Genomic DNA, 72,089 nt, shown 5'->3' with positions numbered 1-72,089 from the left:
TTACTTTCATGCTAAATTTCCCATTCCCCATTTAAGATTCTGCAATTTACTTTCCGTCATTTATATTCAGCTCTTTATTTCCAGCATTTACATTTTCTGCCATTTACTTTCCCGCCATTTAATTTCCTGCAATTCTCATATCAAATTCTGCTTAGCTCAACTAGAACATTCCTCTAATTAAAGTTGCTTGACCAATCAATCTCTGTGGGATTCGACCTCACTCTATTATGAGTTTTTACTTGACGACAATTCGGTATACTTGCCGAGGGAAATTTGTTGAGAGACAAGTTTCCGTGCATCAAGTTTATGGCGCCATTGGTGGATAACTAGATTGAGCACTTTTCTTTTGTTTGATTTAATTCCACCTGAGTAATTTACTTTCAGTTTTAGTTATTTCCTTCCCTTTACCTCTCACCCATTTGTGGTGCTATCTGCATATCATTTTTTTTACTATTTGGTCCACTGACCCACTAACTGTTTGATATATTGCATCACTCACACTAACAGCATTTCTGCAGAAAATACTCTCTGCATCTACCCCTTCTTGCTTTTTCCTTGTTGGTTATATGACAGGTAGATGAAGCGGGGCTTCAACTTCCTTTAATTCTGAACCTGAGAGGACCTTCCTTAGATTAAGGAGGGAAGCAAGAGGGAAGAGAGTAGTTGGTGCTGAGGAAGAGGAAGAGTACTTTGAACTAGACATGGATGAGAATATGGAGAACCATCATGAAGAAGAGGCTCACAACCATGGCAGAGAAGGTCCAGCGCATCATGCTGGGTAAGAGAGAAGAGTTCTAGGATCCTACATCAATCCAAACCCAGGAAATTGTGGAAGTAGCATCCAAAAGCCAACCATACATGCCAACAACTTTGAACTAAAGCCACAGCTCATCACCCTTGTTCAAAACAATTGTTCATTCGGAGGAAGTGTTCAAGAAGATCCCAATCAACATCTAACCACCTTTCTGAGGATATGTGACACTGTGAAGTCTAATGGTGTTCATCCTGACACCTACAGACTACTTCTATTCCCCTTCTCACTCAAGGACAAGGCATCTAAATGGCTGGAATCCTTCCTGAAGGAGAGCTTAACAACCTGGGAAGATGTGGTAAACAAATTCTTGGCGAGATTCTATCCTCCTCAAAGAATCAACAGGTTGAGAGCTGAGGTTCAAACTTTCAGGCAGCAAGATGGTAAGACTCTATATGAAGCATGGGAGAGATTTAAAGACTTGACAAGAAGATGCCCGCCAGATATGTTCAATGAATGGGTGCAGCTGCACATTTTCTATGAAGGTCTTTCTTATGAATCAAAGAAGGCAGTAGACCACTCATTCGGGGGATCTCTGAACAAGAAGAAGACCATTGAAGAGGCCATAGATGTCATTGAGACTGTAGCTGAGAATGACTACTTCTATGCTTCTGAAAGAGGCAACACTAGAGGAGTGATGGAGCTAAACAATGTGGATGCACTGCTAGGTCAAAACAAGATGATTACCAAGCAATTGGCTGACCTCACCAAGAAGATGGAGAGGAATCAAGTAGCAGCAATCACCACTTCAGCAGCAACTCAAGAAGGAGTGAATGAAGAAGCAGAGGGTAGTTAGGAGCAAACCAACTACATTGGAAATTCACCTAGGCAGAACCATGACCCATACTCCAAAACATATAATCCTGGCTGGACGAAGCACCCAAACTTTGTGTGGGGAAATTAACAAGACCAAGGCCAAGATCAGAGACGCCACAACCCCAACAACAATGCAGCTCACCAACATCCCACACAGAGATCATATCAGCACTCACCTAACAACACATCTCAACATCCATACCAAAGCCAAAATGGCCCTTTTCATCCCTCCAATCTCAACTCTCCATCATCGGAAGAAAGACTATCAATGATTGAGACTCTACTTGAAGGCATATGCAAGGAAATCCAAGATAACAAGGTGTTCAAGGAGGAGGTGCGAGCCAATATCAAAAACTAGGGAGACACCATCAAGAGGTTAGAGTTTTAAGTGGGATACCTCTCTGAGAAAATTCCCAAACCTACTGATAGCTTCCCAAGTGACACAGAGAAGAACCCGAGAGGTGAAGCAAAGAAGGTCAGATGGGAAGATTGCAAGATTGTCACTATAAGTGATAAGGGTACTGAGAAAGAGCTGAACAAACATTTAAAACAACCTGGAGATACCTCAGTAGAGACACAAGAAGAGGATCACCAAGAAACCACACTTACACAGAAGGAGCTGCTGAAACTCTATGCACCTTTTCCCCAAAGACTCAAGGGTGGTGTAGAAAAAAGAATATACTCAAAGTTCCTTGATATGTTTGCATCTCTCCATGTAAACATACCATTTATCAAGGCTCTCCAACAAATGCCCTCATACATTAAGTATATGAAAGAGCTGCTGACCAGGAAAAGCTCACTTAAAGTAGGGCAAACAATAGTGATGGATAAGGAGTGCAGTCTCTCATTCAACCAGAGTTACCTACAAAAAGGAGGGACCCAGGGAGTTTTCACATCCCCTGTGCCATAGGTGAAACAATGTTTGACAAAGGACTTTGTGATCTGGGAGCAAGCATCAACTTAATGCCTTTATCTCTTATGAAGAAGCTGCAGATCAATGAGCTAATACCTACAGACGTAGTCATCAGGCTGGCTGACAAAACTCAAAAACAAGCAGTGGGAGTGGTTGAAAACGTGTTAGTAAAGGTTGGGAACTACTTCCTTCCTACAGAGTTTGTCATATTGGAAATGGAAAAAATTCACATCCAACCAATCATATTGGGAAGACCGTTCCTAGCTACAGCCAGAGCGCTCATAGATGTGGAGCGAGGAGAGCTAATACTGAGGATACATGATGAACAACTCGCATTCAATGTCTTCAAACCCTCACAAGAGGGAGATCAGGAAAACAAGGAACCATGGAAAGAGCACGACAAAGCACTGGTGGAAGAAACAAGCATTGAAGCACAGGGAATTCCCTTGGTTACTGAACAAGACAGTCAGCAGTTACCACAGCTAAAGGAAACTCAAGTGGAGTCAAAACCACGAGAATCATATGAGACCAGCAATAAAGTCTCCCTAGGAAAAGAGACCACAAAGAGCAGGGCAACAGCAAAAGAAACAAAGAAGAAGGCACCAAGGAGATGGAGGAACAAGAAGATCCCTACAGAGGATTTCTCTCCAGGAGATAATGTGATCTCAGCCTACTTCCTAGACATCCCACCTCATCTCCCACCATCCCATCTCAGTTACCTAAGGTTTTCACCATCAACAAAGTTCTCTCCCTAGAACATGTGGAGATCCTTGATGAAGCCAATGGATATAGGTTCACTGCAAGAGGGGAAGATCTGAAGCATTACCAACCACCCTGACAAAGGCAGAACATCAAGCTAGTGACGCTAAAGAAGCGCTTCATGGGAGGCAACCCATGTTTTACATGCTTTTAAAGTAGTTAATAAAGCAAGGTTCATGAATTTCAAATCAATTTTGACATGCACTTGAATGAATCCTTTTATGCAACAAATAGTGAAGAACAAGATTTGTATTCAAGGCACACTAAGAGAACATAAATGTAACTCCTATCATGTCACTCTTAGAGCCTTGAACAAGTCATTTACACCACATAGCCCCAAACTAAGTTTGGTGTCACCAATGTTGCATACATGGATATTTGGCTGGTTAGTTGGTTTGCACTCATGAATAGCACTTAGTAATTAGAAACAAAAATCTTTAAAAAGTAGTTACCCCACTTTTTAAATTTTGCCGCCACTCTCCTCAATTTTATTAATCACATTTCTTTTATTTTGTAGGAAAATTGATGGGACAATTGAAGGAGGGTTCGGCCACCACAAAAAAAGAGGACTATGCACGTGTCTTCAAGGGGATTGCATTGGGAAATGTTGCCATGCAACATTGGAAGAGTGACACGCTTGGAAATCGAACCAACCACCCTTCATAAAAGTGATGATCCTTGTGCCCATCCCATGCTAAACCCCATCCGTTCATCATACACCCACTCCATCAATCCACACCTTTCATTCACTCACCACTTTCCTATATAAGTGGTTCTTATTCCATACCCTTCCATATTCCAAATTCTCATTCTTTGTACTTCTAACTCTCGGAACCCAATACCTCTTACCCCATCAAAAATACTCCCAGCTCACTAAAGCCATAAATCAAGTGACTGAAAGGCAAGAGCGTCAAGACAAACGCCTTCAAGAACTCAATCAACGACAGCTAGCTCAGACGAAGGCATTCAATGAGTTCAGCGTACTGAATGAAGGACGGCAACTACAAAGGGAGGAGTTCAACATAAACACTCAAGCCAAGTTGAACTATATGTCTGGTCATATGCATAATCTGCATTCTGCAATCCCTAGGTATGATGAAGTCCAAAAAGAGCTAACAAAACAAGAGGAAAGGAAGGTGAAACAGCAGAAGGAAACATTGAAAAAGAAGATGGAAGATGCTGGCTTCTGGAAAAAGTTAATTGGAAAAAGCAAGGGAAGTGGGAGTTCAAGCACTCAAGAAAAACACAAAGAGGACAAACAAGAGGGAGGGCATGAGCAACCCCGAGTAAAAGGTGGTGGAGTTCCCTTATTGTCCCATCTTTTTTTTTCAAGTTTTATATAAGGAAAATCATGTATGAAATAGAACATGCTTCCATGGTAGTTTAGGATTTTCAATTCTGTCTTTAGTATTTTCCTTGCTTTTGTCATATGTGTGCTGGTTCAAGTTACCTGTTTTCATCTGCATCTTGCTTATTGTATGTTTGTCCTTTTAAACCAAATAGAAAGAGATGGTTTGAAAGACCAGAGTGATGTTCAAGTTGTGGAGTAGGTCCTTAAATTTGTGGTGTAGTAATCACTTAGCTAAGTTGGTTCACCAACAAGGTAGGAAGGCAACTATCTGTCCTGAATCATATGCTTGAAACACACCCCATGAGACTAGCTAAATAACAAGATCCTAATAAGAAAAAGGAAGAGAACAATAAGAGTTGAAAAAGAAAGAAAAGTAATAAGAAACAAGGCTAGGCACCAAGGGCTTGAATCTTGAGGGATATGTCTGTGGTGCTCTTGTACCAAGGATCTGCTTGGATGAATAAGTTCTTAGGAGTGCTTCATCACTTGGTAACTTAGGTTAACTAACCCGGGATTATCAACTGTAAATCCACTATCAAGAGCAACCTTGCTACAGAACATTCAGTAACCCAAAGAGGTGCTGGACACCAAGGCCTCAAGGAAAGAAAATAACAAACCATGTGCCTATGGTGTGTATGTATGGGGGAGAGAGACTTGAGGGAGTAAGTCCTTAGCGGTGTTTCAACACCTAGCACCTTGAACCAACTGGTTCGGGAGTGTTGGCTGAAAGCTTATCTTAAAGAGTCGCCCCCTCACAGAACACTTAGCCTAAGGATGCAATAAATTGTGGAAAGACAAAGGGATCAATAAATAAAAGTCTCAAAGGGTGCAATCAAGTGAGTATTCCAGGGCATGATAAAGGTCTGAAAGCCAATAAAGGAATGAACCTAAGTTGCTATGCATGAAACACATAAAACTAAGGACATGACTTCCACAATAATGATTCAGTACTTGTTCCAGTACTTGCTTACGGACAAGCAAGCTTTAAGTTTGGTGTTGTGATGCCAGGGCATTTTGGCCAGTTTCACTGACCTTTTCTTTATGGTTTTAGGGTAGTTTCATGCACTTTCTTAGGAAATAAGCAAGTTTTGGGTAAATAATCATTTACATCTTGATTCAAGCAAACATTGTGAATTTTATATGATTTCATGAGAATTATGCATGAATTGAATGATAAATTGAATGATGCATAATCTCATGGGTTAGAACCTAGCATTGATGCACTTTATTTGCTTGATTTCAGGACAAAGGAAGCAAGGAAGATGCCACGTTAGTCCAACTAACGTGACCATTAACGTGGAAATGAGGCTAGCTTACAACATTAACGAGAAAAGTGAACACCAATAACGCTTTCATGAGCCATCATAGCCCACGTTAGTGTCCACGTTAACTACGTTAACGTGGAAGCTAACGTGGAAGAAAAATAAAGCTCCAACGTTAGTGGTAAAAGTGAATGCCACTAACGTTGGGGAGAGGGGCACACTTAGCCACGTTAAGAGTCACGTTAACGTGGCACACTTAGCCACGTTACGAGTCACGTTAACTACATTAACGTGAAGTCTAATGTGGGAAAAGCAATGAAGAGCCAACGTTAGTGATACTCACCTTTGTCACTAACGTTGGACTAAGCCTCTATTAGCCACGTTAGTTGCCACGTTAATTGCATTAACGTGGAAGCTAACGTGGAGGAAAGGAATGATGAGCCAACGTTAGTAACACTCACCTTTGTCACTAACGTTGGAGATGGCTATCACTACCACGTTAGAAGTCACGTTAACCTAAGTAACGTGAACTCTAACATGGGAAGAAGGGTGTTTGGAGCATTAGTGACAAAGGTAAGTGTCACTAACACTCTCGAAGTTGAGGCATACCCACGTTAAGAGTCATGTTAGCTACACTAACGTGAACTCTAACGTAGGGAAAAAGGGGCCAAGGGCAACGTTATTGGCAAAGGTAAACGCCAATAACGCTCGCGATGGATCAAGAGGCAATGTTAGTGGTCACGTTAGTGCCACTAACGTTGAAGTTAACGTACTCATCTTGGGCTAGGAACGTTAGTGCAAAAGGTGATTGTTACTAACGTTCTCAAACCCACATTTTCACTTAACGTTAACGCCACTAACATCCTAGCCAAAGTCCATGCCTACTTCACATTCTCTCTGCAAGTAAAGCTGAGCCCACTGAAGATTCCAAACTGCTTCAACTCAAGATCCAAAGGCCCATATCCAAGACTTGAAGAGCCAACTAGAAGACCAGAAGAGTAGTATATATAGGGGTAGTTTTGAACTAGAGAAGAGCTTTTGGATTGAGAGGACTACTCTCTGTATCATTTTACTTTCTCTGCAACTTCTAGTTTTACTTCAGAATGTACTCTCCATCTTTGCTTTCCATTCCCAGAGCCATGAACAACTAAACCCCTTTCATTGGTTTAGGGAGCTCTGTTGTAATTTGATGGATCAATAATAGTTTTCATTATTCTTCTTCTTTCTTTTCTCTTGATTTTACTTGAAAGCTTTCAATCTTCATCCAATTGGATAGTTGTCTTGGAAAAGAAACTATTCATACTTGGATCTCTTCTGAACCTTGGAAGAGGAATGAAGAGATCATGCTAGAAATGCTTTCTCATGTTGGACCAAATTAGGGTTTGGGCGGATATGGTGACATATAATTCTCCCAATACTTTGATTCGCAAAATACATGTGGTATAATCAGTGACCGTACCTCATCTCTTCTCATGAGCAATTAGACCAAGGAATTGGCTATTGATCAAGATTTGAGAGATTGAGTTACCAAATAATTGGAATTCAATCACTTAAGATTGCCAAGGAGATCAATGAATGCATTGAATGAGGAAGAGATGAGAATGAACTTGATCTGGAGAATACAACATCTCCTAAACCCAATGAATTCCCCATTTCTGATCTTACCCATTCTCTTTAGTTTCTGCCATTTACTTTCATGCTAAATTCCGCATTCCCCATTTAAGATTCTGCAATTTACTTTCCGTCATTTATATTCAGCTCTTTATTTCCAGCATTTACATTTTCTGCCATTTACTTTCCCGCCATTTAATTTCCTGCAATTCTCATATCAAATTCTGCTAGCTCAACTAGAACATTCCTCCAATTAAAGTTGCTTGACCAATCAATCCCTGTGGGATTCGACCTCACTCTATTGTGAGTTTTTACTTGACGACAATTCGGTATACTTGCCGAGGGAAATCTGGTGGGAGACAAGTTTCCGTGCATCAGAAATACTTGGCGACTCACATTGGCCACAGTCACTTTCTTAATACATTCTTCCACTAACTTGCTCTTGTTGACTAATTTAGCAAAATTATGTATCTCCAGCAGAACTATTGAACTCATCAGATTATCACGAAGGCCTCCTTCAAACTTCAAGCACTTCCATTCTTCAAAGTCAGCAGGATTCCCTTAATAAATCTTAGAGAAACAACACAAGTCATCAAAATTACGAGCATACTCAACAACAGTCATATCCCTTTGCCTCAGCTGTATAAGCTCTATCTCCTTAGCATCTCATGCTGCTCCCGGAAAATACTTTTTATAAAATTTGTCCCTAAAGATATCCTAAGGAATGTCATTTTCATTCTGTTGTAGCAGTCGTTGTATCCCCTGCCACCAATACTCAGCTTCTCCCTCGCGCATATAAGTAGCAAACTCCATGTGTTGTCCTTCCGGAACATGCTGCGCTCTTAGTGATCGTTCAATACCTCGAAACCAGTTATCAGCGTCAGTCGCAACGAGTGTACCCTTGAACTTAGGCGGATTAACCTTCAGAAAGGTCACAAGGGTCATAGTCTTTCAGGATGCCCTATGTTGTTCTCATCATTCCCATTATCTTCACCGTATTCATTCTCATTCCCATTTCTCACTCCGAGACGTTCAACAGCCCTAGCCGCTGCTACAGCAGCTTCACGCACTACTTCAGCCATGTTGTTCATGGTAGCGATAAACGTTTCCTGTTCCCTCTCGTAGTTAACATTAGGATTTCCTTCCCGTATGCCTCGTCTCTATGAACCCATTGTAGTCCTGTTCACACCAAACAATCATTGTTAAGGTGATCAGTCTTAACACTTCAAGTCAAGTGTGAACATTCTCAAAATGAAAACACAGAAATAATCATGCAACATATATCACTGGGATATCCTATACGCATGAGACACACAACAGAGTATGCAATGAAGCATAGTCAGTCCACTCCCCAGGCTCTACTGGGAACGAACTGCTCTGATACCAAATTGTAACGACCCAATTTTCAATATGTCTAGATCATACCGAAAACTGAGTGCTACCAATTTGTCTTCCTAATTATTATCTATTATTTATCATATGAGCCTGATTCGTTGTTAAAAGCATAGTTAATTTGCGAGGTGTATTTTTTTTTTGAAAACGTTTGGATTAATAGGCGGAATCACTCATAATCAATTCACAAAAAATAACAGATAAAACAGTTATAAACAACTACACATAAATACATCATGAGTAGCTAGCAACATTCAGTTATCCAGCCTTTATTAGAGTATAGACCTTTAGTTAGAACACCCCTAGATATAGCTAGATAATAACTATATACATATACATATACATAAATACAACATCCCAGGTCCTGACCTGTTCAAAAGGTCTCTAAGCTGGCACCTAGGCTAGCCTAGATTCTATACTCACCTAGTCCCTCTAAACTACTAAAGCGAGGGAAAGTACATTCTATGTCTTCACAACTCAAGTCAGGTGGAACGTCATCAAAAGATAGAACATCATCTGCTACTCCTCTGCACGATCAGACTTTTCCAAAGGACGTCTCTCTGGTACCTCATGAAGTAGCCACACAATAGGAATCTCGTAAACAAGATTTAGGTTAAAGTATGCATACGAACGGGGTGCAGACGTTGGCTGGTCTCACAGTATATACATATAAACAGACAACAATATTCACCCTAGACTCAAAAGACTATCTAGAGCAGAATCCTCTTCTTGCGAATGGTCATCAGCGAACTATGGTAAGGTACTCTTACTTCCATCTAAAGGGGGAAGGGAGAGAGAATGGGTAAGAACTGGGGAGTTATTAGTAGGGCCGGGGTTATTAGTTACGTTCATTTATTTGAGGTCAATTAGTAGACGAAAAACATAATATGGCGAAGCAGTAAACAGAAGATAAAGATAGAAAGAGAAAGTAGAGACAACAGAAAGCAGAACACAAACAAAAGAATACAAGAAAATAAAACACAGAAATAGCATACAAGCAGACAAACATAAAGAAGTAGATCACACACAGAAAGGAATGCAACAGAGAATGATGCGCAGACAAGAATGATGCATGTCTAGCCCTAGCGCAGGCCATGAGCTCATATGTCGGTTGGCTACCTGCAATCCCGACATTTATCCGGTCATGAGTAATCCCGATTTCCCAGATACGATTTTCCGTTCCTAAATAAATGCGCATATAATAATAGCTGCTCATTTGAGACAGTGACGTTAGGATTTCTGCCAGTAAAGAATGTCATAAAAATAGTCGCGTTGTAGATATAGTCTCTAAACCGACAAAAATCCCTTCGTACAAACGTTTTGGGTGTCACAAGTAACAAACCCTTTAGAAATTGTTAACCGAGTATTCAAACTTCGGGTCGTCTTCTCAAGGAACTGCGAGGAAGTATGTTCTTATTATTGGTTATAAAGGTTATAATCGGGGTTTAGAAGGTGAGAAGCAAGTAATTTAAATGACGAGTGAATTAAATGGCAATTAAAAATAAATAATAAATGTAAAACAACTTTTGGCAAGATAAGGGAAATTAGAAGTCCAACTTAGCTATCCCTCTCAACATTAATGAAAGTTGTATCTTAATTCCACTTGGTCAACCTGTACCAGGGCAAGGAAAGTCAAGGGACTAATTGAATTGACCTTTGAATCCTATTTATTTCCTAAGAAAAGGTTGGGATTACTTAGGTTCAGCTCAATTAGCAAGATAACGATTATCAATTATGTTGAGTTTAATAACTGTTGAGTTACCAAATTCTTAACCAGAACCAAAAGGGGAAAAAGTAAAATTGCTGGAATAATAAAAATATCCTTAGATGGGAAGCAATGGTAACTTAAATCAAAGGAAACAATCATAAACTGAAAATACCTCAAATATCATTAATTCAAATAACTATTTGTAACATGGAATAATTCATGAATCAAATTATAATAATTAATTCAAATGTTGGAATAAATAAATGTAGAACTAAAATAAAAGAACATTAAACCTGGGATCCAGAGTTACTCTTAAAACAAGAAGAAATCCTAAATCTTAAAAGAGAGAGAGAGAAGATCTCCCTCTCAACTAAATCTAAATCATTGAAAGGTAAAATATGTGAGAGCTCTTTGAATGGATGCTTTCCCACACTTTATAACCTCTAGTCTATGCTGTCTGTACTTGGATTTGGGCCAAAAAGGGCTTCAGAATTCGCTGGGGGCGTATTCTGTAAATTCTGATACGTGGCCCCTGTCACGCGTCCGCGTGGGTCACGCGGTCGCGTCATTTGGAGCCTTTCCTTGCCATGCGGTCGCGTCAGTCATGCGGCCGCGTCGCTGCTGATTCGTGCTTGGCACGCGATCGTGTCATCCATGCGATCGCGTGGATACCAGTTACCTTAAAGCTCCGTTTTGCTTCCTCCTTCCATTTTAGTATGTTTCCTTTTTCATCCTTTAAGTCATTCTGCCTTAGAAAATCTGAAACTACTCAACACACTGATCACGGCATCGAATTGAAATAAAGGTAATTAAATTAATTGATTTTAAAGCTTAGGAAACATGTTTTTCACAATATGACATAATAAGGAAGGGAAAGTAAAACCATGCAATTAATGTGAATAAGTAGGTGAAGAGTTGTATAAATCACTCAAATTAAGCACAAAAGAACTCATGAAATATGGGTTTATCAACCTCCCCACACTTAAACACTAGCATGTCCTCATGCTAAATCCAAGGTAAATAACTAAGGTTAAAGTGATGGAATGTCATGCAATGCAACCTAATTTAAATGCAACTACCTAAATGAATGATGCATCATGCAACTCTAATTTATTCACTCATATATAAAGCTTACATGTAGTCAAGTTAATTCACATTCTCAAGGGGTCATGTATATATATATATATAGCCAATCCTTAAATACTAAAGCATTTTAGCAAATGAGATGGGAAAGAAAACATTGTACAAACTTGCAAAACAATTAGTAAATTAAATACAGATATATGTTGATGAGTTATTGAACCCTCACTGGATTTTGTGTTTACTCTCTAGTCACTCAGTGTTTATTGGGTTTATTCACTCCATCTTTCTTTTTATTCTTAAATTCTATAGCTTTGTTCTTCATCTAACCAATCAACAATTATAGAATATAGTCATACCTAAAAGTCATGAGGTCTTCAATTAAGGTTGTAATGGGGCTAAGGTAAAGGTAAGGATTTATGTATAGGATTAAGTGAGCTAATAAGTGAATCCTTAATTAGACTAAGATCTCCCTAACATACATTTCTAGCAAGATAAAACTTCTTTACTTATTCTCCCATATTATCCCACTTATTATTACATGCTCATGTTTCACTCTTTTATTTTTATCCCATGTGCATTGTTTTTATTTTGCATTGGGGAATTTCTTTTGTATCCCCTTTTATTCAAATGCTGAAAAAAATAACTTTCTCTCTCTTCTTTTTTTTTTTTTAATGCACATGGTAATTGAATCACTTAGATTTTCTCATGAGCATGCTTCCCAAATTTTATTTTATTCCTTTTAACTTTTCTACCTTTTGTTTCTATCATCCATGTTCCCAAAAGGTTTCCCACATTCTACTCTATTTATAATTTTCTATCTTAAGCTAACCAAGGATTCACTTGGGATTTTCTTTTGTTTTTCTGCTTAAGGCTAGTAATTTTGCTAAATAGAATAAAGGGGTTTTAAAAGGCTCAAGGGGGCTAACAAGGGTGATGTAAAAGGTAGGCTAATTTGGGGTGAGTGAGCTAAAATCAAATGATGGCCTCAATCATTCTCTTGGTATGTATCTATTCTATATTCTATAATTGGATAGATTAAAGCAAAGGAAAGAACATCAGAATAAAAAGAAATGTAACACACAGAAATGAAATTATGGTTTGAATGCAACCATACAATTTAAGCTCAAGACTCACAGGCTGTATGTTCTCTAACTCAAGCATCATATATCATTTATATATTGTATGCAGGTTTAGTTAAAAATTCCCATTATTCTCATAAAAAAATTATTTAGGGTGGCTTTTAAAGTTTTAATGTTCCTCCTTGATGAAATGTTGTCAGCTTAACTACATCATGTAATGCTATATACAAGTTTTGTGGATTTAAATCTGATATGTTCAATTTCGTAGCTTACTTCCTTTTCATATTTTTCAATTTAAACTATACTGTCTTATGCTAAAAAGGGTAAACTATACTAATTAATCCACTAATAAATCAGAATTGCAAACTAAACTAAATAACTAAAATAAACTAAATGGCTAAAGTATGAACTAAAGATGCAAAATGCAGAAAATAGAGTAAAATACACAAGTAGCAATGTATAAGTACTCAGAAAATAACAATAAAAGAAAAAGAGAAAAATACAGAAAAATATCCAAAATAAAAGAAAAAGTATGTAGTAGTTCACTAAAATAAACGCCAGAGATGGCGACCTCCCCACACTTAAAATGAAGCATCGTCCCCGATGCTCAATCAAGTCGGGTGTGAAGTAGTGTCATCACTGGGAGGGATGGTAGCTGGGGTCTCTGTGGCGGTGGTGGGCTGAGAGTCTGGCTGCTGTAGAGGAGGGACTGACTGGAGCGGGATCTCCGGATCTGCAGCCTCAAGCTGATGTGGGGCCTCCTGCTGTGGTGTGGCGTGCTCTGTGCCTACCTGCTGATGAGTCCCCGCCTGGGAATGAGGCTCCTCCTTGTGCTCATCCTCCTCCTCCTCTGATGGCTCTGATGGTGTGTCGGGCTCGGAGGGGATGTCGGCGCCCTGTCTGATCATCAGCTTCAGATGGGAATAGCATCGCCTGCTGCGGCGCTCCAATCTCTCATACCGGCGCCTGTTACTGCGCTCCATCTGATCGAGCTGGCGGAATAAATGGTGCACGAGGCAATAAACCGGCTCAGAGGCGGGTGGAGGTGCAGTGGTGGCAGCAGGGGCAGCTGTGGCAGCTGTGGATGAAGAGGGTCCAGCAGACGGAGGGGCTGTCTCATCAGTAGCAGTGACAGGTGGTGGTCTGTAGCCCAAAGCAAGGAAGTTCCTGCTGTGAGGAATGATCTTCCTACAATCCGCCGCTGGTGGTCTCTCATCGGCATCCTCCCATGGCACATCAGCTCGACGGCCTTGCTGTGTAATCAGATACGGAAAAGGGAGGGTGCCGCGGACGTGGACCCTGGCCATATAGTGCCGAATGAAACGTGGCAGATAAAGGTCCTTACCCTCCAGCACACACCAAAGGAGGGTGATCATGGTAGCCGGGATCTCCGTCTCGTGAGTGCTCGGCATCACAAAATTACTCAAGATCTGATGCCATAGCCAAGCCTCATCATTCAAGTACACTCTCTTGATCTCTCTAGGCATAGTGGTGTTCTGACCCATCTCCCAAGGAACAGCAGGGTCGAGAGCTATCTGTGCCTTCACGGCGTCCCAGTCAAACTGCATCTGGCCCATGTCCTCCTCAGCCTGTGCAAAACCATCTGGCTGATCAGACTTGGCTGGGAGCTGGAGAATGGTCTCTATGGCCTCCTCAGTGACCAGAATTTGCTTTTCCCTCAGGTTCACTGCATCTAGGGTAGTAAGGTAGTAGTTACAATAGAATTCCTGGACCCAAGATGCATTGACCTCTGTCAGTGGTCTCTCCAGAAAGAACCAGCCCCGTTGCTTTATTTGCTCAGTAGTGTATTGTTGGAGGGCTTCTGGAATCTTCAAGGTACGTTCCAGGTATAGATTTCTGGAGTTTGCAAAAGTCGGGTACTTCAGCTCACAGTACCGGTTTGCAAATTTTATTGGATCAGTCGAAGGGAGCAGCTGGTCAGCTTTTTCCTGCTGTGTAAAGTTCTTCTCCCGCCATGAGGAGTCGTGCATTAGAGCAATGATGGACTGGGAGGAATCTCCTCTCTTGCACTTGCCAGCAGCCTTGCCTTTGCCTTTCTTCTGTGAGGCAGACATCCTGAAAAATAGAAAACCAGGAATGGATAAAAAAATAGGAAAGCAAATAGGCAATTAAACAAAGGAAACTCAAAGCGGTAAGGGAGAAATAGGATAAGGAAAATGAGCAATTGAAATGTGATTGAATTAATGTTAAATGGAAAAAAAAATCAATATGCCATAGTGAGAAAGTTAGAGGAAGTAAAAGAAATTAGAAAAGAGATCAGGAGGGTTAGTATGGTAAAAAAAATTAGTAAATTAAAATTAGCGAGTTAGGAAAGTAAGTGGCATAGAAAAATTCTATATAACAAGGATTCACAGGTAAGAATAGAAGTACTCATAATCGAATAAAGGAAACAAGGTGATGCTGATTCGAATAGAAATAAAGAAATCAAAATTGGAATCAGTGAATCACAAATGCAGGTTATGAACCAGGAAATCAAAGAGGATAAGAAAGTGGCCCTAGCATTCATGAAATGGTTTGGGGGAAGCAGAGTAAAACAGAGTTGCCAAACCAAAACAAGAATGAAAACAATTTTCAAAAAATTTGGGCAGCATTCCGGCTAAAATTGGATTGTCCCGGAAAATAAATAGCAATCATATCAGTTCATATGAATTAAAAAAATCAAGCTGCATGTACATAGATATAAAATAAACATAAAAGCTCAAAGTAAACAGCAGCAACATACAAGAAAGCAGCATATGAATCATGATTATAGCAGCAACAGATTTTGCACATAGGATAAAACAGAAGTAAGAACAGTGCAAGTAAACAGACCTAGATCCACTAACCACAGCCTAAGCTACCTAACAACCTAAAAATCCATTACAACATGCAAGTCTATCTATCCTAATCATGAACGGAATAAAAAAATACAGAAAAGTGACGAACGGATAAAAAGGGTTGCGTGTTGCGGAACCTGGTAAGCGGAAGGGGTGGAACAGGGAAGAAGGTGGCTGCAGCAGCGTCCGGCGCGGTGGTGGTGCATGGCGTCGCGGTGGCGGTTGAGGGGGCAGTGGCGGAGAGGGGTATTAGGGTTAGTGAGAGAGGAAGAGGATAGGGGAAGGGAGAGCGGTGGTTGTTGCTGGCTGAAGGGGGCGGGTGGCAGAGAGGGGGGCGCGGCTGGATGGCTGGCGGTGGCTGGGCGGTGCTCGCGGAGGCAGTGGTGGAGAGGGGAGGAGAGAGGAGGAAGGGAGAAGAAGGGAGGGGAGGGGGTTGGAGGGCGAGGGAGTAGAGAGGGAGAAGAGGGTTTGGGGGTAGGGGCTCGCGACTGATAGGGTTCGCGGGCTGGGGGGTTATATTTTCGAATCCACGCGGCCGCGTGGGGCACGCGGTCGCGTGGTTGGGGTGAAAATGGGGGGTGGGGGGATGCGATCGCGTGGGGTGCGCGATTGCATGAGAGGGGGGAAGAAGGGTGACGCGATCGCGTCGCTGGAATTTGTGCTGAACGCAGGACTCCAGCGCCGTTTTAGCGCAACTCTCTGTCTCTTTTTGGGGTGATGTGCAATCCATGCGACGCGATCGGGTTGCTCACGCGGTCGCGTGGGATTGGTAATTGTGCAAGTGACGCGGTCGCATGGGACATGCGATCGCGTGGGCCAATTTGTGCGAAACGCACAGGGGCCGCACGATTCCAGCCTAACTTTCTGTTCGTTGGATCCTTACGCCGATATATATATATCACGCGGCCGCGTGGGTCACGCGGTCGCATGGGTGGTGTTTTCCGCGATATGACGCGATCGCATGAGGTATGCGGTCGCGTCGTGCAACCTCTTTTTTTTTTTTAAAAAAACTGAAAAATGCAGGATGCAGTGATTAACATGAATGCTATGCATGATTCCAGATTAATGTTAAAATAAAATAAAAAAAGGTAAATTGAAAACAATAAACAAGAAATAGATTGAGAAAGAAGCGACCATACCATGGTGGGTTGTCTCCCACCTAGCACTTTTAGTTAAAGTCCTTAAGTTGGATATTGGAAGAGTATCCTGTTATGGTGGCTTATGTTTAAATGCGTCCAAAAATTTCCACCAGTGCTTGGAATGCCAATAGCCTCCGGGGTCCCAAACTAGGCATGTAAAGCTTCTGAGCAGCTTCAAACAGATATTCAGCCTCCCGGGATGACGAATGTCAGAATATAATCCATGATCCCAAGCTGTGTTTTTAGATCCGCCTCCGTTTTGAATTTAAGTTTCCATTCGGGCGGGTTAAAAAGTAGAATCTTACCGTGGTGACCAAACGTTCTCCGTGATCCATGCAATTGAGCATGATACCAATCCATGTACTTCGAGGTGAAGCATGGAACCTTATTGAACCTGGTGCACCAGCTCTGAGTACGAGCCAATTCCCTCTTACTCTTAAAGCCGCAGAGAGCTCTAAGTTGGCCATCTGTTTCAAGCAAACCATATTCAAGTGAATAAGTAAAATTATAAGTTAAGGATTGTACCCACTTGAAGCTTGTATTAGGTGGTAATGGCCTTGGGATAGGTGTTTTTGGTGGTTCTGCAAGTTCCGTTTCCTTGTGCTCTTCTGTGAATTCTTCCACTTCCTTGCAAAGATCTTCAATTGTATCTGTATCCTGGTCAAAGTCTTCTATGTCTTCCTCATCACTCGAGTCATAGATTGGAGGTTGAGAGAAATCTACCTCCGCATCATCTTCATATTCACTTGGGGAAAATCCTTCGATCTCAGAGAATTCACTTGCGGACGCAAGTTCATCACTAGGAGAACTAGACTTGTGACTATCATCATCAAGGAAATTTGCTTCTTAGATTATTCCGTCTGATTCTTCGTAAACGATTTGCCTTGGAGATTGTACGGTATCCTCCTTAGCATCAATTGTAGCATCTTGGACGGAGTTTTCCTCAATTCTGGATTCCCAAGGAAGTTTAGCATCTCCTAGATCTTCAACCAACTCTTCTTCTTGAACAATGACAGCTTCTTCCACTTGTTCTAGTACGAATTCATTCTCTGTCTTGTCCACTGAAGTCTCTAGTATTTTTTTCATGCTACGCTCTTCATCGGGCTGTCCACATAGAGCTGTGGTTGATCCTTGTATATTTGAGCGTCTAGTGGCCCATTGAATTAGTGCTTGCTCCAGTTGTTGAATGGTTTTTTGAAATTTAATTACTGTTTCTTTTAGGCAATCCTCTGCTTTGCGGTTTGCCAGACTTGGACATGATACAAAGGAAAGTGGTCATGATTGGGAACGATTGGATTGTTATTGGGGTAAGGAAGGATCATATGATGGCGAATGGTGAAGAGAAGCTTGTGAGTGTGGTGGTTTGAGGTTATGTTGAAAGGATCGTTCATATGCACGGGGTGGGGCTTGTTGGTAGTTACAAGGTTGTCCACCATGTCTTTCAGCTGGGTATGCACGGTAGAATGGTCTTTGTCCAGGATATCTCGGAGGGTGTTGCTGCCAAAAGGGTTGATTAGATCCTTTTGTTTCCATCCATCCTTGATTGGTCTGACCTTGATGCACATTCCTACTGTAACTTCTATTTCCTTTAACAATATTAGAACCAAACTCAAAGCGAGGGGGGTGAGAGTTCATAGTAGCAAATAAAGATAAAAAGGAAAAACAAAAATAAATAAACAAGCAAAAGAAAAATATTTACAATAACCAATAATAAGGCACACGTTAGCAGTTCCCCGGCAACGGTGCCATTTTGACGTTAGGATTTCTGCCAGTAAAGAATGTCATAAAAATAGTCGCGTTGTAGATATAGTCTCTAAACCGACAAAAATCCCTTCGTACAAACGTTTTGGGTGTCACAAGTAACAAACCCCTTAGAAATTGTTAACCGAGTATTCAAACCTCGGGTCGTCTTCTCAAGGAACTGCGAGGAAGTATGTTCTTATTATTGGTTATAAAGGTTATAATCGGGGTTTAGAAGGTGAGAAGCAAGTAATTTAAATGACGAGTGAATTAAATGGCAATTAAAAATAAATAATAACTGTAAAACAACTTTTGGCAAGATAAGGGAAATTAGAAGTCCAACTTAGCTATCCCTCTCAACAATAATGAAAGTTGTATCTTAATTCCACTTGGTCAACCTGTACCAGGGCAAGGAAAGTCAAGGGACTAATTGAATTGACCTTTGAATCCTATTTATTTCCTAAGAAAAGGTTGGGATTACTTAGGTTCAGCTCAATTAGCAAGATAACGATTATCAATTATGTTGAGTTTAATAACTGTTGAGTTACTAAATTCTTAACCAGAACCAAAAGGGGAAAAAGTAAAATTGCTGGAATAATAAAAATATCCTTAGATGGGAAGCAATGGTAACTTAAATCAAAGGAAACAATCATAAACTGAAAATACCTCAAATATCATTAATTCAAATAACTATTTGTAACATGGAATAATTCATGAATTAAATTATAATAATCAATTCAAATGTTGGAATAAATAAATGTAGAACTAAAATAAAAGAACATTAAACCTGGGATCCAGAGTTACTCTTAAAACAAGAAGAAATCCTAAATCCTAAAAGAGAGAGAGAGAAGATCTCCCTCTCAACTAAATCTAAATCATTGAAAGGTAAAATATGCGAGAGCTCTTTGAATGGATGCATTCCCACACTTTATAACCTCTAGTCTATGCTGTCTGTACTTGGATTTGGGCCAAAAAGGGCTTCAGAATTCGCTGGGGGCGTATTCTGTAAATTCTGATACGTGGCCCCTGTCACGCGTCCGCGTGGGTCACGCGGTCGCGTCATTTGGAGCCTTTCCTTGCCACGTGGTCACGTCAGTCATGCGACCGCGTCATATGCATTCTGCTTAAGGCGTGCGGTCGCGTCAGTCATGCGATCGCGTCACTGCTGATTCGTGCTTGGCACGCGATCGCGTCATCCATGCGATCGCGTGGATACCAGTTACCTTAAAGCTCTGTTTTGCTTCCTCCTTCCATTTTAGTATGTTTCCTTTTTCATCCTTTAAGTCATTCTGCCTTAGAAAATCTGAAACTACTCAACACACTGATCACGGCATTGAATGGAAATAAAGGTAATTAAATTAATTGATTTTAAAGCTTAGGAAACATGTTTTTCACAATATGACATAATAAGGAAGGGAAAGTAAAACCATGCAATTAATGTGAATAAGTAGGTGAAGAGTTGTATAAATCACTCAAATTAAGCACAAAAGAACTCATGAAATATGGGTTTATCAGACAGCCTCTGCTAACTGAAGGAAAATGTATATATACTCTGCTCTGCTCTGGGAAAGCGGAAAATAGCTGTAGGTAACTTAGTTTCCCTATAGAAGCTCTGGTTTGCATTAAGCAACTAATATATATTGAATATAGATCTGGGTTGCATCAAGCAACTAATATATATATAAATATCTCTTTATTATATTACTCTTCTCTTTATATCTCTTTACTCTGTTCTGGTTTCTCTTTTTTCTGTATCTCTTTACTCTGTTTTAATTACTCTATTCTCTGTATCTCTTTTCTCTTCTCAGATTACTCTTTTCATCTGTATCTATATTACTCTTTTTCTCTTTATCTCTTTACTTTACTCTGGTTACTCTATTTTCTGTGTTTCTCTACTCTGATCTAATTTCTCTGCTTAACGTATGTATTTAAAGCTTATGTAAATTTCGGTATGAATAGTTAGGCTGTCCCAAGTATAGGTTCATTAAGTCTATACTGAAACAGTTTAACTTTTCATATTATAACTAACCCTAGTCGCAACTCAAGTACTAACTAAGTTGCCTTAGTTCATTCACTAGTCTCTGTCTGTTTTTTTGTCGTTAAAATTTTACAGACTTTTTCTTTGGATTTTGATGAGCGGATAATTTGTACGCTTTTTGACATTGTTTTTAGTATGTTTTTAGTAGGATCTAGTTACTTTTAGGGATGTTTTCACTAGTTTTTATGTTAAAATTCACATTTCTTGATTTTACTATGAGTTTGTGTGTTTTTCTGTGATTTCAAGTATTTTCTGGCTGAAATTGAGGGACTTGAGCAAAAATCAGATTCAGAGGTTGAAGAAGGACTGCTGATGCTGTTGGATTCTGACCTCCCTGCACTTAAAGTGGATTTTCTGGAGCTACAGAACTCAAAATGGCGCGCTTCCAATTGCGTTGGAAAGTAGACATCAAGGGCTTTCCAGCAATGTATAATAGTCCATACTTTGGCCGAGTTTAGATGACGTAAAAGGGCGTTGAACGCCAGTTCTACGCTGCTGTCTAGAGTTAAACGCCAGAAACAAGTCACAAACCAGAGTTGAACGCCAGAAATACGTTACAACCTGGTGTTCAACTCCAGAAAGAGCCTCTGCACGTGTAACATTCAAGCTCATCCCAAGCACACACCAAGTGGGCCCCGGAAGTGGATTTATGCATCAATTACTTACTTCTGTAAACCCTAGTAGCTAGTTTATTATAAATAGAACTTTTTACTATTGTATTAGACATCCTGGATTGTATTATTGATCCTGTGATCACGTTTTGGGGGCTGGCCATTCGGCCATGCCTGGACCTTTCACTTATGTATTTTTAACGGTAGAGTTTCTACACTCCATAGATTAAGGTGTGGAGCTCTGCTGTTCCTCAAAGATTAATGCAAAGTACTACTGTTTTCTATTCAATTCATCCTATTTCGCTTCTAAGATATTCATTCGCACTTCAACCTGAATATGATGAACGTGACAATCATCATCATTCCCTATGAACGCGTGCCTAACAACCATCTCCGTTCTACCTTAGATTGAATGAGTGTCTCTTAGATCTCTTAGTCGGAATCTTCGTGGTGTAAGCTAGAATGATGGCGGCATTCAAGAGAATCCGGAAAGTCTAAACCTTGTCTGTGGTATTCCGAGTAAGATTCAATGATTGAATGACTGTGACGAGCTTGAAACTCGCGATTACTGGGCGTAGTGACAGACGCAAAAGGAGGGTGAATCCTATTCCAGCATGATCGGGAACCTCTGATGATTAGCCGTGCCGTGACAGGGCATCTTGGACTATTTTCACGAGAGGAAGGGATGTAGCCACTGACAACGGTGATGCCCTTGCATAAAGCCAGCCATAGAAAGGAGTAAGACTGATTGGATGAAGATAGCAGGAAAGCAGAGGTTCAGAGGAACGATTGCATCTCCACACGCTTATCTGAAATTCTCACCAATGATTTACATAAGTATTTCTATCCTTCTTTTATTACTACATTTCGAAAACTACATGACTAGTTTATATCCGCCTGACTGAGATTTACAAGGTGACCATAGCTTGCTTCATACCAACAATCTCCGTGGGATTCGACCCTTACTCACGTAAGGTATTACTTGGACGACCCAGTGCACTTGCTGGTCAGTTATGCGAAGTTGTGAAGATATGTTTAGGCCATGGTTCTGTGCATCCATTTTGGTGCCATTGCCAGGGAATCAATTTCGAACAACAATTCACAACCTGAGTAACAATTTCGCATACCAAGTTTTTGGCGCCGTTGCCGGGGATTGTTCGAGTTTTCGACAAGCTTTTGGTCCGGTAACATCAGTGCCAAGTTTGATCCGGCAACAACACCAAGTTTTTGGCGCCGTTGCCGGGGATTGTTCGAGTTTGGACAACTGACGGTTCATCTTGTTGCTCAGATTAGGTAACTTTCTTTTCGTTTTCTTTTCAAAAATTTTAAAAAATTTTTCAAAAAATCTTTCAAAAATTTCTCCTTTGTTTTCGAAAAAAAAAAATTTTTAAAATAAATGTTTTTAAAAATATATTTTTCTTCAGAATTTTTAAGAATGAATTCTAGTGTTTCATGATGATTTGTTAAATCCTGGCTGGCTGTAAGCCATGTTTAATATTTTGGACTGGGGTTTTAACTTACCATCACAAATGAAGAGATTCTCACACACTTAGTTGCTCTATACATGAAAAGTATCAATACATACTAAAGCTTGGCTGGCTATTAAGCCATGCCTAACCCTTTGATTGGAGCTTTAGACTAAAGAGCATAAGATTCCTGGAATTCATATTAAAAATTTTGGAATCCTTATTTTTATTTTTCATAATAATTTTCGGAAAAAAAAATACAAAAAAAAAATTAGAAAATCATAGTCATGTTTGAGTTTGGTGTCAATTGTATGTTCATCTTGCATTTTTCGAAAAAATTCATGCATTCATAGTGTTCTTCATGATCTTCAAGTTGTTCTTGGTAAGTCTTCTTGTTTGATCTTTGTATTTGCATGTTTTGTGTCTTTTCTTGTTTTCCATATGCATTCTTGAATTCTTAGTGTCTAAGCATTAAAAAATTCTAAGTTTGGTGTCTTGCATGTTTTCCTTGCATTAAAAATTTTTCAAAAATATGTTCTTGATGTTCATCATGATCTTCATAGTGTTCTTGGTGTTCATCTTGACATTCATAGCATTCTTGCATGCATTCATTGCTTTGATCCATAACTTTCATGCATTGCATCATTTTTCCTGTTTTTCTCTCTCATCATTAAAAATTCAAAAATTAAAAAAATATCTTCCCGTTTTTTCTCTCATAAAATTCGAAAATTTGAGTTGACTTTTTCAAAACTTTTTAAAATCTAGTTGTTTTTATGAGTCAAATCAAATTTTCAATTTAAAATCTTATCTTTTTCAAAATCTTTTTCAAAAATCAAATCTTTTTCATTTTTCTTAGTTATTTTCGAAAATTTTAAAAAAATATTTTCAAAAATCTTTTTCTTAATTTTATATCATAATTTTTGAAAATAATATCATCAATTAATGTTTTGATTCAAAAATTTCAAAGTTTGTTACTTGCTTGTTAAGAAAGATTCAAACTTTAAGTTTTAGAATCATATCTTGTGATTTCTTGTCAATCAAGTCGTTAATTGTGATTTTCAAAATCAAATCTTTTTCAAAAAAAAAACTAATTTCAATCATATCTTTTCAAAAATATCTTCTTATCTTACCTTTTTCAAAAAAAAGTGATTGCAAAATATCTTTTCTAACTTCCTAACTTCTTATCTTTTCAAAATTTGTTTCAACTAACTAACTAACGTTTTGTTTATTTCTTATCTTTTTCAAAACCACCTAACTAACTCTCTCTCTCTAATTTTCGAAAACATCTTCCCCTTTTTTTCAAAATTTCTTTTTTTTATTAATTATTTTAACTTTTGATTTTAAACTTTTCAAAAAAATTACTAACCTTTTTCAAAAAATTATTTTTCGAAAATTACTAACTCTTTTTCAAAAATTATTTTTCGAAAATCCTCTCCCTCTCTCATCCCCTTCTATTTATTTATTCATCTACTAACACTTCTCTTCATCTCACATCACTGCTCCTATCCTTACCCTTGTGTTTGGATTCTTCGTTCTTCTTCACCCCTATTCCTTTTCTTCTTCTACTAACAATAAGGAACCTCTTTACTGTGACATAGAGGATTCCTCTTCTTTTCTTTTTCTCTTCTCTTTCTTATGAGTAGGGACAAAGAAAAAGGCATTCTTGCTGAAGCTGATCCAAAACCTGAAAGGACTCTGAAGAGAAAACTAAGAGAAGCTAAATTACAACAATCGAAAGACAACCTTATTGAAAATTTCGAACAAGTAAAGGAGATGGCAGCCGAACCCAACAACAATAATGCAAGGAGAATGCTTAGTGACTTTACTGCACCTAATTCCAATTTACATGGAAGAAGCATCTCCATTCCTGCCATTGGAGCAAACAACTTTGAGCTGAAACCTCAGCTAGTTTCTCTGATGCAGCAGAACTGCAAGTTTCATGGACTTCCATCTGAAGATCCTTTTCAGTTCTTAACTGAATTCTTGCAGATATATGATCCTGTTAAGACTAATGGAGTAGATCCTGAAGTCTACAGGCTCATGCTTTTCCCTTTTGCTGTAAGAGACAGAGCTAGAATATTGTTGGACTCTCAACCCAAAGACAGCCTGAAATCTTGGGATAAGCTGGTCACGGCTTTCTTAGCCAAGTTCTTTCCTCCTCAAAAGCTGAGCAAGCTTAGAGTGGATGTTCAAACCTTCAGACAGAAAGAAGGTGAATCCCTCTATGAAACTTGGGAAAGATACAAGCAGCTGACCAAAAAGTGTCCTTCTGACATGCTTTCAGAATGGACCATCCTGGATATATTCTATGATGGTTTATCTGAGCTATCAAAGATGTCATTGGATACTTTTGCAGGTGGATCCATTCACCTAAAGAAAACGCCTGCAGAAGCTCAAGAACTCATTGACATGGTTGCTAATAACCAGTTCATGTACACTTCTGAGAGGAACCCTGTGAGTAATGGGACGCCTATGAAGAAGGGAGTTCTTGAAATCGATACTCTGAATGCCATACTGGCTCAGAATAACATATTGACTCAGCAAGTCAATATGATTTCTCAGAGTCTGACTGGAATGCAACCTGCATCCAACAGTACTCAAGAGGCTTCTTCTGAAGAAGAAGCTTATGATCCTGAGAACCCTGCAGTAGCAGAGGTAAATTACATGGGTGAACCATATGGAAACACCTATAATCCATCATGGAGAAATCATCCAAATCTCTCATGGAAGGATCAAAGACCTCAACAAGGCTTTAATAATGGTGGAAGAAACAGGTTTAACAATAATAAACCTTTTCCATCATCCACTCAGCAACAGACAGAAAACTATGAACAAAATACCTCTAATTTAGCAAACTTAGTCTCTGATCTATCCAAGGCCACTGTAAGTTTCATGAATGAAACAAGGTCTTCCATTAGAAATTTGGAAGCGCAAGTGGGCCAGATGAGTAAAAGGATCACTGAAATCCCTCCTTGTACTCTCCCAAGTAATATAGAAGAGAATCCAAAAGGAGAGTGCAAGGCCATTGACATAAGCACCATGGCCGAACCTGTAAGGAAAGGAGAGGACGTGAATCCCAAGGAGGAAGACCTCCTGGGACGTTCAGTGATCAATAAGGAGCTTCCCTCTGAGGAACCAAAGGACTCTGAGACTCATCTAGAGACCATAGAGATTCCATTGAACCTCCTTATGCCATTCATGAGCTCTGATGAGTATTCCTCTTCTGAAGAGAATGAGGATGTTACTGAAGAGCAAGCTGCCAAGTTTCTTGGTGAAATCATGAAGCTGAATGCCAAATTATTTGGTATTGAGACTTTGGAAGATGAACTTCGCTTGTTCACAAATGAACTAAGTGATCTGGATCAACTGACATTGCCTCAGAAGAAACAGGATCCTGGAAAGTTCATAATACCTTGTACTATAGGCACCATGATCTTTAAGGCGCTGTGTGACCTTGGTTCAGGAAAAAACCTCATGCCCCTCTCTGTAATAGAGAAACTGGGAATCTATGGGGTGCAAGCTGCTAAAATCTCATTAGAGATGGCAGACAATTCAAGAAAATAGGCTTATGGACAAGTAGAGGACGTGTTAGTAAAGGTTGAAGGCCTTTACATCCCTACTGATTTCATAGTCTTGGATACTGGAAAGGAAGAGGATGAATCCATCATCCTAGGAAGACCTTTCTTAGCCACAGCAAGAGATGTGATTGATGTGGACAGAAGAGAATTGATCCTTCAAATAAATGAGGACAACCTTGTGTTTACAACTCAAGGATCTCTCTCTGCATCCATGGAGAGGAAGCATAAAAAGCTTCTCTCAAAGCAGAGTCACACAAAGCCCCCACAGTCAAACTCTAAGTTTGGTATTGGGAGGCCACAACCAAACTCTAAGTTTGGTGTCAAACCCCCATATCCAAACTCTAAGTTTGGTGTTGGGAGGTTTCAACAAAGCTCTGCACATCTGTGAGGCTCCATGAGAGCCCACTGTCAAGCTATTGACATTAAAGAAGCACTTGTTGGGAGGCAACCCAATGTTTAATTATCTAATTTTATTTTTGTTTTTCATGTTTTATTAGGTTCATGATCATGAGGAGTCACAAAATAAATATAAAAATTGAAAATGGAATCAAAAACAGCAGAAGAAAAATCACACCCTGGAGGAAGACCTTACTGCTGTTTAAAGGCCAGTAAGAAGCATGTTTTGGGCATTCAACGCCAGAACAGAGCATGGTTCTGGCGCTGAACGCCAGAAATGGGCAGCATCTGGGCATTTGAACGCCAGAAATGCACCCTGGAGGAGAGCTGGCAGTGAACGCCCAGAACAAGCATGGTTCTGGCGTTCAACGCCAGAAATAGGCTACAAATGGGCGTTCAACGCCCAGAACAAGAACCAACCTGGCGCTGAACGCCCAGAGTTGTGTGCAAGGGCATTTTACATGCCCAATTTGGTGCAAGGTTTTAAATCCTTGAACACCTCAGGATCTGTGGACCCCACAGGATCCCCACCTACCTCCACTCACTTCTTCTCACCCCTCTTTCACACAATCCTATAAACACTCTTCCCCAAAACCTTTCACCAATCACCTCAATCTCTCTTCCCCATCACCTCTTCACCACTCACATCCATCCACTCTTCCCCATAAACCTACCTCATAAACTCCACCTACATTCAAAATTCAAAATCAATTTCCCACCCAAACCTACCCTAAATGGCCGAACCTTAACCCCCCTCCCTTCCCTATATAAAGCCTTCCATTCTTCCTCATTTTCACACAACACAACCCTCTCTTCTCTTCTTGGCCGAAACACACCTCCCCCCTCTTCTCCATCTTTTCTTCTTCTTCTTCTTCTTCTTCTTCTTCTTCTTTTCTTTCCTCTCTTGCTCGAGGGCGAGCAAAATTCTAAGTTTGGTGTGATAAAAGCATAAGCTTTTTGTTTTTCCATTACCATTGATGGCAACTAAGACCGGAGAATCCTCTAGAAAAGGGAAAGGGAAGACAAAAGCTTCCACCTCCGAGTCATGGGAGATGGAAAGGTTCATCTCCAAAGCCCATCAAGACCACTTCTATGATGTTGTGGCCAAGAAGAAGGTGATCCCCGAGGTCCCTTTCAAACTCAAAAGAAATGAGTATCCGAAGATCCGACATGAAATTCAAAGAAGAGGTTGGGAAGTTCTAACAAACCCCATCCAACAAGTCGGTATCTTAATGGTTCAAGAGTTCTATTCCAATGCATGGATCACTAGGAACCATGATCAAAGTAAGAACCCGAACCCAAAGAATTATCTCACCATGGTTCGGAAGAAATACTTAGATTTTAGTCCGGAAAATGTGAGGTTGGCGTTCAACTTGCCAAACATGGAAGAGAACGCACGCCCCTACACAAGGAGAGTCAACTTTGATCAAAGGTTGGACCAAGTCCTCATGGACATATGTGTAGAAGGAGCTCAATGGAAGATTGACTCAAAAGGCAAACCGGTTCAACTAAGAAGACTGGACCTTAAGCCTGTAGCTAGAGGATGGTTGGAGTTCATTCAATGCTCAATCATTCCCACTAGCAACCGGTCTGAAGTTACTATAGACCGGGCCATCATGATCCATAGCATCATGATTGGAGAAGAGGTGGAAGTTCATGAGATTATACCTCAAGAACTCTACAAGGTGGCTGACAAGTCCTCCACTATGGCAAGGTTAGCCTTTCCTCACCTCATTTGCCACCTATGCAATTCGGCTGGGATTGACATAGAGGGAGATATCCTCATTAAAGAGGACAAGCCCATCACTAAGAAAAAGATGGAGCAAGCAAGAGAGCCCATTCATGGAGCTCAAGAGGCGCATGAAGCTCATCACCATGAGATCCCGGAGATGCCTCAAATGCATTTTCCTCCACAAAACTATTGGGAGCAAATCAACACCTCCCTAGGAGAACTAAGCTCCAACATGGGACAATTAAGGGTGGAACATCAAGAGCACTCCATCATCCTTCATGAAATTAGAGAAGATCAAAAAGCAATGAGGGAGGAGCAACAAAGACAAGGAAGAGACATAGAAGAGCTCAAGGACATCATTGGTTCCTCAAGAAGGAAATGCCACCATCACTAAGGTGGACTCATTCCTTGCTCTTATTTCTTTTATTTTTCATTTTCTCTATGTTAAGTTCTTATCTATGTTTGTGTCTTCATTACATGATCATTAGTAGTTAGTAACTTTGTCTTAAAGTTATGAATGTCCTATGAATCCATCACCTCTCTTAAATGAAAAATGTTTTAATTCAAAAGAACAAGAAGTACATGAGTTTCGAATTTATCCTTGAACTTAGTTTAATTATATTGATGTGGTGACAATGCTTCTTGTTTTCTGAATGTATGCTTGAACAGTGCGTATGTCTTTTGAAGTTGTTGTTTAAGAATGTTAAATATGTTGGCTCTTGAAAGAATGATGACAAGGAGACATGTTATTTGATAATCTGAAAAATCATAAAAATGATTCTTGAAGAAAGAAAAAGCAGCAAAGAACAAAGCTTGCAGAAAAAAAAATAGCGAAAAAAAATAGAAAGAAAAAGAAAAAGCAAGCAGAAAAAGCCAAAAGCTCTTAAAACCAAGAGGCAAGAGCAAAAAGCCAATAACCCTTAAAACCAAAAGGCAAGGGTAAATAAAAAGGATCCCAAGGCTTTGAGCATCAGTGGATAGGAGGGCCTAAAGGAATAAAATCCTGGCCTAAGGGGCTAAATCAAGCTGTCCCTAACCATGTGCTTGTGGCGTGTAGGTGTCAAGTGAAAACTTGAGACTGAGCGGTTAAAGTCAAGGTCCAAAGCAAAAAAAAAAGAGTGTGCTTAAGAACCCTGGACACCTCTAATTGGGGACTTTAGCAAAGCTGAGTCACAATCTGAAAAGGTTCACCCAATTATGTGTTTGTGGCATTTATGTATCCGGTGGTAATACTGGAAAACAAAGTGCTTAGGGCCACGGCCAAGACTCGTAAACAAGCTGTGTTCAAGAATCATCATACTGAACTAGGAGAGTCAATAACACTATCTGAACTCTGAGTTCCTATAGATGCCAATCATTCTGAACTTCAATGGATAAAGTGAGATGCCAAAACTATTCAAGAGGCAAAAAGCTACAAGTCCCGCTCATCTGATTGGAGCTATGTTTCATTGATAGTTTGGAATTTATAGTATATTCTCTTCTTTTTATCCTAGTTGATTTTCAGTTGCTTGGGGACAAGCAACAATTTAAGTTTGGTGTTGTGATGAGCGGATAATTTATACGCTTTTTGGCATTATATTTAGTATATTTTTAGTAGAATCTAGTTACTTTTAGGGATTTTTTCATTAGTTTTTATGTTAAATTCACATTTCTGGACTTTACTATGAGTTTGTGTGTTTTTCTGTGATTTCAGGTATTTTCTGGCTGAAATTGAGGGACTTGAGCAAAAATCAGATTCAGAGGTTGAAGAAGGACTGCTGATGCTGTTGGATTTTGACCTCCCTGCACTCAAAGTAGATTTTCTGGAGCTACAAAAATCAAAATGGTGCGCTTCCAATTGCGTTGGAAAGTAGACATCCAGGGCTTTCCAGAAATGTATAATAGTCCATCCTTTGGCCGAGTTTAGACGACGTAAAAGGGCGTTGAACGCCAGTTCTATGCTGCTGTCTGGAGTTAAACGCCAGAAACAAGTCACAAACCAGAGTTGAACGCCAGAAATATGTTACAACCTGGCGTTCAACTCCAGAAAGAGCCTCTGCACGTGTAACTTTCAAGCTCAGCCCAAGCACACACCAAGTGGGCCCCGGAAGTGGATTTATGCATCAATTACTTACTTCTGTAAACCCTAGTAGCTAGTTTATTATAAATAGAACTTTTTACTATTGTATTAGACATCCTGGATTGTATTATTGATCCTGTGATCACGTTTTGGGGGCTGGCCATTCGGCCATGCCTGGACCTTTCACTTATGTATTTTTAACGGTAGAGTTTCTACATTCCATAGATTAAGGTGTGGAGCTCTGCTGTTCCTCAAAGATTAATGCAAAGTACTACTGTTTTCTATTCAATTCATCCTATTTCGCTTCTAAGATATTCATTCATACTTCAACCTGAATGTGATGAACGTGACAATCATCATCATTCCCTATGAACGCGTGCCTGACAACCACCTCCGTTCTACCTTAGATTGAATGAGTGTCTCTTAGATCTCTTAATCGGAATCTTCATGGTGTAAGCTAGAATGATGGTGGCATTCAAGAGAATCCGAAAAGTCTAAACCTTGTCTGTGGTATTCCGAGTAAGATTCAATGATTGAATGACTGTGATGAGCTTCAAAATCGCGATTGCTGGGCGTAGTGACAGACGCAAAAGGAGGGTGAATCCTATTCCAGCATGATCGGGAACCTCTGATGATTAGCCGTGCCGTGACAGGGCATCTTGGACCATTTTCACGAGAGGAGGGGATGTAGCCACTGACAATGGTGATGTCCTTGCATAAAGCCAGCCATAGAAAGGAGTAAGACTGATTGGATGAAGATAGCAGGAAAGCAGAGGTTCAGAGGAACGATTGCATCTCCACACGCTTATCTGAAATTCTCACCAATGATTTACATAAGTATTTCTATCCTTCTTTTATTACTACATTTCGAAAACTACATGACTAGTTTATATCCGCCTGACTGAGATTTACAAGGTGACCATAGCTTGCTTCATACCAACAATCTCCGTGGGATTCGACCCTTACTCACGTAAGGTATTACTTGGACGACCCAGTGCACTTGCTGGTCAGTTATGCAAAGTTGTGAAGATATGTTTAGGTCATGGTTCTGTGCATCCGTTTTGGTGCCATTGCCAGGGAATCAATTTCGAACAACAATTCACAACCTGAGTAACAATTTCGCATACCAGTTTTTATTTATTTATTTTTAACATTTTATCTTTTATTTATCTTTGCCTCACTAACATGTTATTACCACTCCCTAAGTGTTTTATGAAGGTAATTATGAGATTCTGCACTTAAAGTTGTCTTTCTAAAGCTTTTACAGAAAACTGCCTTTTTTGCATTATTTTATTATTTTCATTAAAATATTATTTTTAATTAAATATTATTATTTAATATTTTATTATTATTTATTATTTTATTATTAAATTTTCAAAAATTACCTTGCCTTTACCTTTTAACCTTTAAAATTAACTTTTTACCCCGGTAACTTTTAATATTTCTACTTTAACCACCCTAACTTTCAAAAATTACAAAATAACCCCTCAAACACCAAAATATTTACTTCCTTGCCCTTTGTAAGATATAAAAGGTGTTCTTCAATGTTCTTTACCACACTCAAAGTGTTCTTCATGTTCTTCGTATATTCTTCAAATTCTTTCTCTATTTTTACCCGTTTTTCAGTCTTTTCAGCAACCGATTTTTACCAAAATTCAAAATAAATTCCCAGCCACTAAAACCCCATCTTTTCTACATGATTTTAACATAAATTGAACCCCAATTTAGGGCCTAGGGTTTCGTTTTCCAGCAGCCACAAGAACACACATTCATAGCTTGAATTTCATCAAATTTCATCAAAATTTCACCAAATTTTCACCAAGAATCAATCATATATGCAACCAATTTTTAGCACAGCCAAATCATACAACATTCACACAACTCAAACACAAATATTCAAGATTAATTTCGTGACACCCTACCTTGATTTGCTGCTCCAAATCCGGTTACTCTTTGAAGTGTTCTTAAAGCACTTTTTCCTCCTAAAACACATCAAGAACAACTTTAAAACTCTAAACCATCAACTAAACGAACTTCAGCAGCATCTTAGGAAGGTTATCCTCACCTTAAATATGCAGGAAATCAAAGATCTTTGGCCCACAAGTCAAGCTAAGCAAGAGATCTAAGGAAGAACATCAAGAAAACACTTGTTTAAGCATGTTTCCTTGAAAACTGAATTGAAAGGGGAAAGGAACAGCCATCTCACCTTATTTCCATCCTTGATAAGTTACATGGTTATGTAAAGGAAGAAGGGAGGATCATTTTGGTGAAATCGGAGTTTTGATTTGAGTTTTAGTTCAGAAGAAATCAAGCTTTGAAGATTAAGTGTTCATGAAAGTTTCTCTCTTTTCTCTCTTGTTATTTTCAGCCAAAATGATGAAACGAGACAGCCTTGGAGGTCTTGGGGGTGTAAGGTGAGTTGTGATTGGTTGGCTTGGAGGTGGATTAAAATAATATTAAAATATCTCTGGTGTACAACTACTTAAACTAGGTGTATCGGAACACTCGAAAAAATATCTCTAAAAATTATTTTCTGAGCTACTAGCATAAATAACACTAGTAACATATTTATTATGAGAATAGAACGTGTATAATGAGGCGATCATTGCTAAATTCATCAGAGAGTGATGGTGCTAAGCTGCACCAGTAAACCATAAACCCGGTTAAACCGATTTTCTGTTTTTAACAAAAACAGACCAGGTAACCTTATAATATCATTCAAGCATTTTCTAATACTAATATAATGATAATATTATACTATTATCTCTCTCCTCTCATGAATCAAGTCCAGTTCGTCAAACAGAGACTATTTACAAAAATCAAAATCAAAACTGCCAACCGATACAGTTCAAAAACTAGGTTCTTCGCGATTGCATTATCGAGCTTGCCTCAGAGGAGGTTCTAGCTTAAGGATGACATAATGATAATGAGGATTGAGATTCTTGATGATATAACAGAGGTGTTCCCTTTACTAATCTTCCGGAGAAATCCGTACTTTCAGAAAAGATCTCATGTACTCGAAAATTAGGGTTGTTACAGTCTGCGTCCACGAGGCGTCATTTGGGTCCTGTTCACACCAAACAATTGATATCAAGGTGATTAGTCTCAATATCTCAAGTATAGTACTATAAAGTCCCAAATGCATGATACATTAATCAGTTAGATAAACCTAAATAGCATATAGACACAGCCAGAGTATGCTTAGAAGCATAGTTAGTCTGTCCATCAGACTCTACAGGAACAAACGACTCAGATATCATAATGTAACACCCTACCTCACAGAGCTTTACACTTAAGTTCATAAATTAGAGGTGGTGAGGTATTATGACCTCTAAAAGTAAAATGCGTATATAGAAATATATGAAAAGAAGTTTGATTAGGAGCTTTGAAGAAAGAGTTGAGCAAAACCGAACTTGAAAGTCGCAACACACTCGAACGGTTAAGAATAAAATGCATGATTGGTGAAATAGAAGAAAACACAATACTTATAAGATAAGAGTTTCAAAAGAAGTACATATTAACAAGCTCCAGACTCGACCTTCGAAGCAAAAGCCGACGAGAGTATATACATACATATATACAACCCAAAATTACCCAAAATATAAATACAGATCCTGGTTCTCCAAAGTCGACTTCTAAGAGGCACAAAATACATGTTCTACACCAAAATGGAGAATACTACACACACACATACATACACATGCACACACACATATATACATACATAAAGCATAATATCCCAAAGAAGATCTTCGCTTCTATGGAGCCTCCAGTATGCTCAGCAAGGTGCCTCACATCCTGCATCTGAAAAACAATAGAATATGTATAAAATGAGAGCCAAGGGTCCTTAGTATAGTAAAGGTGTCCAATATAGATAATAAATAATGTCTCAAATAGCCAGAGGCAATCCAAAAACAACTCATATTCATATCCTAAAGTTTTCACTAAACCAGAAATAAGATAACTATATTTAAAGAATCTAATATAACTCTTCACTTTCCGTTCTCTGCAAACCTCCAATTCACCATGTGGAACAATCCTCAGCGCCTCCTCCACCTGCCAGAGGGATCTCTCAGAAACAATCACAAGCAAGACAGACAAGGAAAACACAGATATCGATAGCAGATATAGCAAATAGATCAAGTAGCAGTTAATTACAGTTAAGCAATTAGGGTGGGCCAATCGTCGATTCGGAATTTCTTCTCAATAAAAGAATCACTTCATTGCAAGTATAGATCCAAACCAATAATTGACCCACATTAGAGTTTAATTTTGTTTGTCATGAGTGCAAATCAATAAAAATTCCAAAAATATTAGATCTCGGGTCGTCACTCAAAGGAATTGTGGTGAGGTTTGCACGTTATCGGTTATGAGGTTTAAGGGGGTGTTTTGCGGATAAGAAGACAATAATCTAATGACAAGAAAGTAAAGCAAACAACTAAAGATAACAAATACTAAAGAGGCATTCATGGTAAGAATTGAGAATCAAGGTCTTCTATCCTAGTCATTAATTATAACACAACAATTACCAAGAGCTAAGCCTATTACGTTATCTCCAACATCGAGAGAAAGTGAAATAGGCCTAGTTAATCCCAATCCATAAGTAGCATCAATGGAAACAAGATTAACTAACAACTCTAGATCACCAACATAAGTTGGATATTAATGACTCAAGAGTACCAAACTTCTCTTTTCAAGCCAAGAATGTTAAAAAATCTACTCTAAAACTAAGCCAAGAATTTTATCAAACACTTTGTGTGCATAAAAAGAAAAGCATATTAAATTAACATAATAATGAAATCTACTACTACCAAATGTAAGAAAATAACAACAATAACTCAAACAAGCATTAAGAGAACATAAAACATCAAATTGAATTAAATGAAATTAAAAGTAAAAAAAGTGTTTATAAACGAAAAAGTGGCACAAATGAAGAATTAACAAGATAAACTAAGAAAATTAAGGCAATAGAACAATGAAAAGTAAAAGAAACTAGATCAAAGAAAGAATTAAAACCTAAATCTACCCTAATTCTAGAGAGAAGAGGGAGCTTCTCTCTCTAGAAAATGACCTAAAGCATGGTTACTAAGCTACCATAATTGCTCCCTCTTTTGTTCCTTCTTGAATTTGGCTTCAAATACTTCAGAAATGAGTTGGATTTGGGCTTGGATAAGCTCAGAAATCGTCAACCATGTTTTCTTTAAGTTGGTCACGTGACAAGTGTCACGCATACGCAGGATGTCACGTGTACGCGCGGCCTGATGAAACTCTCACTCACGCGTACGTGTGAGGCATGCGTGTGCATGTCCATGAATTCCTACCAAATCCTTATTTCTTCATGAATTCTCCACTTTGCATGCTTTTTCTTCACATCTTTAGTCCAATATTTGCCTTCTAAGCCAGTAATCACTTAACAAACACATCAAGGAATCGAGTGGAATTAAAGTGAATTAAATTTAGAGAATTAAAAGTTTAAAAAGCATGTTTTTACTCTTAAGCACAATTTAAGGAGAATTTGCAAAACTATGCTATTTCATTGAATAAATGTGAGATAAGTTGATAAAATTTACTAAATTTAACATAAGATAAACCCTAAAATTTGCATTTATTAGTCGTTCACGCTTGCACTATCCGTCGTACACGAGTATTTCGAGCAAAGGAAGGGTTCTGCGTATGCATGTTCCACGTACGCGAGTGTGTGGTAGAGCCTAAAAATCGCGTCGCGTGACACTGTCACATACGCAACTCTATCAAATTTACCAAAAGTTTGTTAAGTTTAGAAAAGTCAGTTTTTCATACCAAACTTCAAATGTGCATAACATTGTTGTTAAAAATTATTTTCAGTCTATTCTTCAGAGTTTTTACCAAAGCTTCAAATGCTCTAGTTTTCCAAACTTTTCAATTCGAAACCAGCCAAACCATAACCATAACCTCTAGCTGGTCTTTGCTTTGCAGGTCGAGACTAGAGTTTGTTATATAGCTCGTTGGAGTTTTATATCTTTATATATATATATATATTATCTCTTCTGCTTTCTATTATCTATGCGTTTTATTCTTAACTGTACAAGTGTGATGTGATTTTCTGTTTTTATTTTATCTAACTTTTTCTTCAAGGCTCCTAGTTAAACTATTCTTTATATGTATGTGTGTGTGTGTGTATGTGTGTGTGTGTGTGTGTGTGTGTGTGTGTGTGTGTGTGTGTGTGTGTGTGTGTGTGTGTGTGTGTGTGTATGTATTTTACTTTTAGAGGTCATAATACCTCACCACCTCTGATTTACGAACTTAAGTGTAAAGCTCTATGTGGTAGGGTGTTACGGTGATATGGATTCCCCTCTAGTAATGCCGCTACCACTGGTGCGTATTTGATCTTGGTACACTGCCATCTGTTGCTGCATCCGCTGAAGCTGCTCTAGCTCTGACCTCCACTATAGCGGAGTTGTTGCCATCATCTCTAATCTCCTAAGATTGCTGGGTTGAAACCTCCTATCTTTGCATGTAGGAATCTTATGTAACACATGTTATGATTAAGATTGTAGTCCTTAATTGAAAACTTTATACCACATGATGTTAACTCACATAATGATCTGCAGACCACTTATAAACAAATCTCTCCTTGTTCTCCTTCAAGGTGTGAGTATATGTGAAGGTCTCTACTATCGTTGCATCATGATCCAACGACTTAGACTACGCAGGTTGAAACAACTTGTTAAATCAAGTAATAATGACATTATATTTCAAAGACAAAACGAACTTAATAATAAAATGAAACAAGTTATATACCAGTCTAGTCTTTATCTTCATGAAAGTCGCTAACCCACTAATTTACTTCAACGACATGGTCGATGCCCTGTCAGCTCTGTTCGTAAGAGGACGATGCTTGAACCCCTCATCAGTCACCCAATGGACGTATAGTGCATTTTTAATGTCCGGAAGGAGCCAAATATTGAGTTGGTCGCACCGCTCATGTATGTCCTCCAGCATCTGCTGAAGCTTCCTAGTCATCCAATGGTCGAAGATCTTTCTGATCATAGAATCGTGAGTATTGTCCCATATAAATTTCTCCTACACAAAGAACATTTAGCACTTGTTAATCGAAATTAAATACATAATTAAAAAATAAAAGATAAAAACTAACTAAAGTTTGAATTTGTTGAGTTTTGACCATCCACTTCTGAAACCATCGGTCTCTGGTTTCAACAGGGGTCTTCTTATAGCTCGGCTATGGTGGTCGCATATTAGCTTGATGAAATTAGTACATTCCTATGTACATGCATTGTTATTTGGCACAAACCTATCAATGAAAAACTTAAGATTAGTAGTTTACTAAAAGGTTATTTGAAGTAATCTATAAACTTCAATTATATTTAGATTTTTTAGAAATTTTGGCAGAGTTTCACCTCTAACTAGAAGGTGCCAAGAAACTCAATCCATCAACAATTCACTTAACCAATTCACAAACAAACCACTATAAAATTATATGACTTAAGCAACAGCATCCATCAACAATCAAGAATTCTCAAACACTTTCAGTAGTTCAAACCTACTAAACCTAAATTGAACCTATCTTAACAACCTAAATGCACTAAAACTAGAAAATTGAATGTAACTACTTAAACTAACTAACTAAAATGGAAAACATAAGATTAACAACTGCATATGTTGAATGAGAATGTCAAAATAGTTTGCATATAAATGACTTGAAAATAGTACTCACATCGTCAAGCCATTAGGCCAAATCATCATCTGTACGATAGGAGGTGGTAAAGGGGAATCTGGCTAGGATCCATAAGAGGATTCTGGCACCACGGTGTGTGTTACTGGAGGAGGCACTGTCCTCTAAATAGTGGGTAGCTAAGCGGATGGAGTTGGTGGAGGAGTTCACTCTGGTGAAGCAGTTGGACGACTTCCTAGTGGCGGGCATTGCACAACAGAAGGAGCCACGCAGTTGGGGTTAGGGACCATAATGAATGGCTGACTATGTGCAGGATTGCCTGTGACATCCCATGTAACGACCCAACTTTCAGCGTGTCATGATCATATTAGAAGCTAAGTGTTACAAACTTGCTTTCCTATTTATTAACTAATATTTATTATATGAGCCTGTTTCGTTATTAAAGTGCATTTATATCGCGGGATAATTTTTTTGAAAACACATTGAATTTGTTAAGCCGAAACATTCATAGATAAAATCACAAGTAATAACAAATAAAGCAGTACCAGAACTTTCACATATATACATCGCACATTGATTAACATCACTAGAAGTAGCTAGCTATTAACTATTTACACACACACACACACACACACACACACACACACACACACACACACACACACACACACACATATATATGACATTGATGCACGCCGAATCGTTAGTTAGGAATTTAAAAGAGTGGAATTCGTTGTGATTATAGCTACCAACCGAAAATTACCGGCGATGACCAAAGTTTAAAAGAAGAATGCCACAATTCAAATTAATAAAAACTGGGAGTTTTACTTCTTGGGTCATTTTCCCTTGGACTAGCAATTAAGTTTGCAGGTTTGGTTGTGAAATCGAGGTTTTCATGTATAAAACGGAAATTAAAGGCAATAGAAATGGAATAAACTAAAGCAATGAAATCACAAGCATGAAAAAGAACAACTATTAATCTAGCACTAGATTTAAAGACTAGTAATGCAAGTTAAAAAATTTCTAAGCAATAAACTAATGAGGACATAATTAAATGCATGAAAGAGCCTTGACTTGGAGTTGAGAGTTAAGGAATTCTATCCCTGTCATAATCACAACCTTGGCAATTAAAATGGGTTAATCTCACTTAGTTAATCTTTAAACAATGAGGAAAAAGAAGTAGGCATAATTGGCCTTAATCCACAAATCCTACCTAACATACTAATTGAGCTTAGTAAAAAGCTAGCATTAGTGGAAACAAGAACAACTAACAACCCAAAATAACCACTTAATCTTGGAAATTAACTCTAGGATCCTAGTTACTCAAACCCCAAGCCAAAGAGTGAAAATCTACTCTATATCATAATAGACATTGGATGCATGAAAATTAACTCTGCATAACTGAACCAGCAAGTGCACAGGGTCGTCCAAGTAATTCCTGAGGTGAGTCAGGGTCGATCCCACAGAGATTGTTATTTTGAATCAAGCTATAGACACCTTGTAGATCTTAGTCAGGCAATTAGTAAAGATAGTTTGTTGAGATAAACGCATAAAACAAGAATAGGGATGAAGTTACTTAATTTGAGTAAAAACAGTGATAAGAGAATGGTTGAGGCTTTAAAGATACTTCATTCTTCTAGGTCAACCTTTCATCCTATCTTTCTTAAACTGTGAGTAATTCCTTCCATGGCAAGCTATAAGTGATCAACGCCGGTTTAATGGCCGCCAATCTTCCTCCCTCAGGCTGAACGCCAGGTTTAGTGTGCACCCAACCTGAATGAGGGTGAAGCTCCTACAGTTCATCCCCCTTGATGATCCTACTCAAAACGCCACAGACAAGGTCGAATCTTCTGGATCAGAGAATACTGTGCCTTTAGTTCTAGCCTATACCACAAACACCCTAATCTCCCCATACCTCGGCTGAACTGGTGTCTCGAGAAGCCCCCAACGAACAGTATTACTTTTATTAATCCATGAAAATCAGCAGAGCTCCTAACCTTAACCTTAGGAGGTTAGTGACTCATACATGGGTGATCTTCTCCTATATATACTAATCTGATGACAAAGGATTACAAAAATAAGATAAACTAAGTTGACAGTGCAAAAATCCACTTCTCAGGCCTACTTGGTGAGTGTTTGGGCTGAGCTTGAGTGTCTCCCACGTGCTAATGTCCCTTAGGGGCATTGAATGCTGGCTAGGGACCCCCTTTTGGGCGTTGAACTCCAGTTGCTCCCTTGTGGGCGCTGGACGCCAAGACTAGGGCTGATGGCTCTCATTGAATGCCAGTTTTAGGCCTTCATTTTCGAAACAAAGTATGGACCATTATATATTTCTGGAAAGATTTGGATGTTAGCTTTCCATAGCCATTAACAGCATACCATTTGGACCTTTATAGCTCTAGAAAAGCCCCGTCGGGTGCACAGAGGTCAGATCCTGACAACATCTGTAGTCCTTTTTCTGCTTCTGAATCAGACTTCTGCTCAAGCTCCTCAATTTCAGCCAAAAAATACCTGAAATCACCATAAAACACACAAACTCAAAGTAGAATCCAATAATATGAATTTTGCACTAAAACCTATGAAAATATAATAAAACTTAAATAAAACATACTAAAAACTATATGAAAACAATGCCTAAAAGCATATAAAATATCTGCTCATCAGAACACCAAACTTAAAATGTTGCTTGTCCCAAAGAAACCAAAAACAAAGTAGGATAAAAACATGATAAGAATACAATGAATATCATAGTTCTCCATGAAGCCCAGTTTCAATTAAATGAGCGGCACTAGTAGCTTTTTGCTTCTGAACAGTTTTGGCATCTCACTATCCATTGAGGCTCAGAATGATTGGCTTCTTTAGGAAATCATAATCTAGATGATATTATTAATTTTCCTAGTTAAGTTCTTTTTTATTCTTGAACACGACTCCTTTAGAGTCTTAGCCGTGACCCTAAGCACTTTGTTTTCTAGTATTACCACCAGATACATAAATGCCATAGACACTTTAACAGGGTGAACCTCTTAGGATTGTGACTCAGCTTTGCTAGAATCCCTAGTTAGTGGTGTCCAGAGTTCTTAAGCACACTATTTTCTTTGGACCGCGACTTTAACTGGTCAGTCTCAAGTTTTTAAGTTGATATCTTCACACCACAAGCATATAGTTAGAGAACCAGCTCAATTGAACTGTTTAGGCTAAGATATTTCTTCTTTTATGCCCTCATAACCATTGATGCTCAAAGCCTTGGATCCTTTTGCCCTTGCCTTTTGGTTTAAAGGGTTATTGGCTTTTTGCTCTTGCCTTTTGGTTTTAAGAGCTATTGGCTTTTTCTGCTTTTTATTTCTCTTTTTTTTATTACTTTTTGCTGCTTTTTCTTGCTTCAAGAATCAATTTTTGGATTTTTTAAATCATCAATAATATTTTACTTTTATCATCATTCTTTCAAGAGCCAACATTCTTTACTCCAATATAAAAAATACACTGTTTATTCATACATTCAGAAAACAAAAGCAATCCCACCACATCATATAATTGAACTACTCTTAATATATAACTCGAAATTCATGCATCTTACTTTTCTTTTTTAATTAAAAATTTTCTTTTAAGCAATGTGGGAGATGGATGGAATATTTCATAACTTTAAGACATAATGATAGATGATCATGCACTAGAAACAGACAATAGAACAAAATACATGGAAAACAGAGAAATATAAGCAACAGGGGAGTAAAGGGAACGATTCCACCTTAGTGATGGCGGCTACTACTCCTCCTGGAAGATCCAATGGAGTGCTTGATTTTCTCTGTGTCACGCCCATGCCTCTGTTGTTCTTCCCTCATAACTCTTTGTTCTTCCCTTAGGGCTCTTTGATTTTCTCTTATGTCATTAAGGATGGTGAAGTCTTCTTCATGTTTGACGTGGCGAAAATTGGCGAGTTAAGAAATTATTATAAGAGATACGTTGCAAGTATAGTTCTTAACCAACCAAAAATCCGCTTATCAATTTAGAAGGGTTGTCACAAAATTAGAATTAAAATACTGGGAGTATGAATCCCAGGTCGTCTCCCAACGAGTTGTAGAAAGGTGTGCTATTTTATTAATCAGATGTTTTCTAAAATGGTTTGAGTTGATAAACAGGAAATTAAATCAGAGAATTTATGTAAATTAAATAAAAACCTTGACTGGGAGTAGATTAGTTGGAAGCCCTATCCTTGATGGAGTTCTCCCAAGATCAATTGCTAATTGAAGGTTGCCTGCTCAGTTATCCTTTACCAGGTAAAGGAAAGTTAAGCAAGTTGGAAGTCAGTTTCTATTCACAAGTTCTAATCCTCTCCCTTGGGAAGGACTAGTGTCAGTAATTAGAGGGCGACCCAATGCTAAACCCAATTATAATTGAACTCTTGAGCATCCAACTCAAGATCCTCCTTTCAATCAACTCCCAATCAAGTTATGGAACTACTCGCTCATTATGAATGTAAAATTCGCAAAATAAGAAAGGGAAGTAAAGAAAGACATGATAAATAATAATCGAAGGATCAATTAAAAATAAAAGTAGTTCTTGTATTAATTAATTCTAAAAATAATCCAATAGTAACTCTGAATAAATTAAGGATATGAAAGAGTAAGTGACAAGTAAGGAAACAAACTAGAATGATGAAGTCTTGACAGAGGTAATAACTCTTCTCAATATCCCAATCCAAAAAGTAATAAAAACAAAATCCTAAAAACTATGAATGTGTAGAGAGAAAACCTAGAGGAGGAGTAAAAATCAGATCTAAAACTAAAATTATGCGAAATGAATGTTGTCCTCTTGTCTCTGCATGTTCCCTGGCTCTAATCTGCTTTTCTGGGCCGAAAACTGGGTCAAAACAGGGCCCAAAATTGCCCCCAGCAAATTCTGCAAATTCTGCAGATTGCGCATATCACGCGAGCGCGTCATCCACGCGTTCACGTCATCCAGCGTTTTGCCTTGCCACGCGTGCGCATCGTCTACGCATTCGCGTCACTCGTGCAGCTTCCAATTCACGTGTTCGCGTCAGGCACGCGAGCGCGTCACTGCAATTTCCTCTATTTTGCGTGGTCGCGTGAGCCATGCGTCCGCGTCACTTCTCGCTGGTCATCTCCTCAATTTATTGTGTTCCTTCCATTTTTGCAAGCCTCCTTTCCAATCTCCAAGTCATTCATGCCCTATAAAGCTTGAAACACTTGACACACAGATCACGGCATCGAATGGAATAAAGGAGAATTAAAATACATAATTAAAAGTCTCTAGGAAGCAGTTTTCAACCATGGAGTAATTTTGGGAAGGAATTGTAAATACATGCTAAATTAATGAATAAGTGGGTAAAGATTCGATCAAATCACACGATTAAACACAATATAAACCATAAAATAATGGTTTATCAACCTCCCTACACTTAGACATCAGCATGTCCTCATGCTTAGTTGAAGGAGATAAAATAAATGAGTAAGAACATGTAAAGCTCATGCAATGCAATGCAACCTATATATGTGAATGTAACTATATGATTCTTGTCCACTTGGTCAAAAGTAAATAAGCTCTTCAAGAAAATCACAAATCAAATTCCACTAATTCAATTCTTATACAGTAACAACAGATAAAAATGCAAGAAAGTAGCTCATGAAAGCAGGGAACATAGAATTTAAGCATTGAACCCTCACTGATGATGTATGTATGCTCTAATCTCTCTAGTGTATAGGGTAATCACTCTATCCTTCTCTAATCATGCTTTCTAATTTTTGTTCTTCACCTAACCAATCAACAACATTTAATGTACCAATGCAAACATCATGAGGTCTTTTCAAGGTTGTAATGGGGCCAAGGTAAGGGTAAGGGTGCATATATAGCTAAGTAAGCTTATAAATTGAATCTTTAACTAACCCAAGCTTTCATCTAACACCCATACATATTCTATATAACTTAAATTTCACACCTAGTTACCCAAAATTCCCTTTTCACATTCCTTACTCATGTATCAACTTTTATTTTAATTTTATCATACATGCATTGATCTTTGAATTTTTTAACTTAAAATTAGGGTAATTTTGTCCCCTTATTTATTTAAGGGATAAGCTTAATTTGGATAAGTGAGCTGGTGCACGAATTATGAATCACACTTTTCACAACTCGTACCACTGACCAGCAAGTGCACTGGGTCATCCAAGTAATACCTCACGTGAGTAAGGGTCGAATCCCACGGAGATTGTTGGTTTGAAGCAATCTATGTTTATCTTGTAAATCTAAGTTAGGAAGTCAATTATGTTTATCAGTTGAATTGCAAATAAACAATAGAGCATGGATTATAGGTTACTTGTTATGCAGTAATGGAGAATATGTTGGAGTTTTGGAGATGCTTTGTCTTCTGAATCTCTGCTTTCCCCTGTCTTCTTGTTCACGCACGCACGTCCTCCTATGGCAAGCTGTGTGTTGGTGGATCACCGTTGTCAATGAATACCTTCCATCCTTCCAGTGAAAACTACGCTCACGCGCTCTGTCACAGCACGGCTAATCACCGATTGGTTCTCGATCCAGTTGGAATAGGATTTACTATCCTTTTGCGTCTGTCACTAACGCCCAGCCTTCAGGAGTTTGAAGCTCGTCACAGTCAGTCAATGCTTGAATCCTACTCGGAATACCACAGACAAGGTTTAGACTTTCCGGATTCTCATGAATGCCGCCATCAGTTCTAGCTTATACCATGGAGATTCTGATTAAGGAATCTAAGAGATACTCATTCAATCGTATATAGAACGAAGGTGGTTGTCAGGCACACGTTCGTGATTTGAGGAAGGTGATGAGTGTCACAGATCATCACCTCCATCACAGTTAAGCGCGAATGAACATCTTAGATAGGAACAAGCGTGTTTGAATGGAAAACAGAAATACTTGCATTAATTCATCAAGACACAGCAGAGCTCCTCACCCCCAACAATGGGGTTTAGAGACTCATGCCGTCAGAGAATACAAAGTTTAGATCTAAAATGTCATGAGGTACAAAATAAGTCTCTAAAAGTTGTTTAAATACTAAACTAGTAGCCTAGGGTTACAAAATATGAGTGGACTATGATGGATGATGCAGAGATCCACTTCTGGGGCCCACTTGGTGTGTGCTGGGCTGAGATCTAAGCAATTCACGTGCAGAGGCCATTTGTGGAGTTGAACGCCAGTTTTTGTGCCAGTTTGGGCGTTCAACTCCAGCTTTTGATCCTTTTCTGGCGCTGGACGCCAGAATTGGGCAGAGAACTGGCGTTGAACGCCAGTTTACGTCATCTATCCTTGTGCAAAGTATAAACTATTATATATTGCTGGAAAGCCCTGGATGTCTACTTTCCAACACAATTGGAAGCATGCCATTTTGAGTTCTGTAGCTCTAGAAAATCCACTTTGCGTGCAGGGAGGTCAGAATCCAACAGCATCAGCAGTCCTTTTTCAGCCTGAATTAGATTTTTGCTCAGCTCCTTCAATTTCAGCCAGAAAAACACCTGAAATTACAGAAAAGCACACAACTCATAGTAAAGTCTAGAAATATGAATTTTTCCTAAAAACTAATAAAAATAGACTAAAAACTAACAAAAACATACTCAAAACTATATGAAATTATCCCCAAAAAGCGTATAAAATATCCGCTCATCACAACACCAAACTTAAACTGTTGCTTGTCCTCAAGCAACTAGATAAATAAAATAGAAGACTAATAGGTTGAGAAGCAATAATATCTCAGAGTTTTTGATTGAAGCTCAGATTCTAATTAGATGAGCGGGACTAGTAGCTTTTTTTGCTTCTGAACAGTTTTGGCATCTCACTTTATCCATTGAAGCTCAGAGTGATTGGCATCTATAGGAACTTAGAATTCAGATAGTGTTATTGATTCTCTTAGTTCAGTGTGATGATTCTTGAACATAGCTTCTTTATGAGTCTTGGCTGTGGCCCTAAGCACTTTGTTTTCCAGTATTACCACCGGATACATAAATGCCACAGACACATAACTGGGTGAACCTTTTCAGATTGTGACTCAGCTTTGCTAAAGTCCCCAATTAGAGGTGTCCAGAGTTCTTAAGCACACTCTTCTTTTTGCTTTGGACCTTGACTTTAACCGCTCAGTCTCAAGTTTTCACTTGACACCTTCACGCCACAAGCACATGGTTAGGGACAGCTTGGTTTAGCCGCTTAGACTAGGATTTTAGTCCTTTAGGCCCTCCTATCCACTGATGCTCAAAGCCTTGGGATCCTTTTCCTTTGCCCTTGCCTTTTGGTTTTAAGGGTCATTGGCTTTTTCTGCTTGCTGTTTCTCTCTTTTTTTTTTTTTCTGCAAGCTTTGTTCTTTGCTGCTTTTTCTTGCTTCAAGAATCATTTTTATGATTTTTCAGATTATCAATAACATGTCTCATGTTCATCATTCTTTCAAGAGCCAACATATTTAACAGTCTTAAACAACAAATTCAAAAGACATATGCACTGTTCAAGCATTCATTCAGAAGACAAAAAGCATTGCCACCACATTTAACTAATTAGAATTTCTCTTATTAAACTCGCAATTTTATTGCCTCTTATTCAAAAGATCTACTACTTTATTCATGTTTGCTGATGATGAGAAAAATAAACTATAGCTTAATTGGAGATAAAATCAAAATAGATACTAATTACTACTATATGACTTCTAAGGTAAACTTTTATAAGGACACTGTCACAGAGTTAAGGCAGAAATTGGAAATTAACAACCTTTATTCTGGGGGCACGGGGGTTCTTCTGATCCTTGGGGTGCTTGGTCCTACAAGAGAAGACTTTTGGCGCTTCAGTTCCCTTAAGTCACGCCCCTACTCCTCTTGTTCTTTAAACATATAGGTCAGCATTTGACTTTGTTCCTTCTGTTCTTTTATTATTTGCTCCATAGCTTCCCGTATCTTGGTAACGGACGTCTCAAGATACTCCCAGTATTCAGCTTGAGGGATCTCTGGGAGGAATTCCTGTGCTCTCTTCTTGATGGGATCCTCCTGTGCTTGTTGTTTTTCCATTGATGCTTTGGTGATTGGCTTTTCAATTAGGATATATTCAGTTATTCCCATCTTTACTCCAGCGTCCTTGCAGAGCAGAGAAATCACGCTTGGATAAGCCAACCTGGCCTCTTTTGAATTTTTGTTAGCAATCTTGTAGAGTTCAGTTGAAATTAGCTGATGAACCTCCACTTCCTTTCCCATCATGATGCAATGGATCATCACTGCTCTTTTGACTGTGACTTCAGAACGGTTGCTAGTAGGCAACAGAGAACGCCCAATGAAGTCCAGCCATCCTCTGGCGACTGGTTTGAGATCCTCCCTCTTGAGTTGATTTGGGACACCCTTTGTGTTGGTGGTCCACCTGGCTCCAGGGATACATATGTCCTCTAGAATCTTATCCAGGTCAATATCTGCTCTCATCATCCTCCTATTGAAGGAGTTTGGATCATCCTTTAGCTGAGGTAGCTTTAAGATCTCCCTGATCTTGTCAGGGGTAGTATGAACAATCTTCCCTCTGACCATGGTACGAAACTCATAGAAGGCAGTTCCAGATAGTTTTTGCTTGTCAGTCTGCCACATATTAGCATAGAACTCCTGGACCATGTTCCTTCCTACTTTCGTTTCAGGATTAGCTAGGACTTCCCAGTTCCTGCTTCGAATTTGCTCCTGGATCTCCGAATATTCATCTTCTTTCAGATCGAATCTAACTTCTGGGATCACTGATCTCAGACCCATTACTTTAAGATAATGGTCTGAATGTTCTTTAGATAAGAACTTCCCTTGATTCCAAAGTGGTTTTGGAACGCTCTCTTTCTTGCCTCTTGGAGTGGGTTGTTTTCCTTTAGGAGCCATGATCTTAGTGATCTCGGATAAACACAACAAACTTAGAGGTTTGCTTGTCCTCAAGCAAAAGAAAAGAAAGGAGAGGGATAGAAGGAGAGCTAGGTGCAATTGTTGATGGAGGAGGAGGGAGGCCGAATCCAAATTTAAAGGGATGGGGGGTGGGTTTTCGAAAAATTGGAAAAGATAAGATAAAAAGATTGAGTTAAAAAAGATAAGATAGAAGATATAGTTTAATTTTGAAAAGATATGATAGATTTTTGAAAAAGATAAATCTGAATTTTGAAAAAGATAATATGGAGATTTGAAAAAGATATGGATTAGTTGAAAAGATTTTTGAGTGAAAAAGATAGATTTGTTTTCCAAAAAGATTTGAAAAGAGTTGGATTGAATTTGGAAAGATGGATTTTTAGAAATTAAGGATTTTAGAAATCAGGGTTCTTGACATGTTCATGTAAAAATCATGCATTGAAGCATAAAATTTGAAATTAAAATGGAAATACGTGTGGAAAAAATGAATTTGGCTCCTCCCTGCCTTCCTGGCGTTTGAACGCCCAAACACTGCCTGTTTTGGGCGTTCAGCGCCCAATTGCTGCTCTCCTGGGCGTTCAACGCCCAGCTGCTGCCATTACTGGCGTTCAACGCCCAGTGGGTGCCCCTTTCTGGCGTTGAACGCCCAACTGCTACCATCACTGGCGTTCAGCGCCCAGTGGATGCCCATTTTGGGCGTTGAACGCCCAAAATGCACTTTTACTGGCGTTTTCTTGCCAGTGAGATCTTTTTCTCTTTTTTGTGTGCCGAGGTCTTCTGTAAATGATTATTTACCTTGTTATCAATGAACTCTATATAAACAAATAAAAATAAAAATAGAAATAGGGCAAAAATGCTTAGAGGATTGTTGCCCCATTGCTGGGTTGCCTCCCAGCAAGCGCTTCTTTATTGTCTTTAGCTGGACCTTGCTGAGCTTTTAATCTAGCTTCAGCTTTGAGCATTCTTGCTCAATGTTGCCTTCAAGATAATGCTTGATTCTCTGTCCATTGACAATGAACTTCTTATCAGAATCAATATCTTGAAGCTCCACATAACCATATGGTGACACACTTGTAATCACGTATGGTCCCCTCCACCGGGATTTCAGTTTCCCGAGGAATAGCCTGAGTCTAGAGTTAAACAACAGGACCTTCTGTCCTGGTTCAAAGATTCTAGATGACAGCTTTCTGTCATGCCATTTTTTTTATTTTTCTTTATAAAGCTTGGCATTTTCGAAAGCTGTGAATCTGAGTTCCTCTAGCTCATTTAGCTGGAGCAATCATTTTTCTCCTACTAATTTGGCATCAAAGTTTAGGAATCTGGTTGCCCAGTAGGCCTTATGTTCCAGTTCCACGGGCAGGTGACATGCCTTACCATACACGAGTTGGTATGGAGATGTCCTTATGGGGGTCTTGAATGCTGTCCTGTAAGCCCACAGAGCATCATCCAGGCTCCGTGCCCAATCCTTTCTACGGGTATTTACTGTCCGTTCCAGGATTTTTTTTAATTCTCTGTTAGAGACTTCAGCTTGCCCATTGGTTTGTGGATGATATGGAGTGGCCACCTTGTGGCGAATTCCATACCGAACCATGGCAGAGTAAAGCTGTTTATTGCAGAAGTGAGTGCCCCCATCACTGATTAGTACTCTAGGGACACCAAACCTGCTAAAGATATATTTCTGGAGGAACTTCAGTACTGTTTTAGTATCATTGGTGGGTGTGGCAATAGCCTCAACCCATTTTGATACATAGTCAACTGCCACCAGAATATAAGTGTTTGAGTATGATGGTGGAAAAGGTCCCATGAAGTCAATTCCCCATACGTCAGACAACTCAATCTCCAAGATTCTTTGTTGAGGCATGGCGTAACCATGAGGCAGATTGCCAGCTCTTTGCCAACTGTCACAGTTACGTACAAACTCTCGGGAATCTTTATAGAGTGTGGGCCAATAGAAGCCACATTGGAGGACCTTGGTGGCTGTTCGCTCACCTCCGAAATGGCCTCCATATTGAGATCCGTGGCAATGCCACAGGATCCTCTGTGCTTCTTCTCTAGGCACACACCTACGGATAATTCCGTCTGTACATCTCTTAAAGAGATAAGGTTCATCCCACAAGTAGTACTTTGCATCAGTAATCAATTTCTTCTTTTGTATCCTGTTGTACTCCTTGGGTATGAACCTTGCAGCTTTATAGTTTGCAATATCGGCAAACCATGGTGCTTCCTGAATGGCGAATAAATGCTCAACAGGAAACGTCTCAGAGATCTCAAGAGAAGGGAGAGACGTCCCTTCCACTGGCTCTATCCGGGACAGATGATCAGCCACTTGGTTCTCTATCCCTTTTCTGTCTCTTATTTCTACATCAAACTCTTGCAGAAGCAATACCCATCTGATGAGCCTGGGTTTTGAGTCCTGCTTTGTGAGTAGATATTTAAGAGTAGCATGGTCAGTATACACAATCACTTTTGATCCTACTAAGTATGATCTGAACTTGTCAATGGCGTAAACCACTGCAAGTAGTTCTTTTTCTGTGGTTGTGTAATTTTTCTGGGCATCATTTAGAACGCGACTGGCATAATAAATGACATGCAGAAGCTTGTCATGCCTCTGTCCCAATACTGCACCAATGGCATGATCACTGGCATCACACATTAGCTCAAATGGTAATGTCCAGTCTGGTGCAGAAATGACTGGTGCTGTGACCAGCTTAGCTTTCAGCGTTTCAAACGCCTGCAGGCACTTTGTGTCAAACACAAATGGCATGTCAGCAGCTAGCAGATTGCTTAGAGGTTTTGCGATTTTTGAAAAATCCTTTATAAACCTGCTATAGAATCCTGCATGCCCCAGAAAGCTTCTGATTGCCTTAACATTGGCAGGTGGTGGTAATTTTTCAATTACCTCTATTTTTGCTTGATCCACCTCTATTCCCTTGTTTGAGATTTTATGCCCAAGAACAATTCCTTCAGTCACCATGAAGTGACACTTTTCCCAGTTTAAAACTAGGTTGGTTTCTTGGCATCTTTTCAGAACAAGTTTCAGGTGATCAAGACAGGAGCTGAATGAGTCCCCATATACTGAGAAGTCATCCATGAAGACTTCCAGAAATTTTTCCACCATGTCAGAGAAAATAGAGAGCATGCATCTCTGGAAGGTTGCAGGCGCATTACAAAGCCCAAAGGGCATCCTTCTATAAGCAAACACTCCGGATGGACATGTGAATGTTGTTTTCTCTTGATCTTGGGGATCCACTGTAATCTGGTTATAGCCTGAATAACCATCCAAAAAGCAGTAATAATCATGACCTGCTAGTCTTTCTAGCATCTGGTCTATGAATGGTAAAGGAAAATGATCCTTTCTGGTGGCTGTATTGAGCCTTCTGTAGTCAATACACATGTGCCACCTTGTAACTGTTCTTGTAGGAACCAGTTCATTTTTTTCATTATGAATCACTGTCATGCCTCCCTTTTTTGGGACGACTTGAACAGGGCTCACCCAGGGGCTATCAGAAATGGGATAAATAATCCCAGCCTCTAGTAATTTGGTGACCTCTTTCTGCACCACTTCCTTCATGGCTGGATTTAGCCGCCTCCAATAGGATTTTGTGCATGCATCTAGCTGGGCTTATGCCCTTAAGGTCACCTATGGACCACCCAAGAGCTGTCTTGTGTGTCCTTAGCACTTGAATAAGTGCTTCCTCTTCCTGTGAACTTAGAGCAGAGCTTATGATCACTGGAAAAGTATCACCTTCTCCTAGAAATGCATATTTCAAGGATGGTGGTAATGGCTTGAGCTCGGGTTTAGGAGGTTTTTCCTCTTTTAGAAGAAATTTCAGAGGCTCTTTCATGTCCTCTGAATCCTCCAAATCAGGCTGAACATCTTTAAAGATGTCTTCCAACTCTGATTCGAGACTCTCAGCCATGTTGATCTCTTCTACCAAGGAGTCAATAAGATCAACTTTCATCCAGTCTGTTGATGTGTCTGGATGCTGCATGGCTTTGACAGCGTTCAACTTGAACTGATCATCATTGACTCTCAGGGTTATTTCCCCCTGTTGGACGTCAATAAGGGATCGTCCAGTTGCTAGGAAGGGTCTTCCTAGAATGAGAGTAGCACTCTTGTGCTCCTCCATTTCCAGCATAACAAAGTCAGTGGGAAAGGCGAATGGCCCAACCCTGACAATCATGTCTTCAATCACGCCTGATGGGTATTTAGTGGAGCCATCAGCAAGTTGAAGACATATCCGGGTTGGTTTAACTTCTTCAGTTAAACCAAGCTTTCTGATAGTGGATTCAGGTATTAGGTTGATGCTTGCCCCAAGATCGCATAAAGCTGTCTTGGAGCAATCACCTTCTAATATGCATGGTATCAGAAAACTCCCAGGGTCTTTAAGCTTTTCAGGAAAGCTTTTCAGAATGACTGCACTGCATTCTTCAGTGAGGAGAACTCTTTCTGTTTCTCTCCACTCCTTTTTATGACTCAAGATCTCTTTCATGAACTTGGCATAAGAAGGTATTTGCTCAAGTGCCTCTGCAAATGGAATCTTTATTTCAAGAGTCCTTAGATAATCTGCAAAGCGAGCAAATTGCTTATCCTTCTCCTCTTTCTGGAGTTTTTGAGGATAAGGTATCTTGGCTTTATATTCCTCAACCTTAGTGGTTAAAGAAGCCTTTTTAGAGGGGTTGTTATCAGCACTTGTGTGTGTCTGCTCCCTCACTGGCAATTGAGTGCCAGAGTCAGAAGCTGGAGTGAAACTGGACGCCAGCTCCTTGTCTGCTTCTGGCGTCTGAACGCCAGAACTGTGCCCATTTTGGGCGTTCAACGCTGGATTCTGCCCTATTTGGGCGTTCAACGCCAGATTCTTGCCCATTTCTGGCGTTGAACGCCAATCCTGCCTTGTTTCTGGCGTTGAACGCCAGTTTTGGACATGGTCTGGGCGTTCAGCGCCAGCCTTGCACCAATTCTCTGGCGTTTTAGCGCCAGAATCATTTTTCCCTAGGCTCTTACTGTCCTCAGGTGAATCTTTGGTGGGTTGCTCATTTCTTGACTTTTTGATGCCTTGAGGTGGGGTATTTAATGTTTTCCCACTTCTTAATTGAACTGCTTGGCATTCTTCTGCTATTTGCATTGATAGCTGCTGCTTTGTTTGCTTAAACTGTTCGTCCATATGTATATTAGCTATCCTTGTCTCTTGTAGCCTGTCCTTGAATTCAGCTAGTTGCTTTGTTAGAAAATCCAATTGCTGATTGAATTCAGCAGCTTGTTTTACAGTACTGAATTCAGCAGTTACTGTTTTAACCTCTTCATTCATGGAAGGGTTGCTGCTTAGGTACAGATGCTGATTCCTGGCAACTGTATCAATGAGCTCTTGAGCCTCTTCAATTGTCTTTCTCATATGGATAGATCCACCAGTTGAGTAATCTAGAGACATCTGAGCTCCTTCTGCAAGCCCATAGTAGAAGATGTCTAACTGAACCCACTCTGAAAACATTTCAGAGGGGCATTTTCGTAGCATCTCTCTGTATCTCTCCCAGGCATCATAAAGAGATTCATTATCTCCCTGTTTAAGGCCTTGGATGTCCAGCCTTAGCTGTGTCATCCTTTTTGGAGGGAAATATTGATTCAGGAATTTTTCTGTCAGCTGTTTCCATGTCCTTATGCTGGCCTTAGGTTGGTTATTTAACCACCTCTTAGCTTGATCTTTTACAGCAAATGGAAACAGTAATAGTCTGTAGACATCCTGATCTATTTTCTTATCATGTACTGTGTCAGCAATTTGTAAAAATTGTGCCAGAAACTCTGTAGGTTCTTCCTATGGAAGACCGAAATACTGGCAACTTTGCTGCACCATGATAATGAGCTGAGGATTCAACTCAAAGCTACTGACTCCAATGGAGGGTATGCAGATACTACTCCCATATGAAGCAGTAGAGGGGTTAGAATATGACCCCAGAGTCCTCCTGGACTGTTCATTTCCGCTTAGGTCCATGATGGAGAAAGGGAGATGATGTAAAATAGAAAAAATATTTTTATTTATTTATTTATATATTTATTTCGAAAATGAAATAAATTAAAATAAATAAAAATTGAGTGAAGATTTTCGAAAAACTGAGGAGAGAGAAAGTGGTTAGGAAGTTTTGAAAAGGATATGATGATTTTGAAAAAAATTTAAATTTTGAATTAAAATCTGAATTTTTAGAAATATATTTCAAAAAATTGTTTTTAAAATAGAGAGAAAAGATATTTTTGCTTTTTAAGAGAAAAGAGAAAAACAATAAGATAGTACAAGATTTAAAATTTTTAGATCTAATGCTCCTTATTTTCGAAGATTTTGGAGAGAAAACACCAAGGAACACCAAACTTAAAAATTTTAAGATCAAGTCACAAGGAAAACTCAAGAACACCAAACTTAAAATTTTTAGAAAACAAAAATAAATTTTCGAAAAACACAGAAAAATCAACAAGAAAACACCAAACTTAAAGTTTGGCACAAAATTTTATAGAGAAAATATTATTTATGAAAAAGGTTTTAAAAAGAGTGTACCAAACTGCCACGGGCTTAGACTAACGCTCTAGCCAGTTGGACAATAAATGTAACACTTGTTTTAAAGAAGGATATTTTTAACCAAGAACACTAACAAGAGACTCTAGACTAAAAAGAAAAATTTTCCTAATCTAAGCAACAAAATAATCCGTCAGTTGTTCAAACACGAACAATCCTCGGCAACGGCGCCAAAAACTTGGTGCACGAATTATGAATCACACTTTTCACAACTCGTACCACTGACCAGCAAGTGCACTGGGTCGTCCAAGTAATACCTCACGTGAGTAAGGGTCGAATCCCACGGAGATTGTTGGTTTGAAGCAATCTATGTTTATCTTGTAAATCTTAGTCAAGAAGTCAATTATGTTTATCAGTTGAATTGCAAATAAACAATAGAGCATGGATTATAGGTTACTTGTTATGCAGTAATGGAGAATATGTTGGAGTTTTGGAGATGCTTTGTCTTCTGAATCTCTACTTTCCCCTGTCTTCTTGTTCACACACGCACGTCCTCCTATGGCAAGCTGTGTGTTGGTGGATCACCGTTGTCAATGGCTACCTTCCATCCTTCCAGTGAAAACTACGCTCACGCGCTCTGTCACAGCACGGCTAATCACCGGTTGGTTCTCGATCCAGTTGGAATAGGATTTACTATCCTTTTGCGTCTGTCACTAACGCCCAGCCTTCAGGAGTTTGAAGCTCGTCACAGTCAGTCAATCCTTGAATCCTACTCGGAATACCACAGACAAGGTTTAGACTTTCCGGATTCTCATGAATGCCGCCATCAGTTCTAGCTTATACCACGGAGATTCTGATTAAGGAATCTAAGAGATACTCATTCAATCGTATATAGAACGGAGGTGGTTGTCAGGCACACGTTCGTGATTTGAGGAAGGTGATGAGTGTCACAGATCATCACCTCCATCACAGTTAAGCGCGAATGAACATCTTAGATAGGAACAAGCGTGTTTGAATGGAAAACAGAAATACTTGCATTAATTCATCGAGACACAGCAGAGCTCCTCACCCCCAACAATGGGGTTTAGAGACTCATGCCGTCAGAGAATACAAAGTTTAGATCTAAAATGTCATGAGGTACAAAATAAGTCTCTAAAAGTTGTTTAAATACTAAACTAGTAGCCTAGGGTTACAAAATATGAGTGGACTATGATGGATGATGCAGAGATCCACTTCTGGGGCCCACTTGGTGTGTGCTAGGCTGAGATCTAAGCAATTCGCGTGCAGAGGCCATTTGTGGAGTTGAACGCCAGTTTTTATGCCAGTTTGGGCGTTCAACTCCAGCTTTTGATCCTTTTCTGGCGCTGGACGCCAGAATTGGGCAGAGAACTGGCGTTGAACGCCAGTTTACGACGTCTATCCTTGTGCAAAGTATAGACTATTATATATTGCTGGAAAGCCCTGGAGGTCTACTTTCCAACGCAATTGGAAGCATGCCATTTTGAGTTCTGTAGCTCCAGAAAATCCACTTTGAGTGCAGGGAGGTCAGAATCCAACAGCATCAGCAGTCCTTTTTCAGCCTGAATCAGATTTTTGCTCAGCTCCTTCAATTTCAGCCAGAAAAATACCTGAAATTACAGAAAAGCACACAACTCATAGTAAAGTCCAGAAATATGAATTTTTCCTAAAAACTAATAAAAATAGACTAAAAACTAACAAAAACATACTCAAAACTATATGAAATTATCCCCAAAAAGCGTATAAAATATCCGCTCATCATGAGCTAAACAAATAATGGCCTCAATCATATGCAAGCATATAAATATATTAAACATTGGACATATAGGATGAAACAAAATATAGATTACAATCATAGAGAAGTAAACACACAAAAATAAAATAATGATGGTTAAATAATGTAACCATGTATTTAGGTTCAAAGTCTCACAGGTTGTGTGTTCTTTAGCTCAAAAACCGTGTTCCAAATACAACTTCAAGCAAATTTAACATAAAAGTTTTGATTAAAATTAGTGAAATTTTGTTCTAAAAATAGGGTCTTAGAAGAAACTTATTATCTTTTCAATAAAGTAGAACATGCATGCAACTAACCTATTACTATGCAATTTATCCTATTCTACAAAAGAAAAACTAACTAAATATCCTATTTTATTGGTGTTAGGGAAGAGAAATTACCTCCGGAAGTCAGGTACAGACCGACCTCCCTACACTTAAGTATTTGCACATCCTCGGTGCCATCTGTCAGGAACAAAGGTGGGCTGGTAGCAGTATCTCCACAGTCGGGACCGTCATGGCTCTCTGTGCTGGTAAACGAAGTGGAGTCCGGGGTGTCTGAGTCTCTGTATTTTTCTTTAAGTAGCTCCTTGAGGTATGTGAATCGGCGCTTGTTACGGCGCTCTCTTAGCTTTGCTTTGTGTTCCTGCCGATCCAACCTTTTGAGTATCTGATGGAGCAGTTGATTTGTTGTAGGTGCTTGTGGTGTTGAAGGAGGAATGTCTTCAGTCAGTTCAGTAGGCTAGCTTGTAGTGGCTGCTGGAGGTCTGATATATTTCCCGTTAGGGACATACTAATCATCCCGTGGGAGCATGGCTTTGGTGTCTCCAGCTCTGTAGGAGACTCCGGCTGCTGAGACGAGATCTGAAACTAAGGCGGGAAAAGGTAAGTTGCCCGCAATTTGTACGTGTCCCATGGCATTCCGGATGTGTCTTGGTAGGTTTAGAGGCTGGTCTATAAGGATGCACCATAGTAGAACGGCCATGTCTGCAGTGAAGAGGACTCGTGAGTGCTCGGAAAGACGTAATGGGACATAATCTGTGCCCATACGCGAGCCTCCAAGGTAAGTACGGAAGCCGATATTCCCGTAGGTTGGGAACGATGGTATCCATAAATCCATCTGCTGCCAGGTAGTGCGATAACTCTGAGAATAGCGTCCCAGTCAAATTGGTACGTCTGGCACTTGAGTGAGGCTTCTTGAAATACGTCCAGTCCTTCTAGAGTAGGGGAAAGATCTAAAGCTCGTTGAATGGCCTCTTCTGTAATGGGGACTTGCTTCTGACGGACATAGACAGACTGCAGGGTTGGCAGGTGGAAATTAGAGTAGAACTCGACTACCCACGAAAGATTAACCTGCCGTGGCTGTCTCTGTAGGAAACCCCATTGTCTTCATTCAATTTGTGGCTCAACAAATTCAACAATTCGGGTCGGGAGGATAAGAAGGTATTCGTTGTTGTAACTCCTTTCTGCCAGGATGGGGAACATCTACTCACAGTAGCGATTGGTAAATCGTGCAGTGTCCTTTGCTGGGAAGCTTTCTCTTTTTCATCAACCTTTATAATCCTCTTAATCCTTTTTGTTGAGGGCTTAACTGCAGTTGAAGATGGCTCTGCCACTAAAGCTCGTTTGGTTCCTCTTCTTGCTGTTGTCTTGGGAGTAGCTTTCTCTTTGCCTTTCTTGGTGGCTATCCTGAAAGGGAAAAAAGAAAGTAGCTTGAATTCAAAGGGATAGAGCAAGGAATAGAACGGGGAAGGTGGTAATCAGTGCACACTAAAAGATGAATGATGTAAGCACATGGTCATGACTACATGTGGAAAATCATCAATGGAAATATAGCAAGTGCATATGGGGACAAGTAAATGCAAGGTGTTTATTGGCATGCAGACAAAGGCATGAGTAGCATAGATCAAGCATTCAATGTCCAAGTTAGATTACCAAGCCTTTCAAACTAATAACCTGTTTGTGATAACAATTATATTCAAATAATAAAATAAAAGAAGGGTTTTTGTGAAAAGCAAGCATTTTAGAGGAGTAGGAAAAAAGATATCGAAAAACAGCGCACAATGCCATACAGGCGTTTTCACAAACATGTAGCATGCATGGTGAATAAGCTATTGAAAGTATTGAATAGAACATGCAAGCAACCCTTTAAAAATTAATATATAATTGCCAAACAAGTCCTTAACAATCCACAAGAAAATCATAAGGAATAATAATGACCCTAATAAAGTTCCAACACCAATTAAAAGAAAAAGAAAGAAAAAGAAAACATGGATAATGCAAGTAAAAAGAAAAAGAAAAGAAGAAGAAAACATAAAAATAAAAAGAAGAATAGAAAAGTAAGGAGGGAAGAAGAAAAGAAAAACCTTGTTAAGGGTGGTGAGAAGGAGAGAAAGTAGAAAGTGGGAAAGAAGGAAGAAGGAAGAAAGGGGAAGAAAATAATGAGGGAAAAGAAAAAGTAGGATTAAGGGAAGAGAAAGATAAGATATTTTGGCAGATTAGGATAAGCTGTATGGCGCTAGCGACGTGGACGTGTGGGGTACGTGTTCGTGCGAATTGCGCTCATATGAATCGACGCGGTCGCGTCGGTCACGCGGACGCGTGACTCGTTTTGTGCTACTGGCGCGAGGGCAGCCTCGCGCTCGCACAACTCTCTGTTCAAATCTCATTATCGCCAAATTCCAGGGTGACGCGTTCGCGTGGTCGACGCGATCGCGTGGGTGGCCACTATTGGAAGATGACGCGGACGCGTGGTAGGGATTGTGCGTCTAGTGCCAGTCCAGCCCCACTCCAGCACAACTTTCGGCCATGCACCCTTTATTACGTCGATTTTCAGGTCACGCGTCCACGTGGGTGATGCGGACGCGTGGGAGGCATTTTTCCCATATGATGCAGACGCGTCAACGATGTGGTCGCGTGGACCAATTTGTGCCAAAGGCAAGCCTCTAGCCACGCTCTCGCGTGACTTTCTGTTCGATTTATTCATCTTTCTTACTCACCTGTGACGCGGACGCGTCGGCGACGCTGTCGCGTCACGTGCCATTTTTTTTCAATATATGCAATTGTGCAAATGAAGATGAAAACTAAATGTGCTAATAATGAGAAGAGTTATTGAAAAAGAAACGATCATACAATGGTGGGTTGTCTCCCACCCAGCACTTTGCTTTAACGTCCTTAAGTTGGACGCTCCACTAGCTCAGTCTTTTGCTATGGGTTGATCCTTCAAGAGGAAGATCTCTAGCTCCTTGGGTTTCGTCACCTTCTCACCATGATATAGCTTTAAGCGATGTCCATTAACTTTGATGAATTCAGAGCTTGAAGGATGACTTAGGTGGAAAACTCTGTATGGCTCAGCCTTCTCTACTCTATATGGACCTTCCCATCTTGATCTTAACTTGCCTGGCATGAGCCTCAGTTTAGAGTTGTAAAGGAGGACAAAGTCCACAGGTTGGAACTCTCTCCTCTTGATGTGCTTATCATGCACGGCCTTCATCTTTTCCTTGTACAGCATTGAGTTCTCATAAGCTTCTAGGCATAGGCTCTCTAATTCTTGCAGTTACAACTTCCTCTCAGTCCCGGCCTTCTCAAATTCCATATTGCACTCCTTTACTGCCCAAAAGGCTTTGTGCTCTATCTCAACTGGGAGGTGACAGGCTTTCCCATAAACTAAGCGGAAGGGGCTCATCCCAATGGGTGTCTTGTATGCTGTTCTGTATGCCCAGAGTGCATCTTGTAGCCTGGTGCTCCAGTCTTTCTATGAGGTTTGACTATCTTCTATAATATACTCTTTATCTCTCTGTTAGACACATCGGCTTGCCCATTAGTCTGGGGATCGTAGGCTGTTGCCACTTTATGAACTATCCCATGCTTCTTCAGTAATCATGTTAGTCTCCTGTTACAGAAATGGGTGCCTTGATTGCTCACGATTACTCGTGGTGATCCAAAGTGACAAATAATGTGGTTTCTAACAAAGGAAACAACAGTGTTAGCATCATCAGTGCGGGTAAAAATTGATTTCACCCATTTAGAAACGTAATCTACAGCTAACAATATATAAAAATAACCATTAGAATGTGGAAATGGACTCATGAAGTCAATGCCCCAAACATAAAAAAATTCACAGAAAAGCATAGTATGTTGAGGCATCTCATCCCTCTTAGATATATTACCAAACCTTTGGCATGGGGAACAAGATTTGCAAAATTCAGCAGTGCCTTTAAAAAGGGTAGGCCACCATAATCCACAGTCTAAAATTTTTCTAGCTGTTCTTTGAGGGCCAAAATGTCCTCCACTCTCAGATGAGTGGCAGGCCTCTAAAATGAACTGGAATTCTGATTGAGGCACACACCGTCTAATTACCTGGTCAGCGCCACATCTCCATAAATATGGGTCATCCCATATATAATATTTGGACTCGCTTTTCAGCTTGTCTCTTTGATGCTTAGTAAAGTTTGGAGGAAAGGTGCGGCTAACTAGATAATTAGCTACAGGTGCATACCAAGGGACTACTTCAGATACTGCTTGTAAGTTGTCGAATGGGAAATTATCATTTATAGGAGTGGAGGTATCATTAATGTGCTCAAGGCGACTCAAGTGGTCTGCCACTAGATTCTGGTTACCACTCCTGTCCTTGATTTCTAAATCAAATTCTTGTAGTAGCAGTATCCAACGTATAAGCCTTGGTTTGGACTCCTTTTTAGCTAATAAATACTTTAGAGCTGCGTGGTCTGAGTACACTACTACTTTAGTACCAAGTAAATAGGCTCAGAATTTATCCAGAGAAAAAACAATAGCAAGAAGCTCTTTCTCAGTAGTAGTGTAATTAGACTGAGCTGTGTCTAAAGTCTTAGACGTATAAGCAATGACAAAAGGGTCCTTACCTTCACGCTAAGCCAGTGCTGCTCCTACTGCATGGTTGGAAGCATTGCACATGATTTCAAATGGCTGACTCCAGTCTGGTCCTCTCACAATTGGAGCTTGGGTCAGGGCGGTCTTCAGCTTATCAAACGCTTGTTTGTAATCCTCACTGAACTCGAAATCAATATCTTTCTGCAGTAGTCTGGATAAGGGTAGTGCTACCTTACTAAAGTCTTTAATGAATCTCCGGTAAAAACCAGCATGTCCAAGGAACGAACGGACTTTCCCCACAGAGGAGGGGTAAGGTAAACTAGAAATAACATCCACCTTTGCTGGATCTACAGAAATGCCAGTATTAGACACAACATGTCCTAGTACAATCCCTTGTTTAACCATAAAGTGACATTTTTCAAAATTCAATACAAGGTTTGTACTGACACATCTATCTAATACTCTAGATAAACTATCCAACCAAAAGCTAAATGAATCACCATAAATGCTAAAATCATCCATAAAAACCTCCATAAAGTACTCAATAACCTCCTTAAAGGGCATTCTCTTATAAGCATAAGTGCCAAAAGGACATGTAAAAGTAGTCTTTTCCTGATCTTCAGGAGCTATATGGATTTGAAAATATCCTGTATAGCCATCTAGAAAGCAATAATAGAATTTACCTGACAAGCGATCAAGCATCTGATCAATGAATGGCAAGGGGTAATGATCCTTGTGAGTGGCTTGGTTGAAACGCCTATAGTCAATGCAAACTCTCCATGAATTCTGTACTCTAGTTGTCAGAAGCTCTCCATGCTCATTTCTTACTGTTGTGATTCCAGACTTCTTGGGCACCACTTGTACTGGACTAACCCATTCGCTATCTGAGATGGGGTAAATGATGTCTACTTCAAGTAGCCTGGTTACTTCTTTCTTGACAACTTCTAAGATGGTGGGATTCAATCTTCTCTGAGGTTGACGGACGGGCTTTTCTCCCTCTTTTAGGAATATTCTGTGCTCACAAACTTGAGGGCTGATGCCTACTATATCCGCTAGGCTCTATCCAATTGCTTTCTTGTGTTTCCTCAGCACACTGAGTAGCTGTTCTTCTTGTTGAGAAATGAGTTCCCTTGCAATGATAACTAGAAACTTCTGCTTGTCCTCAAGGTAAGTATACTTGAGGTGCGGAGGGAGGGGCTTTAACTCCAATTTCTGCTCATGGCCAGGCTCTGAGTCATTCGGAGCTGGTTATAATGGCAAAGTACCCTCATTGTCCTCTGAAAGTGTCCCCACACTTGGACCTTGTCCTATGTACTTCTCTTCTAATTCCTCCTGGTGAATTTCAGCCATAGTTTCATCTATGATGTCACACTGGGAGATAGAAAGATCATCTGGAGGGTGCTCCATAGCTCCATGTAAACTGAATTTCACTATTCTACCATCTATTTCAAAAGAATAAGTTCCGGAAAATGTGTCCAGCTTGAACTTTGAAGCCTTCAGGAATGGTCTTCCAAGCAGGATTGATAATGGCCTTCCTGAGTCATTAGGGGGCATTTCCAAGATATAGAAGTCAATGGGAAATGTGAGCCCCTTAATGCTCACTAATACATCTTCAGCAATTCCAACCACTTTAATAATGCTTTTATCTGCTAACACAAAACGAGCTGCCGACCTTTTTAAGGGAGGGAGCCTCAAAGTATCATATATAGACAAAGGTATTATACTAACACATGCTCCTAAATCACACATGCAGTCAGAAAAATCACACCACCAATAGTACAATTAACCATACATGGACCTGGATCACTACACTTTTCAGGTATACCTCCCATTAAAGCAGATATAGAACTACCTAAAGGAATAGTTTCTAATTCATTAATTTTGTCTTTATGTATACATAAATCTTTTAGAAACTTTGCGTATTTAGCAACCTGCTGAATAACACCAAAAAGGGGAACAGTTACCTCAACATTTTTGAATATTTCTACCATTTGGGGATCAAGTTCCATCTGCTTCCTGGGCTTCCTTGCGATTTGTGGAAATGGAATAGGGATGGCATTTTCTGCAGGGTCTGCCTCCCTTGGTGCTTCTTTCTGTGGTTGAGCTTCTTCTTCTTCAACCATTTCTTGTATCTCCTCTTCCTCTTCAGCATCCTCTACTTCCACCACCTCTTCAGCTGAGGCGTGTTCTAATGGGATTGGCTCCTCCTGATTCCTCTCTTGCAGTGTGGTTCCAGACCTTAGGGTGATGGCATTGATGCCACCCTTTGGATTGGGTAAGGGTTGAGAAGGAATCCCACTAGAGCTTGCATATTGAGTGTTTGAAGTATTGGATGATGCCAGCTGGGAGATGAGAGCTTGTATAGCGGATGCTAGGCCATTAAGTGAACTTTCCACGTTCTTTTGTCCTTGCGCAATGGATTGAAGCGCTTCATCACTCGGAGAGAAATTAGATTGAGTGATCTGCGGAACTTGTTGTTGGTTGTGCTGTGCTCCTTGGGACTGCCTCAGGTGAGGTGCTCTGTAAGGCTGGTTCTGGTTTTGCTTCCTGTTGTTGTTATTATTCCACCTTTGATATCCTTGATTGTCTCTGCCTCCTCTGTTATTGATGTCCCTCCAACTCTGGTTAGAATTATCTCTCCAACCTTGGTTGGAATTGTCCTGCCATCCATGGTTGTAACTGCCACCTTGATTGTATCCTTGATTGGGGTGGTCATAAAAGTTATGAGTGGCTGCCACAGTGTTGTCTTCCTGTTGGAGCTGTGGACATTCATCAGTATAATGGCTATAATCAGCGCAGATCCCGCACACTCTCTGTGGGACTAACTGTTGGCTTTGCTATGCTTGTTGTTGACTCAACTGCATCTGCTTCAGTAAGTTGGTCATTTCACATATACTCTAAGTCAGAGCAGTAGTTTCCTTGCTAGAAGATACCTCTGTAACAGCTTTTGACCGGCTTTGTTTCTGCCTGCGATTCCGAGTAGATTCAGCTAAGTCGCTGATCAATTGCCATGCCTCATCAGTGGTCTTGTACTTTTTCATAGACCCATTTCTAGCACTTTCCAATGTGGTCTTATCTTGGGGCCTCATGCCCTGTGTGATGTAGGTGAGCAACACTATCTTGTCAATCATATGGAGGGGGCATGCTTCTAGAAGGTTGTTGAAGCGCTCCTAGTATCCATAGAGAGTCTCGGATTCGTCCTGAACAATCATGGAAATGTCTTTCCTCAGTTTATCAGTAACTTCAGCTGGAAAGAATTTTTCCAAAAATTCTCTTCTAAGTGTATCCCATTCAGAAACAATTGCTGCGGGTTGAGTGTAGTACCACTCTCTCGCCTTCCCCTCAAGAGAGAATGGGAAAGCTTTCAACAGAATAGAAGTTTCATCTGCACCATCATGCCTGATAGTAGAACAGGCTGCTTGGAAATCCCTAAGGTGCTTGATAGGCTCTTGGGTAGGTAAGCCATGAAACTTAGGCATCAAGTTGAGCAGTACAGTCTTTATTTCAAAATCTGTAGCCACTGCTGGGTGATGCGCTTGAAACGGTTGCATTGTAAAATTAGGGGCTCCAGCCTCCTGGATAGTAACTCTTCTAGGTGCTGCCATGTCACCTGCACGTAAATCAACCAAATCAGTAGAAAGGGAGCTTGTTTATTCCTTACGTGACGTTTCAGATTCGCCCTCGGGGAGGACTAACCGACGCCGAGCTTGCCTTATACCTGAAATAATTCTTTTGATCTCAGGATCAAATACTGGCAAGCTTGGATCAGGAAGTGAACGCGTCATTTAACGAAATAAACATGCAGCTCATAGTAGCAAAATAAAATAAAATACAAATAAATAAATTCCAATCAATTACTTAGCACGCTATTGTAACTCCCCGGCAACGGCGCAAAAAATTGACGTGGCGGAAATTGGTGAGTTAAGAAATTATTATAAGAGATACGTTGCAAGTATAGTTCTTAACCAACCAAAAATTCGCTTATCAATTTAGAAAGGGTTGTCACAAAATTAGAATTAAAATACTGGGAGTACGAATCCTAGGTCGTCTCCCAACGAGTTGCAGAAAGGTGTGCTATTTTATTAATTAGATATTTTCTAAAATGGTTTGAGTTGATAAACAGGAAATTAAATCAGTGAATTTATGTAAATTAAATAAAAACCTTGATCGGGAGTAGATTAGTTGGAAGCCCTATCCTTGATGGAGTTCTCCCAAGATCAATTGCTAATTGTAGGTTGCCTGCTCAGTTATCCTTTACCAGGTAAAGGAAATTTAAGCAAGTTGGAAGTCAGTTTCTATACACAAGTTCTAATCCTCTGCCTTGGGAAGGACTAGTGTCAGTGATTATAGGACGACCCAACGCTAAACCCAATTATAATTGTACTCTTGAGCATCCAACTCAAGATTCTCCTTTCAATCAACTCCCAATCAAGTTATGGAACTACTCGCTCATTATGAATGTAAAAATCGCAAAATAAGAAAGGGAAGTAAAGAAAGACATGATAAAAAAATAATCGAAGGATCAATTAAAAATAAAAGTAGTTCTTGTATTAATAAATTCTAAAAATAATCCAATAGTAACTCTGAATAAATTAAGGATATGAAAGAGTAAGTGACAAGTAAGGAAAAAAACTAGAATGATGAAGTCTTGACAGAGCTAATAACTCTTCTCAATATCCCAATCCAAAAAGCAATAAAAACAAAATCCTAAGAACTATGAATGTATAGAGAAAAAACCTAGAGGAGGAGTAAAAATCAAATCTAAAACTAAAATTATGCGGAATGAATGTTGTCCTCTGGTCTCTGCATGTTCCCTGGCTCTAATCTGCTTTTCTAGTCTGAAAACTGGGTCAAAACAGGGCCCAAAATCGCCCCTAGCGAATTCTGCAAATTCTGCAGATCGCGCATGTAACACGAGTGCGTCATCCACGCGTTCGCGTCATCCAGCGTTTTGCCTTGCCACGCGTGCGTGTCATCCACGCATTCGCGTCACTCGTGCAGCTTCCAATTCACGCGTTCGCGTCAGGCACGCGAGCGCGTCACTCCAATTTTCTCTATTTTGCGCGGTCCTGTAAGCCATGCGTCCGCGTCACTTCTCGCTGGTCATCTCCTCAATTTCTTGTGTTCCTTCCATTTTTGCAAGCCTCCTTTCTAATCTCCAAGTCATTCATGCCATATAAATCCTGAAACACTTGACACACAGATCACGTCATTGAATGGAATAAAGGAGAATTAAAATACATATTTAAAAGTCTCTAGGAAGCAGTTTTTAACCATGGAGTATTTTTGGGAATAAATTGTAAATACATGCTAAATTAATGAATAAGTGGGTAAAGATTCGATAAAACCACACGATTAAACACAATATAAACCATAAAATAATGGTTTATCAATGTTACATCCTCAGTTGACCCAAGCTGGAGCTCAATTCTCTTAGAGAAGTGTGGAATTGATCCCAATAGCCTTGGGGAGGAAAATGCATCCTTTGAGGCATCTCAGGGATTTCTTGTTGAGGTAGCTCCACATCCTCTTACTGTGGTCCATGTGCTGGCTCTCTAGTTTGCTCCATCCTCTTCTTGGTGATGGACTTGTCCTCGTCAGTAGAAATGTCTCCTTCTATGATAATTTCAGCTGAATTGCATAGATGACAGATAAAACGGGGGAATGCCAACCTTGCTAAGGTGGAAGGCTTCTCAACTATCGTGTACAACTCTTGAGGTATTACCTCATGTCCCTCCAGCTCACTTTCAATCACGATGCAATGAATCATGATGGATCTGTCTATGGTCACTTCTGACTGATTGCTAGTAGGGATGATGGAGCGTTGGATAAATTCCAACCATCCTCTAGTTACTGGCTTGAGGTTAAGCCTTCTCAGTTGGATTGGATTGCCTTGAGCATCCCTCTTCCACTGAGCTCTGATAAACCCCAACTTTGTGGTTTATCTTGTGCTTAATTTAGGAGATTTTATCAAATTTTCTCATATTTATTCAATGAAATAGCATGGTTTTTTAATTCTCCCTAATTTTGTGCTTAAGTGAGAAAACAGGCTTTTTAGGCCTTAAAATAGTTAAATTTTATTCACCTTAATTCTATTCGATGCCTTGATATGTTTGTTGAGTAATTTCAGATTCATAAGGCAAGTATTGGATGGAAGAAGTGAAGAAAAAAGCATGCAAAGTGGAGAATTAATGGAAAAACAAGGATTTGGAGCAAGCTCCTTCCACACAGATGTCTAAAAGGACTTGGTCCAGCCACTGGTCAAAGTTGACTCTCCTAGTGTAGGGATGTGGGTCTCCTTGCATCTTAGGCAAATGGAGCGCCAACCTTACACTCTTCGGGCTGAAATCCAAGAGACGCCCTCGGACCATGGTGCTCCAATTGTAGGGATTAAGGTTCATACTAGTGTCATGGTTTTTAGTAACACATGCATTAGCATAGAACTATTGCACCATTAAGATCCCAATTTCTAGGATTGGATTGGATAGGACTTCCCAACCTCTCTTCTGGATTTCTCTTCAGATCTCCGGGTACTCATTCTTTTTAAGCCTAAAGGGGACTTCAGGAATCACCCTTTTCTTTGCCACTACTTCATAGAAGTGGTCTTGATGAGCTTTGGTGATGAATCTATCCATCTCCTAAGATTTAGAGGTGGAAGCAACTGCTTTCCTTTTCCTCTTCCTAGAAGATTCTCCAACCTTGGGTGCCATAAGTGTGAATGGCAAGCAAAAAGCAAGGCTTTTCTAACACCAAATTTAAAAGCTTTGCTCGTCCTCAAGCAAAATAAGAAAAAAAGAGTAGAAAAAGAAGAGAATAGAGGAGATGGAGAGGAATAGTGGATTTGGCCAAGAAGGGTATTAGTGTATGGATGGTGTGTGTATGAAGGGTAGGAAGAAGGGGTATTTATAGGGGAGGGATAAGGTAGAGTTCGAATAAATGGGGAGGGGGGGAATCGGGTGGGAAATTTTGAATTTCAAGTGGGTGGGGGTTGATGGGAGTTATGATAGTTTTAGAAAATGATATGGATGTGATTGGGTTAGGGTTTATAGGGAAGAGTGTATGGGGAAGAGTGAAAAGGAAGAGAGAGAAGAAGGTGGGGTAGGTTGAGATTCTGTGGGACCCACTGATCTTGAGGGGCTAGAGAATTCGAGTTCCCTGCCCCTTTATGGGCATTGAATGCCCAACACTTGCTCTTGGCTGGTGTTCAACACCAGCTATATACCACTAAGTGGGCGTTGAATGCCCCTGCGGGTGTTCCTGCCTGGCGTTCAACACCAGGTCTATGCCTCTGTTTGGGCATTGAACGCCCAAGGTCTCCCCCCTGACTGGCGTTCAACGCCAAGTTTTTGCCCCATTACTGGCGTTCAATGCTAGTAATGTACTCCCTGGCTGGCGTTGAATGCCATCACTATGCTCCCTAGCTGGCGTTCAACGCCAGCAATGTGCTCTTCATGGGCTCCCTGGTTGGCATTGAATGCCAGCCATGTCTCTGTTCCAGGGTGTTCTGTTTCCAACTTTGACTGTTTCTGTTTCTGTTTTAACTACTGCACATGATCATAAACTCAAAGAAAACATGAAAATTAAACTAATATAACTTAAATAAACTTAGAGAAAAATAAAAAAACATTAATTATTGATGGGTTGCCTCCCAACAAGCGCTTCTTTAATGTCATTAGCTTGACGGACAGCTCCTTTCAAGGAGGAAGGTAGTTATAGAGGATTAAACTCTTACTCCTTACTGGGAGCGTCGTTCCTGTGCTCTCATGGATTTGCTTAATATACTCAAGAGACAGGCTCTTGTTCACTGCATGAGGCAGGGTTGGGCTTGCAGTAAAATGATGGTGTCCCTTAGTGCTATTTCCCTCTTCTATGGTGAATACTATGATGAGATAAGTGAATATTACCATCTTGCATGGGGAAAAGCCTTCAGTAGAGATATTTTTGTTTTTCCAACCCCTAGGCATCTTCCTTTTAGGGCCTTCCTCCTTGGTGGATAGTGTACATCTAACACCAAACTTACGTTTGGTCTTAGGAGGGATTGAATTGGTTTCAATCAAGGGGGGAGGCTTGAATGCTAAATCCTTTATGCAAGTGCTTCCCTTGTCCAAGGTAATCCTTGTTTCTTGTGTGATAAACCCATATTTCATGAGTTATTTTGTGCTTAGTTTGAGTGATTTATTCAATCCTTCACCCACTTATTCATATTAATTGCATGGTTTTACTTTCCCTTCCTTATTATGTGATGTATGAGAAAATCATGTTTCCTAAGCTTTAAAATTAATTATTTTAGTTACCTTTACTTCCATTCGATGTCGTGATTAGTGTGTTGAGTAGTTTCAGATTTTCTAAGGCAGAATGACTTAAAGGATGGAAAAGGAAACGTACAAAAATGGAAGGAAAGTGCGAAACGGAGTTTTGAAGAAACTGGCATCCACGCGATCGCATAGACGACGCGATCGCGTGCCAGAAGCGAAGAAGCAGCGACGCGGCCGCATGACTGAGGCGACCGCGCGCCTTAAGTAGAACGCATACGACGCGGACGCGTGACTGACGCGACCGCGTGGCAAGGAAAAGCTCCAGATGACGCGACCGCGTGACCCACGCGGACGCGTGACAGAGGCCACGTATCAGAATTCACAGAATACGCCCCCTGCGATTTCTGAAGCCCTTTTGGCCCAGATCCAAGTACAGAACACACAGATTAGGGGTTATAAAGTGGAGAAATGCATCCATTCAAGGAGAGCTCGCCAATTTTCACTTTCCATGATTTAGATTTAGTTTGAGAGAGGTTCTCTCCTCTCTCTTTTAGGATTAGGATTTAGGACTTCTCTTAGTTTTTAAGAGTAACTCTCGATCCAGGTTTAGTATTTACTTTAATTTATGTTTCCATGCTACTTTTACTTTAATGCTTTTATTCGTATCTATAAATGTTGCCAATTCGGCTTATGAATTATTCCATGTTATGATTTGAATTAATGATTATTTGAGGTATTTCAGTTATTGATTGCTTTCTCTTTAATTTGTGTTACCATTGCTTTCCATCTAAGGACATTTTTTTATTCCAGCAATTTTACTTTTTCCCCTTTTGGTCTTGGTTAAGAAATCAGTAACTCAACATTATCAAACTCAACATAACTGATAATCGCCATCTTGCTAATTGAACTGAACTTCAATAATCCCAACTTTTTCTTAGGAATTAAATAGGATTCGAAGGTCAAACTAATTAGTCCCTTGAATTTCCTTTACTTTAGTAAAGGTTAACTAAGTGGAATTTAGATTCAACTTTCATTATTGTTGAGAGAGATAACTAAGTTGGACTTCCAATTTCTCTTACCTTGCCAGAAGTTTACTTTACAGTATTTATTTATTTTAATTGCCATCTACTTTACTTGTCATTTAAATCACTTGCTTCTCACCTTCTAAACCCCTATTACAACCTTTATAGCCAATAATAAGAACATACTTCCTTGCAGTTCCTTGAGAAGACGACCCGAGGTTTGAATACTCGGTTAACAATTTTTAAAAGGGGTTTGTTACTTGTGACACCCAAAACGTTTGTACGAAGGGATTTCTGTCGGTTTAGAGACTATATCTACAACGCGACTATTTTTTTTTTTTTGAACTTCTTTACTGGCAAAAATCCTAACGTCAAAATGGCAGCAGCAACCGCCGTGCCCAACGCCGCCAGCCGCCGCGCCGGACGTCACCGCCATCACCACCACCCAACCACCTTCCTGCCTGCTCTCTTTATTCAACCTTCCAGGTTCCGCAACACGCAATCCCTTTTATCCGTCCGTAGTTCTTCTTATTATTTTCCGTTTCTGTTCATAATTAGGATAGATAGTCTTGCATGTTGTAGTGGATTTTAGGTTGTTAGGTAGATTAGGCTGTGGTTAGTGGCTCTAGGTCTGTTTATTTGCACAATTCTTGCTTCTGTTTTATCATTTTTGCACATCTGCTGTTGCTGTAATCTTGTTCATATGCTGTATTTCTTGTATATTGCTTCTCTTTACATTGAATTTTCATGTTTATATTATATATATGTACCTGCAGCTTGACTTTTTAATTCATATGAACTGCCTTGTTTGCTGTTTATTTTTCGGGATAATCCAATTTTAGCCGGAATGCTGCCCAAATTTCTATAAAAATGTTTTCATTCATATTTCGGTTTGGCAATTTGAACTCTGTTTTCCACTGCTTTAACCAAACCATTTCATAATTTCCAGGGCATGCTTTCTTATCCTTTTTTATTTCCTAGTTTATAAACCGCATTTGTGATGTTTTGATTCCAATTTTTGCTTTCTTTATATCTATTTGAATCAGCATCTACTTGTTTTTCTTGTTTGGTTATGAGTCACTATAGTTCCTACCTATGAATCCTTGTTACATGGAATATTTTCTTTATGCCACTTACCTTAACCCACTTTTTACTGACTCATCAATTTTAATTTACTAATTTTAAACTACTATACAATCTTTAATACACCATTACTTAACTCATTTACCTATTTCCCATTCTCCTTTCCTGCTTTGAGTTTTCTTTGTTTAATTGCCTATTTGCTTCCATATTTTTATCCATATCCTGGTTTTCCATTTTTCAGGTTGTCTGCCTCACAGAGAAAAGGAAAAGGCAAGGCTACTGGCAAGCGCAAGAGAGGAGATTCCTCCCGGTCCATCATTAACCTAATGCATGATTCCTCATGGCGGGAGAAGAACTTTACACAGCAGGAAAAAGCTGACCAGCTGCTCCCTGCAAATGATTCAATAAAATTTGCAAACCGATACTGTGAGCTAAAGTATCCGGCATTTGCAAACTCCAGGAATATATACCTGGAGAGAACTCTGAGGACTCCAGAAGCACTCCAGCAATACACCACTGAGCAAATCAAGTAAAGAGGCTGGTTCTTTCTGGAGAGAGCACTGACAGAGTTCAATGCATCTTGGGTCAGGGAATTCTACTACAACTACTACATCACCACCCTCGATGCAGTGAACCTGAGAGGAAAGCAGATT

At 39.7% G+C, this 72,089-nt stretch overlaps 1 non-coding gene across 1 annotated transcript; it reads right to left on the bottom strand.

The window, feature by feature from the left end:
* Positions 1 to 1,154: 1,154 nt before the first annotated feature.
* On the bottom strand, positions 1,155 to 1,261 carry LOC112787190 (small nucleolar RNA R71). The gene has a single exon (XR_003194617.1). It is a non-coding gene; the product is annotated as a small nucleolar RNA R71 (small nucleolar RNA).
* Between the last annotated feature and the right edge of the window lie 70,828 nt (positions 1,262 to 72,089).

This window comes from Arachis hypogaea, chromosome 20 (assembly GCF_003086295.3).
Source record: "Arachis hypogaea cultivar Tifrunner chromosome 20, arahy.Tifrunner.gnm2.J5K5, whole genome shotgun sequence".
Classification (NCBI taxonomy): domain Eukaryota; kingdom Viridiplantae; phylum Streptophyta; class Magnoliopsida; order Fabales; family Fabaceae; genus Arachis; species Arachis hypogaea.
This window is presented reverse-complemented; position numbering and strand designations above follow the sequence as displayed.